This window comes from Silurus aristotelis (assembly GCF_946808225.1).
Source record: "Silurus aristotelis genome assembly, chromosome: 12".
Lineage (NCBI taxonomy): Eukaryota > Metazoa > Chordata > Actinopteri > Siluriformes > Siluridae > Silurus > Silurus aristotelis.
Genome location: NC_139585.1, coordinates 6,335,610 through 6,407,698, shown reverse-complemented (window position 1 = coordinate 6,407,698; position 72,089 = coordinate 6,335,610). Strand labels below are relative to the sequence as shown.

General features: G+C 38.6%; 3 protein-coding genes across 7 annotated transcripts in view; 1 reads left to right on the top strand and 2 right to left on the bottom strand.

The window, feature by feature from the left end:
* LOC310734514 (ras-related protein Rab-37) overlaps nt 1–257 on the bottom strand; it is a 14,619-nt gene extending 14,362 nt beyond the window's left edge. The window contains exon 1 of the mRNA XM_083556650.1: nt 1–257. This exon is cut by the window's left edge and continues 15 nt beyond it. Coding sequence (XP_083412776.1) covers nt 1–93 — 93 coding nt within the window. The 5' untranslated portion in view covers nt 94–257.
* Nucleotides 258–24,907: 24,650 nt separating this feature from the next.
* On the top strand, nt 24,908–53,923 carry lzts2b (leucine zipper, putative tumor suppressor 2b). Of its 4 annotated transcripts, XR_014536044.1 has the most exons (6): nt 24,909–25,123; nt 44,930–45,391; nt 45,746–46,297; nt 46,508–46,777; nt 48,447–50,079; nt 50,378–53,923. XR_014536044.1 is itself a non-coding variant. In XM_083556517.1 (5 exons), the coding sequence occupies exons 2-5, from the start codon at nt 44,957–44,959 to the stop codon at nt 49,170–49,172; spliced, it is 1,983 nt and encodes a 660-aa protein (XP_083412643.1). In that variant the 5' UTR covers nt 24,908–25,123; nt 44,930–44,956; the 3' UTR covers nt 49,173–53,923. The 4 variants fall into 4 exon arrangements, 3 of the variants coding, with proteins under 3 accessions (XP_083412643.1, XP_083412645.1, XP_083412644.1); XM_083556517.1 differs by having other exon boundaries at nt 24,908–25,123; nt 48,447–53,923; XM_083556519.1 differs by lacking the exon at nt 24,909–25,123 and adding an exon at nt 40,227–40,570 and having other exon boundaries at nt 48,447–53,923.
* A 4,685-nt stretch (nt 53,924–58,608) lies between these two features.
* LOC310734253 (E3 SUMO-protein ligase ZBED1) lies at nt 58,609–62,566 on the bottom strand. Of its 2 annotated transcripts, none has more exons than XM_083556049.1 (4): nt 62,229–62,566; nt 61,943–62,032; nt 61,238–61,405; nt 58,609–60,463 (listed from the first exon to the last, which is right to left on the bottom strand). In XM_083556049.1, exons 1-4 carry the CDS (start codon nt 62,251–62,253, stop codon nt 59,121–59,123), a joined length of 1,626 nt encoding a protein of 541 aa, XP_083412175.1. In that variant the 5' UTR covers nt 62,254–62,566; the 3' UTR covers nt 58,609–59,120. The 2 variants fall into 2 exon arrangements, with proteins under 2 accessions (XP_083412175.1, XP_083412174.1); XM_083556048.1 differs by having other exon boundaries at nt 61,943–62,035; nt 62,229–62,443.
* Between the last annotated feature and the right edge of the window lie 9,523 nt (nt 62,567–72,089).

The window sequence follows — 72,089 nt, the reverse complement described above, 5'->3', positions numbered from 1 at the left end:
CTGGTCATAAAGGCCATACACGGTGCAGCTTTGATCATCCTCAGCCCCCGGTTCGTCTCTCTCCTCCGGTTCGCGTCTTGTCTCCGGTTCCATCGTGGGTCTGATCTGCGGGATGCTCACAACGAGAAAGCCGAGAGGCGCGGTCCAGCGCGCGCTCCTTCCCCGCCTGCGTGGACGTCACCGCTCTCTCACTCTCTCTCTCTCTCTCTCTCTCTCTCTCTCTCTTAATCCCACTGAGCATTCGTGACGTAACGCTCAACGTCATCACACTGCACCCCCCCTCTTTCTCAGTGTGTCTATCTCTCTTTCTTTCTCTCTCCCCCTCTATATATGTATCCTTGCTTTCTTTCTTTCTTTCTTTCTTTCTTTCTTTCTTTCTTTCTTTCTTTCTTTCTTTCTTTCTCTCTTTCTTTCTTTCTTTCTTTCTTTCTTTCTTTCTTTCTTTCTTTCTTTCTTTCTTTCTTTCTTTCTTTCTCCCCCTCTACATATCTATCATTTATTTCTCTCTTTCTCTCTCCCCCTCCTTATCTATCTATCTATCTATCTATCTATCTATCTATCTATCTATCTATCTATCTATCTATCTATCTATCTATCTATCTATCTATCTATCTATCTATCTATCTATCATTTATTTCTCTCTCCCCCTCTATATATCTATCCTTTCTTTCTTTCTTTCTTTCTTTCTTTCTTTCTTTCTTTCTTTCTTTCTTTCTTTCTTTCTTTCTTTCTTTCTTTCTTTCTTTCTTTCTTTTTTCTTTTTTCTCCCCCTTTATATATATCTATCCTTTCTTTCTTTCTTTCTTTCTTTCTTTCTTTCTTTCTTTCTTTCTTTCTTTCTTTCTTTCTTTCTTTCTTTCTCCCCCTCTATATATCTATCCTTTCTTTCTCTCGTTCTCCCGTTCTCTCTATCTATCTATCTATCTATCTATCTATCTATCTATCTATCTATCTATCTATATATATATATATATATATATATATATATATATATATATAATCATTTCTTTCTCTCTTTCTCTCTTCCCCTTTATATATAATCTATCTATCTTTTCTTTCTATTTCTCTCTTCCCCTCTATATATCTATCCTTTCTTTCTTTCTTTCTTTCTTTCTTTCTTTCTTTCTTTCTTTCTTTCTTTCTTTCTTTCTTTCTTTCTTTCTTTCTTTTTTCTCCCCCTCTATATATCTATCCTTTCTTTCTTTCTTTCTTTCTTTCTTTCTTTCTTTCTTTCTTTCTTTCTTTCTTTCTTTCTTTCTTTCTTTCTTTCTTTTTTCTCCCCCTCTATATATCCATCCTTTCTTTCTCTCTTTCTCTCTCCCCCTTTTTATCTATCTATCTATCTATCTATCTATCTATCTATCTATCTATCTATCTATCTATCTATCTATCTATCTATCTATCTATCTATCTATCTATCATTTATTTCTCTCTCCCCCTCTATATATCTTTCCTTTCTTTCTTTCTTTCTTTCTTTCTTTCTTTCTTTCTTTCTTTCTTTCTTTCTTTCTTTCTTTCTTTCTTTCTTTCTTTCTTTCTTTCTTTCTTTCTTTCTTTCTTTCTTTCTTTCTTTCTTTCTTTCTTTCTTTCTCTCTCCCCCTCTATATATGTATCTATACTTTCTTTCTCTCTTTCAATTTCCCCTCTTTTGGAGCAGGCAACACTGGATAAGGGCTCCAGTACATTCCTTACCTATTGATGAAGGAAGTCCAGATTTTGTGGACATCAAGAGGCGCATTCGAGTCTTTAGACTGCAAGCTGCTCAGAGACTATTGTACAATAAACATCTGGCGTGAACACAGACTGCATGTCTGATTCTGCAAAGAGCAGACAATCTCTTCTTTGACAGACACCTTTTACTTCTGAAAGGGGATGAAGCAAATATCTTACACCATTCTATAAGTCAGTGTTACAAATTTTGAAGATGATTTGAAGTAGAAAGGACTGTGAATGAGTAAGGGCTATTTTTTATATCCAGTTACTCAATCCAGGCTGTTGTCCTCAGCAAGTGTGAGAACATGTCTCATAAAGAATGGCATCACAAAACTGGGACATCTTCTAGACTCAAGCGGATGGAGATCTGAGGAGGCCCTCAAAGAGGCAACAGACTTGCGGTGTTACCAAGCGGCTACTCGAATGTCACTGCAAGAGGATTTCAACAAGATGAAGGAGACGAGCAAGACTTTCCTATAATCATGACACTAGAAGAAGACACTAGTTAGTATTTTATCCTTCAAGAGCCCGAAATTAGAAGACTAAGATGGCATCCAAGAAGGCATTATACTATGCTATAGTGAAAATAATGCATTTGCACACATTAAGACAGCAAAGAGCATTGAGGTGGCCAGAGCTGTTGGGATCCAAGCACCCAAAGCAAGACGCAGCTGAGTGCGTCTTGGGTGCAGAGCTGTCAGCAAGAGACACCAGTCACTACACCAATGCAAGGAGACAGGGGACAAGTGAAGATCACACAGTGAAGATGCAACGTCATTCAGAGTTTAACTCAGAATTTCACGAGGAACATTTTATTTGTGCTTAAATAGAGCAAGAGAATACGTAAAAAGAGCTAGTTATATGAAAGTTATATGAGCTTATAAACTATAAGCTTCATTTTGGAGCAGGACAGAGGAGAGAAGTAATGAAGTACATATACTTTGTTACTGTATATGATTTGTAATAAAAAAAAAAGTAACTAGCTATCTGTTTTATAATGAATAAGTATATAATAATAAAAATAATAATAAAAAGAATAAAGACTGATATTTCTGATATGCATTCTAAACATTTGAAAAATCTTATAGTACATGTATTTCATACACTAATTTCTCAATACCCGGAAGTGACCACTAGATGGTGACAAATCATTTCTACATTCAATTCAATACAGTTTCTATTTTCTTTGAATTCAGCTAAAAATTTGTTTTTGCTTAGCTTAATTTAAAAAGTCATAACTAAGTAAATATTTTCTCCCTTACAGAAAAGGCAGATGAAATGTTCTGGTGAAATCATGTGAAAAAAATCATGTGCAATTATTTACATGACTCCTGTGTAGAATTTACACGTGTAGCGTACTAATCGCTTTACATATGTTTCAAACATTGTTTTATTTGGCAACTTTAAGATTATCCTACTGTATATCTCATAATTATTAAAGTGCCTGTAAAAGGTTTAGAAACACCTAGTCTTTTTTTAGTTCGAGACAATTGCTTGAGATGCATGATCTGTTTCTATACAAAAAAAACAAAAAAACAAGAAAAAATGCAAAACGCACAAAAACACCCCCCAGAAATTGTACAATGAATGATTGGAACAATGTTCTGTGGACAGAGGAGTCCTAATTGGGCATTTTTGGCTGAACAGAAGAACTTATGTGAGACAGGGAAAAGGAGATTAGATGTTAGCAGACTGCCTAACACCTACAGTTAAAGATGGAGGCAGAAGCTTAATAGTTTAGGGTTGTTTTGGAGCAGGGAACGTTGGAGACTTATTCTGGGGGAAAGGAATCCTGAGCCAACATGACTACCATGCCATACTTCAGCACCATGCAATTTTGAAAAGTCAGACTGCAGCTAATTGGAACCGACTTCACCAGACAGCAATACAATGACCCAAAGTATATGTCCAAGCTCTATAAGCATTATTAAGAGTTCAAAGAGTCAGCTGGGGTGATATCAATCATGGAATGTCCACACCTGAATTCTATTGTACTGCTCAAGGTTGAACTGGATCAGAAAGAAATCTCCAACTAGAGAAGAACACCTTTGGCAAGTTTTACAAGAGACATGGCGAATTATTTCAGCTGAACGTTTGAAGAAACAAACTGTCCATATTCCAAAAGTGTGTCACCTTCAGGGTCAGTACTGGATTCATCTCACATTAAGCTTTATCAAATCCTTTGGTTTATATCCGTGTCAAAATATTAGAAAGCACATAAACATTGCTGGGATACTGATAATCTCTGTGAAGTCTTAGCTTCATTAGTGTGGGAGATCGAGCACAAAACTAAAAACGCTCATCAGACATACTTAAGTCTACTGATGACTTTTGAATTAAGTGGAAATTTGGGCTCATTTCTTCTGAAAATAGTAGCACATGTATTACTGGAAATAATTTCAAGTAGGAACCACAATTTTTTCCCCTGTCATTTTCCAAAAAATTCGACATGCCTCTGCACCAACTCAGCAGCTTATGTAACACACACACACACACACACACACTCAGGAATGTGAACTCAAGCAGAGAGTTAAATGGCAAATTCCCAAAGTAAACAAAATGCACAGATGAAGCAAGTCATAAGAAAATGATAGACAGAGATCTATAAATAACTCAAGACAAAAAAGAAATCAGAAAAATGTCTACTAAAGGCTAACAGGAATCCAACTATATGACTGAAACCACACCATATTTACTATAGATGTTTCACTGTTTTGTTGTATATACAGTAGGATTTCTATAGGGGGAATTCAAAGCCCATATAATACACACTGAACACTGCAGTTAGGTGGAATAGAAAGGATGGGCTCGGATACGATTTCAGCCACGGAGCAAGAATTTCCAAAAAGCAAGGTGGGAAAAATACAGGCTTGAATACTGAAAATAAGCAAATCAGGAACAGGTGCATGTTGAACATGGAAAGCCAAAAGGGTCAAAAAGGATTTTGTTGCCTAATTGCAATGCTGATGCTGGATCTATGATGATCACAAATTGTTCTGTATTGTTGAAAGATTTATGACCAAACTCTTGATGTCACCCATATGAGGATGGGTTCCCCTTTGAGTCTGGTTCCTCTCAAGGTTTCTTCCTCATATCATCTAAGGGAGTTTTTCCTTGCCACTGTCGCCACGGCTGCTCATCAGGGACAAACGCACACCATTCACCTTCACTGTTGTTTTCTGTAAAGCTGCTTTGAGACAATGTCTGTTGTGAAAAGCGCTATACAAATAAACTTGACTTGACTTGACTTGACTAATTCAGCACGGATTTAACTATAAAAGCATATTCGGTGAACTATTGCAGTGTATATTAAAAAACGAACAAAAAAAAAGTCAGAATTTTATTATAATAAAATCAGCAATATGATTTGATAATTAAACCAATGATTTGAAAAGAAAAGTTAAAATAAGAAAGAAAAAGCAGGCATAAAAAAATCTCAATTATGCACAATGCTTTCAAGCAACTGTTTTTTTTTTTTTCAGAGGATAAACAGACAAAAGGTTTTTTGTGTATTAATGCTCCTTGAGACCAGATGCTTGGTTATTTATTTCTTGGTTGCAGTAAGAGTTAATTGCATAAGAAGCTAGAGAGGATAGAGCTAGAGTGCTTTTCCAGCAGTTCCACCTTTCCAGACACTATTTATTCCACTCTCCAGTGTTTTGTTTTGTTTAAAGATTTATAATCACACTCTTGATATCACCCAAATGAGGATGGCTTTTGAGTCTGGTTCCTCTCAAGGTTTCTTCCTCATAACATCTAAAGGAGTTTTTCCTTGCCACAGTCACCATGGCTGCTCATCAGGGATAAATACACATCATTCACCTTAACTGTTAAAATCTGTAAAGCTGCTCTGAGACAATGTCTGTTGTGAAATGTGCAATAGAAATAAACTTGACTTGAATCATTGATGTAGTTTTATTTTATTTTTTCTATTTTTTGCTATAATGTGGTTAAGAATAATATGATGTATTCCTATATATTCTTCTCCTTAGGTGTGAAGATAAGGAGGATGGGTGGAGAATTGTATGTTTATTTCGCTTTAAATACATTATTAGTTTAAAAAAAAAATAGTAATTTTTATATTAGCCTAATCGTGAGTGAGATAGTGAGAATACAATCATAACAAGATTTAGACTTGATACACAGTCAAACATGGAGGTGGAAGCTTAATAGTTTGGGGTTGTTTTGGAGCAGGGAAGGTTGAAGATCTATTCCAAGTAAAAGGAATACTTAACCAACATGGCAACCATTTAATACTTTAACACCATGCAATTCCATGTGGACTCAGGCTCATTGGAACCAATTTTACCATACAACAAGACAATGAGCTAAAGCATATGTCCAAGCTCTGTAAGCTCTGCCCAGTCACCGCATCTAAATCCTATTGAACTGTTCCGAGATGAACTGTGAAAAACATCGTTGCCAAGTTTTACAAAATGCATGGCAAAGTATTTCAGCTGGAATGATTGGAGAAATGAACTGCCAGGATGCCAAAATTGTATAGAGCTGTTATTTAAACTAAGGGAGAATTTTTCAATTGAAAGTTCAACATCTGTACATTTATATATTTGTCTGGAAAATTGAACTGATATTGTTGTCAATAAAATAATTCAACAAAGAGCAAAATTACATTCAATTCAATTCACTTCAGTTTAATTTTCATAGTTTTTTTAACAATGCACATTTTCGCTTTATAAAGATAAACAGGTTGTAAAATTGATCAGCGAGTGCCTGTAAAGATCCTCTATGAAGATGCTTAAGTTTCCTTTCTACATTTTCTGTGTTTGACCCTGATTTCTTCTTTATTTTGCATTATTTTGCTCCATAATTATTTACATACAACATTCCCACTTTTACGTCTTTCCTATCATTACACACAAAGCTGCTGTAAATGGAGCTTATTTGAGAACATCAGGTCTTTGTCAGTTTCATCTATCCTAAATCACATTTTGCCTCATTATGATTGCATTACATAGCAGGTCAAGCTGCCACACCAATTCTGTTGGCTCGTTATGAGCGGCTGTAGTGAAGTTGTACTGTTTACAGTAAGATACGGTTTTGGATAAAGACTTAAGCTCACAGTGACTCACAGGGGAACATTCTGTTTTCAGTGAGAGCCAGCAACTTTCTAAGACATGCGCAACAGGGTTGTGGGAAAGTTAAAAAATGTTGAACTTTATGCAAATAAAGTAAGCAGACGGTAGAAGGCAGTAGACAGCATGTGATCTGTAACAAAAAGCAGGTGCCAGTCCAGTAATGGGAAAACCCCCACATCTTTTTCCTTATATCTCTATTTTATACCACATGATGCATATATGTACTTTTGCATAAACAATATATTAATATTTATTATTATTGCACAAACAGAATATTAATTTTAGCAGCAAGAAATGTAAAATTATAGTTCCCTGTTACTATGGCAACCTATTTAAAGGATCTTGTTAATCTGCGCACCCATGGCCGAACTCTCAGGTCCTCTAATCATGTCTTGCTCGGAGTGCACTCTTCCTTGTTTGCTTATATTGCTGATGTTTTATCAAATGTTTGTTCAGGTAGTTATATGCAAATCTATGTAATAAGTATTATGTGTAATTATGTACAGTATTTTGTAGTCACTGGTGGTTTGTACTACAATAAAGTCAAAAGCACAAATTCAAAGAAAAGGCTCAAATCCATGTATACTGATGGCAAGAAATTGTATAAAAATGTAAATATGCTGCTATATCAAACTGTATAGCTGTAATTTTCTCTCAACACAACACTTGCTTTCCGACCATTTTGTTGCTCTTCCACTTCTCAAATGTGTCACACCAAATCATTACCATCAAGCAAGAAAAAGACCAATGACTCCGTTAAACCCTGCTGAAATGCGGTACGGAAAATGTAACATAGCTTTCCGCTACATATTTATTCCTTTAGAGCTCACTAGCATTACAGATGATAGCGTTGAGTAAGAGCACACTGTGCTGCCGTTGACGCATGCACTCATCCACTCAGTCTGACATTGCTCTCATTCTTTCCTGGCTCATTTGCTCTGGAGAAATCTGGAGGTAATTTGGAGCCCCAGAATTCACTGCAATCAGACAAAGAGACTCTATCAAGGCCTGGGCCTGTACAGATTAAACAAATAGAGCATGAAGAACAAAGCTAAGTGACAAAGATGGATAGGTGTTTTAGTAGGAAGTTAAAAAGTAAGAAGAAGCTGGAATCCAGTCTGATTATATCTTTGCACTGGCATAAAAAAAAAAAAAAACTAATTGCTGGGTGAATTCTTACAGTTTTTGTGCTCTCTGCGAATGGAAGAAACTGAATAACCAAAGAGATCTCAAAGAAACTTCAGTCCTTTCATGTCTCCAAACCACAATGGTAATATTTTGCGAGGAGTTTCATAGAGGTCCATTGTCTTTGGGTTTTTAATGTTGTGTTGCTTTTCTCAAACCACAGATATTCACAGATTTTTGCCAAAGAATCTGCACAAAAAGAAACACATGCTGCGTAAATACAAATAAAAGAGATGAGATTTGATCCTTTGCTAAAGTAGACCATATTCCTATTCATATCTATACTGCACAAATGGCTCAGTGCTTTTCCCCCACAACAGTCTAATCAAAGGTGGACAAAGTACTTAGAAATGTTACTTACAGTAAGTAAAAGTATTGATCATGTGTTTGAATGTGTTAAACAAGTAATAGTGAAGGTATCCAGCCAAAAAAATGCAAATATAAGTAAAAATGACAATGAAAAGCCATGTTAGATCTGATTATAGATTCCTCTGTAGACTCTTCTTTGCCCTGAGGTTATAACCGTCACACTTCGGGGAGACTTTCCGTAGATTTTTTACAGTGTGGCTGTGGTGATTTGTTCATTCAGCCACAAAAACATTACTGAGGTCAGGCAAGGAAGCCTGATATGTAGTTGGCATTCCAGTTCAGCCCAAAAGTGTTTTAGTGGTTGAATTCAGGGTTCTTCCAATACAACTTTGGCAAACTTTTAGCTAGAATTTGATTTGCTACCTAGCCAATTATGCTAGCTACTGGAATAAATACTAGTCTCTCTCTCTCTCTCTCTCTCTCTCTCTCTCTCTCTCTCTCTCTCTCTCTTTCTCTCTCTCTCTCTCTCTCTCTCTCTCTCTCTCTCTCTCTCTCTCTATATATATATATATATATATATATATATATATATATATATATATATATATATATATATATATATATATATATATATATCTCTTCTTCTCCTTCTTCCTGCCCCTCCCATTAGGGGTCGCCACAGCGGATCATCCGTCTTCATACCTCCCTGTCCTCTACATCTGCCTCTTTCAACCCAACTACCTGCAGGTCTTCCCTCACCACATCCATAAACCACCTCTTTGGTCTTCCACTTTTCCTCCTTCCTGGGGGCTCCATCCTCAGCATTCTCCTACTGATATACCCCATGTCCCTCCTCTGAACATGTCCAAACCATCTCAATCTCTCCTTCCTCGCTTTGTCTCCAAAACGTCCTACATGCGCTGTCCCTCTAATGAACTTGTTTCTAATCCTGTCCATCCTCGTCACTCCCAACGAAAACCTCAACATCTTACTAGGAGTTGGCGACCCTGGGACGTCAGCAATTGTTTGCAACCAGTCTTCACTTCAAAAGCCTACTGATAGTGTGCGTGCTGTGCAAAGGGAATTTAGATGGGAATATTAGATTGCATCCTGTCTAATTTCTAATTTTAAAGAAACAAGTTCATATGTTGTTTGAACGACCTGCAGACCAGAGAATATTGAGGCTGTTCGAGCTGACATCATGAGAAGCCCTCGCTGCTCCGTTCAACAACACGTATCATCGCTGTGTTGAATTGTTTATTTGAAATGAAGCACCCATGTTGTAATAGCATGAGCAGATGGGACACGATCATGCCGTCCTAGCTGCTAATGATGCTAAATTCCTTTTGTGCAGCACTCACACCATTTTTATTAAAGGTTTAAAAGTGAACGCTCAGTGCGCACCACTCTATTATTACTAATGGCAAGGGGTTCTAAATGAGGTTGCACTGATTCCAAACAATTGCCGATGCCCAGGTTTGCCAACTCTTAGTTCCAAAACTTCCCGTTTCCCCTCACCACCCTGTATATGTGTATGCGATTTATTTTACTCCTCAAATAAAGTGGAGTCGTTGCCTTCTATTAAGTTGACGGTGGCATCCTATTTTGTACAAGTCTTTGACAATTGGTGAAGTAAGAATTGGAAATGACGTCATTTTCAACCTCAGCAAATTGAAAACGTGGGGAAAAAAACATGAGCACCACATGGTAATTTTCTCATAGCAACAACCTAGCTGAGATGATTTATTTTTTTAGCACATTGTAAACAACCCTAAGTTGATGAGTAGGAATATCTAGCTTAGGCACCATTTCCTTGTGTGTGTGTTTTTTTCTTTTCTTTTTTCCTGTTCAGAGGTTAGGAATAACAAGTTGCACCCTCAAGTCAAATATGGCATATTTTACTGAGGAGGTGCTGCAGTGTTTATCCTCCAGCTCAACACTGCTTTATGAAAGCTTATCCGTATTCACATACACATGGAAAGCTACAGTGTAAACTACATTGAAATTGAAGCATGGCAATGTAATAGGAGATAATGAATTCACACAATCCTGTGTTTACCGACTAGCCTGTTCAACAGTTTTATTGCATTGGCAAAGTCTCTGAGGTACTTTAAAGATCCAAACAATGAAGAAATAATAGAGAGTGATCAAATAATAAACTATAGTATATAAGCAGGCTTTTAGTGCAGTATTTAGGAGCAAAACACTCTTCACACCCAGCTCTGAGGCCACTTCATTAATTATTTATTTATGATTTAGTACAGATCAACATTGTTATAGGAATGGAATAAGAACAATAACAGCTTGTTCTTCTGGACGAACCCTTACAGATACAGTGTAGAACCAGTGTAGGGATGTAACTTTATATAGATATATAATACCAATTCGTATTACTAAACACATATCAGCAGATAATTATTAATAATAGCTGTTTAAATGAATTAATAGGAAAGTTCAGGAGAAGGTTTTTGCTTTCCTGCAGGTGTGAGTAAGAGAAAAAACAGACCACGCCCAATTGAGGTTTAAATTCTAGTACAGAAACAGATATTTGGAGCACTAAATGAATACAGGTAGAATTACTGTCTTTGAGTTACACCCCTCTGTTGTTTGTTTTCCTGTAATAGAAATTTCGTGTAAAAACCGTTTTGTTTTGTTTTTTTTGCCATTTAACACATTTATTCAAAGTTTTATACATAATTCTTTAGGTAAACATGGTTCTAATCAATTAGGATTATATCAAATATAATTAAGGTAATAGGCCTCATACTGCAGAATGACAGGGATAATTTTCTTTAAAGTATTTGTCTGAATGGCACATACAATGTGTTAACATTTTTCAGGTGGTATCTTCTCCCTAAACATTGAGCATATGTGACATTAAAAGCAAAACATTCCCTTAATTATAGCACTATGCACATTTCTGAATCCTTATCAGATCTTTATAAAACAACTATAACATAAAAAATGTGCTTCTGCTAAAGAGAATATTGAACAGGGTCAGATGGTGTTTATTTTCCTATTCAAATTTCAGGTTCATGCTGGACCAGTTTGAGTGTTTTGGTTTAACAAGCACTGGTGCATATAAATGAAATGTCAGGTGTTGTGCCCCTGTGGAATATATTAGGCAGCGAGTGAAAATGTTGTCCTAAACTTGGTGTTCAAAAAATAAGCTAGAATAAGAATTTGAGCGAGTTTGACCAGGGCCAGATTGGGATGTCTAGACGACTTGGTTTAGAAAAAATGTAAAACTGCAGCTCTTGTGGGCTGTTTTTCCCATCTGCAGTGGTCAGTATCTATCAAAAGTGGTCCAAGGAAGGAACAGTGGTGAACCGGTGACATGGTCATGGGCTGAGGTTTATTGTTGCATGTGGGGAGCAAAGGCTGGTACGTGTGTTTCAATAAAACAGACGACCTCCTGTAGCTCAAATTGCTGAAGAAGTTAATGCTTTGATGCTTGACAAGTCACAACTGTTTTGGAAGAAAAAGGGGGACAAACACAATATTTGACAGGTGGTCATAATGCTATCCCTGGTCAGTGTTTTTCAGGTTTGGGTCTCCTAGTTCATGTAAACTATAAGCATCTAAAAACATTGTATAATCTGTACAATCGTGCACCTTTAACTTTGGGGTAACAATATGGAGAAAAAAACAAATATGTCTGAGAAAGTCCCACTTCTTTTGCCTATAATGTGTAATTGTACAAAGGTGTGTGTAAAGAAGTGGTGTAAAGTAAAAATATGCTCAAAAAAGATTTTATTTTCCATATTCTCCAACTTTCATAGACTTTTTTTTAGTATAATGGCAACCTTCATTAAAAAAGGAGCCTATTAAGTAAATGTCACTTTCTTTACTCACCTACAAATATTTTTCTGTACCATTTTCCTTTTTAATATATTTGTTAGTAAAGTGATGTTTATCATTCATGATAATATTTTTGAATCAGTCATTCTCAACTCTATACTGTCAACGTAAAAAAAAAAGAGACAAATTTTGGAGTTAAAGTAAAAGAAAGAAAGAAAGAAAGAAAGAAAGAAAGAAAGAAAGAAAGAAAGAAAGAAAGAAAGAAAGAAAGAAAGAAAGAAAGAAAGAAAGAAAGAACAAATTATAATAATAGACACAAGGCAGAATCTGATCAAATTCATAACAGTGAGACTGAATGTGTGCTGAATGCTTAGTGACTGCTGGAATCCTGTTTATGCAGAACAGTAAGACAAGAAGCAGAATTGACAGAAACTTAACACAGAACGAACCCGGAAAACTTCTGACTCACCCTATATAGTAATCAATCATATATCTACCTAACACATGTCCTACTCAGTCCACTATGTATATTGTAAATGCAGAATATCACTCCTTCTACCATTAATTCTGTTGTTATACTGGGTGATAGCATCACTTCAGACATGACAGAAAAACTTCTGAGCTGAAAGAAAGGATTGTGAAGACGAAAACAATGGACAACAGTACTTAGACACCCACGTGCCAACATTCCTCCCTCAGTCACACTGTGTGCCTCCTGTTTACTGATAAACAGAAAAAAACGATGCAAGAAAAGAAGGGTCATTAGAGTTTCATGTGAAAATAAAGATATATAAATGTAAACATATACACAGTATTTCACTATTCATTATCATGGTATTTGCTTCTACTGTAGGGTTCCAGATATTACATTAAAGAGAGCTGCTGCTGTGCTAGGATTAAAAAATATTAATAGTTTAGTAAACAGTGTAAAAATACAGTCAACAGATGTTGTAGAAGAAATTAGAACATTCAGCACCTAGGAATAATTTTTATGGCAATATAATATCCACAAATGTTCTAGGAAATGAATCAATAAAATAATAATTAAAAACAATAATAATAATAATAATAATAATAATAATAATAATAATAATAATAATAATAAAAAAAAAATATATATATATATATATATATATATATATATATATATATATATATATATATATATATATATATATATATATATAAAATAAAGTACAAATAAAAATTACTACCCTAACTCTACCCTAAAATTACTACCCTAAATGTTGAAACATGGACATTTCTTTTTGAACAAATAAACTCCTGACTTTTCCAGGCATACAGTATGTGTTAACTGTTACCACAAAGTTCGAAAGGAGGTCTTTGGATATGGTAGCATTCAATTTTCTATTCTCTTCAACTAGGATACCCAAACCTGTTGGTGTACTAGATAAAGATCTTCTGCTATAAATCTCTGACCAACACTACTGAACACCCCTGTGATTAATTGGAATGCTGACTGCACCCCAGGCCTCCTCAATTCAACTGATGTCAGTACCTGATTTTACTAACACACTTTTGGTTAAATGAGCACAAATCTTTACAAACAAAATAGAGTGGAACATCTTCACAAAACAGTGAAGGTTAATATAATAAAAATACAAATGTGGTAATATGCTGAATAGGATTTTCAAAAAGGACATAGGGATCTTGTAGTCAGGTTTCCACAAATGTTTGTCTATATAGTGTATTAGGCCCAAAATCATTTGACTAAATCTACCCTTCTGCTTTACAGACTTTAGGCAGCTATCTTTGACAATCCAGGTTATTATTTTCTTAGTGCAATCAATTTAGCTTCAGTCACCAAACTTGGGGTAGAACTTAAAATGAGTGAGACTCCTTACAAAAGTCATTATCTCCAATCTGAAAGCTTTACCATATCAACATTTACACATGTACACAGTGGCTGTGTAATCAGAATTATAATTGTATTAGCATGAGTGCATTATTATAATATGAACTTATTGTTTCCACCTGAAGTGGATTCATTTATAATATTAGCATAGCCCAATGTGGTTTTTTTTCCACATATACAACCTCAAATAATTTATATTTAATGAAGAACAATAAATCATACCAGTTAACAATGTATACTTACAATTAAAGTTGTGTTACCTTTTGCCAAACAAGTGATAGCAGGTAGAAACGATCTTGACCTCATTTCCATATCATAACCTTACTTTTTTGCTCTCTTTACTGGGATAGGATAATAGGATATAAATGTACTTTTCATGTTTCCAAAAAAAAACTTCATGGAAGATTCTCCCAAGAATTGACACTGGAGACTTTTTCCATATTTAATGTTCCCCTATGGGAACTCGAGCTGCGTCACAACGCTTTGGGAATGCCTCACGTTGTCCATGCTCTAAATCACGTGTGGGTGTGATGGGTGTGATGGAGCGACATTAGCTTCTGTTTGTTTTGTTGTCCACTTTGTGTGTGAATCTGTGCAAGAAATGGCTAAAAAAACATACAAAACTTTTTGGATGTGTGTCCCTCCTTGCCCCTGTGTTATTACGGGGGAAAACACACTTAAGCTATGCATTGTTTGTTTGGGAGTGAAGCATGCTTAGTCGGCTCTCGAGGGAGACGATTGTTTGCCCTGTGGCCGCATAGCTATGCGCACGCTCCGCTCCCGGAGAGCGATCTTCAAGAAGAGTGCTCTCCCTCACGGCACAGGTCCCGCTTTTGCCGAAGCGAAGTGGCACCGAAGGTTGTGGGGCTCGCAAGCCGACCTAGCAGGAGACATAGAGATGGATGAGTCTCCTCCAGCCTCCACTGCCGGGCCGAGCACCCGTTCCCTGAGGGAAGCATGCCCTTCAGCGGTTTCTTCTCCCGGTGTGTGTAAAACGGAGCTCCATATTTCTTCCTGCGAGGAGGAAAAATTTTCGGAAGCTAGGGAGCCCACGGACGCCTGTGCTGTACGAGGAGTTCCTGGAGCTAGAGATAGCTTGGGCGGATGAGAAACGGAAACAATGCACTCCTAATAAGCTGGATGAGCATTTCCTGCACCCTGACATCACAGCCTCCATGCTGGGGCCTACCGTTTTTCCCCGACCTACACACCGAGGTGTCCAGGTCCTGGGAGACCCCATATGAGGTGCCTTTTTCCCGCAAACATCGCTGTACACGAATGTAGTAGGGTTTAAGGAGTGTGGCTATTGGGAGATGCCCTTGGTTGAAGAGACACTAGTTGGCTATTTCTCCCCAGGTGCTGCATTACTGAAGGCCCAAGTATTGCCTACAGGCTGTTAAAAGCCACTTTGGCGTTACTAGGCAAGTCTTACACATTGCCCCAGCCGCCCTGGGAGGGTCAGAGGCCAGCCCCGAGATGCTGGTTCACCTAAGAGATTTCCTGCCAGACATATCTCGGGGAGTTCTGGAGAGAGTTTGACAGAAAGGAGCCCGTCTCCTCCTGGTGGCACCTCGTTGGCTGGGCAAACCTTGGTTTACAGACCTGCTGTCCCTCCTCGAGGGACCTCCTTTGGATCTTCTCTCTCAGGCAGGGGGAACCCGGGTTTACCCCTGTCTCGAATTATGGAAGCTATAAGCAAACTGTTTAACTGGCCAATATGCAGACTCTTAGCAGATGGATTGTGGATGCCATTTCCTCATCTTATGAGTCCTCTGGTCTTCCCACTCCTTTCAGAGTCAAGGCTAATTTCAGCTCGAGTTCCCGAAGGGGAACATCTCTAGGTTATGTATGTAACCCTAGTTCCCTGAGTAAACGAGACGCTGTGTCAACAGGCCATACTCCCTGCATCACTGCGGCACTTACCTTCTCTTTTTCCAGAAGCTAATGTCGCTCCATTGCTCACCTATTTTGTAGCTTCCTGGTTTTACAACATCGTCCGCCGATGATGTCATGACTTGCCGAGTGGCCGGATTTCACATGTGATTCAGAGCGTGGACAACGTGAGGCGTTCCCAAAGTGTTGTGATGCAGCGTCTCATTCCCCTTAGGCAACTAGGGTTACAAACGGAACCTAGAGACATTTAGAAGACAATTCTAAAGACAATTATCTCTCTGTTTCGCTCTTTCATGCTTAGTTTGTGTTATATTTTTTCCTTAGAAGGCCTTAAGAATAACAAAAGAAGGCCATGGTGTACCAGGAAAAGATTCAGCACAAAGGAACATCAATCATCAGTGGGATAAACAACTCTGTGTATGTATGTATATGTGTCCAAGCAAATGTGAATTACACCAAGTTATATATTGAAATAGTGGTAATTCCTTCTTTTTTATATATATATATATATATATATATATATATATATATATATATATATATATATATATATATATATATATATATCAGGGGTCGGCAACCCGCGGCTCCGGAGCCGCATGCGGTTCTTTCATCCCTCTTCTGCGGCTCCCTGTGGCTTTGGAAAATAAATAATGAGTATTTAATTAAAATGTATTTTATTTTAGTTCGCTAGTTTTTAAAATGTAATTCTAAATTTGAAGATTTTGTTGATCTAGTAAAATCTAAATAAAACGTGTTAAAGTTTTTTGTCGCTCTTCATATGCGTCACAACCGCTAATGTGCGACACCCACCGGCACGCGACTTCTTAAACTTTGGTTGATGGCACACAGAAGAGGACGCCATTTTTGGTTTGCTGCCGGTGGATAATTTATTTTCGGCGTTCTTTTCATAAATACAAGAAGGACTCAAATAGACATTGAGTATTTTACTTGAAAGTAACCTTCAACCCAGTGTCTTTTTTTAAGGAGTTCAAAATTTATTTGTTGCATGCAGAAATGTAATTTCATTCACTCTGCAGTTCATTGATTTCATAAATGCAACACATTCTGGTTTGATTATACATAGCATAAAGGCAAAAAAAAAAAAAAACGTTACATGTAGTGTTATTTCAATTTAAATGTCAAAAGGGTTTTGTGGCTCCCAGTGTTTTCTTTTCTGTGGGAAACGGGTCCAAATGGCTCTTTGTGTGGTGAAGGTTGCCGACCCTTGATATATATATATATATATATATATATATATATATATATATATATATATATATATATATATATATATATATATACTGTATATATAGTGAGGAAAATGAGTATTTGAACACCCTGCTATTTTGCAAGTTCTCCCACTTAGAAATCATGAAGGGGTCTGAAATTGTCATCGTAGGTGCATGTCCACTGTGAGAGACATAATCTAAAAAAAAAATCCAGAAATTACAATGTATGATTTTTAACTATTTATTTGTATGATACAGCTGCAAATAAGTATTTGAACACCTGAGAAAGTCAATGGTAATATTTGGTACAGTAGCCTTTGTTTGCAATTACAGAGGTCAAACGTTTCCTGTAGTTTTTCACCAGGTTTGCACACACTGCAGGAGGGATTTTGGCCCACTCCTCCACACAGATCTTCTCTAGATCAGTCAGGTTTCTGGCCTGTTGCTGAGAAACACGGAGTTTGAGCTCCTTCCGAAGATTCTCTATTGGATTTAGGTCTAAAGAGTGGCTAGGCCACGCCAGAACCTTGATATGCTTCTTACAGAGCCACTTCTTGGTTATCCTGGCTGTGTGCTTCAGGTCATTGTCATGTTGGAAGACCCAGCCTCGACCCATCTTCAATGCTCTAACTGAGGGAAGGAGGTTGTTCCCCAAAATCTCGCAATACATGGCCCCGGTCATCCTCTCCTTAAAACAGTGCAGTCGCTCTGACTTTCTTCAATGACTCCTCTGGATCATCCGAATGGTCATTGGCAAACTTAAGACGTGCCTGGACATGTGCTGGTTTAAGCAGGTGAACCTTCCATGCCATGCATGATTTCAAACCACGACGTCTTAGTGTATTACCAACAGTTACCTTGGAAACGGTACTTCTGGGCTGATTTCTAACCTTCCTTAGGATCATTGAGACCCCACGAGGTGAGATCTTGCATGGAGCCCCAGTCCGAGGGAGATTGACAGTCATGTTTAGCTTCTTCAATTTTTTAATGATTGCTCCAACAGTGGCCCTTTTTTCACCAAGCTGCTTGGCAATTTCCCCGTAGCCCTTTCCAGCCTTGTGGAGGTGTACAATTTTGTCTCTAGTGTCTTTGGACAGCTCTTTGGTCTTGGCCATGTTAGTAGTTGGATTCTTACTGATTGTATGGGGTGGACAGGTGTCTTTATGCAGCTAACGACCTCAAACAGGTGCGTCTAATTTAGGATAATAAATGTAGTGGAGGTGGATATTTTAAAGGCAGACTAACAGGTCTTTGAGGGTCAGAATTCAAGCTGATAGACAGGTGTTCAAATACTTATTTGCAGCTGTATCATACAAATAAATAGTTTTAAAATCATATATTGTGATTTCTGGATTTTTTTTTTTTAGATTATGTCTCTCACAGACCTCTCCATGATTTCTAAGTGGGAGAACTTGCAAAATAGCAGGGTGTTCAAATACTTATTTTCCTCACTGTATATATATATATATATTGCATGGCCCTAAAGTTCAATTATTTCCCTTTCTTCAAATTCTAAAATGCTGCTGTCTTGCCTTGTCTCTGGGGAATAAGAAAAGCTCAAAGTACTTTGTCAGTTTCCAGATTTACCTGCAGACTCACACAGGTCTTGGGAACACAATACCACAATGTTGTGAATGATGAAACAAGAAATGAACAACTTTTTTTATGCGCCTCTGAGACGGTCACGCTGGCCTACTTTTTCCCTCTGGGTACTGAACCAAAAACCACATACTGCAAAGAAATATATCTCAGAGAAAGCAAAAAATATTTTCAATATAGTGTTTATTTTTCCTATTATAACATTTCAGTTAACCAAATTGAAGGTTATTAAATATATATATTAAGTGGTCTTTTTCTTATTTTAAGCAGTTATTTGTTGAATTAATTCGTTTTATGTACAGAAATAGGTTAAATAGTCTTAGATTTGGTTTTGTTGTCATGTAATAATAATAAATATAAGATCGATTTGATTCTATACATAATCGACATAAAACATTTTTATTTGCAGTACCATTTTATTGGTACAGCACTTTTAAACTATAGACAATTTCACGAAGCAGCTTTTCAGAATTTAATAGATTATGAATATAACTTTTAAAGTCATAAAACAGCAATATATCTTTATTTACATACAAGTTATACATAAAACAGTCTATATCCCCAAAGAGCTAGCTAGGAGTCACAGTGGCACGGAAAACCTCCTTGTGATGGTATGAGGAAGAAATCTTGAGAGAAACCAGACTTAAAAGGGAGCCCATCCTCATCTGGGTGTCCTTCATTATATTTTATCATTGTTAAGGTGTACTGTTCAGTGATGGACACTTAAATGCAGCTGTTGGTAATTGTAGTTTTGACTTTATTCCATTGTAACAGACTTTATAATCATTATAATTTTTTTAAATCCATCCTTATGGTTCTCAAGTTTAAGTAGTGGGCCATCAGGGCCAGCAAGGCCTTCTCTGCTGGCCAAATTCTATCAGAATCACTGACTTTAATCGATGAATGTGTATTGAATTATTCCCATTAGTTTATTTTCCTCATTTCATAAAGTTTCTTTCATGTGCATTGCTGCAAGAAGCAGTGCCAGCAAGTGTCTGTATACTTTGGAAGTTTCTATCCAATCTTACTTGTTGCCACGGTCAAAGTTATCTGACGTCTTCAGGATCAGCACATGCAGGCTTTTTAAATCATAAACTCTATGTAGCTTAAAGTTGTTACTGTAATCAATCAGATTTGATTGCAAACCACATCTGCTGCAAACTGCACGAGCGCAATTATATATTCGTGTGGATTTAATATCTGTATTTCATTTCAAAATGGATGCCAGCGGAGAAGAAATTGATTTGAACACAGATACATTTAACAGGACATTAAAAGATGGATTTAGCGGATATTAAAGTAGAAAAGTTTGGCATTGTGAGAAAAATCTGCCAAACATTTCAAAACAGTTGTTAAGTTTTTTCAGGAACCGTTTATACCTAGGCTTTTTTGAACTATTGAATTTGCACAAAAACACATAATTTGCCTTAAATTGACCTGTGGTCATTTTTTTAGGTTAATATTGATGTTTGTTATATGCAGGTGGTGCAGCTGTGGCTACAGTAAAAGGAGACTTGAGTTGTGAAATGGCCCGCAACTGTAAAATCTCCACATCCACAGTAACCTCATGTATCTTTTGGCTGTTTCTAGGTATACATTTTCACCAGCAGCAAGTGGTCTCCAATTGAAATTGAAATCCAGAAGTTGGGAGTTCGGGTAAATCGTTTGGGATAAATAAAAAGTTTATGAAGAAAAAATAGACAGGATCAGTACAGACACGTGACTACTAGGTCATAAAGTTATTTTAGTTTTGCACGTGATACTTCAGGCATGACAGGCATCTCTGCGTAAACTCAACAAATTTACCCTAAGATCCTGTAAGACCTGTTCGGCGAACGATTAAACCGCCGGAGTCCATTGCATATGTAATAAAAACACATTCCTGAAGTACCACAGGAGGCATATGGTAATCCCTCACTGAAAAGTAAGGCACGAATCTAGATTCGGTTTGGCCATTTTATTTTAATCCTCTCGTTCTCGACATGTCTATCTTTTGAATATTCGACATTCAAGAGAAGAGTTTGTTCCCAAGAATGTAGTGTTACTCATGATGTACTTACGATCAACACTGTGTCATAGACTTACTTGTTGTTCATTATAGTCATGTGTTTTATTCTTTATTTGTTGTTTGATACTGATTAGTCATTATAGGTGTACTGATACCTATTTCGATGTTGTTTATCCATTGATTGTGAGATGTTGTAACGCTAAGACCAGGGGTCTCCCTACAAAGGTTTTTTCCAGTTCAGGGGTAGTAAATAGTTCTTCTAAAATTATTTTACAGCATGTGTGACAATCAGAAATGCTTGATTAAAACCCATGATTTGGGGGTTTATACATTTCATGAAACCATAGTGAATCACATTGGGCACCTTTATGTTTCACACAGGACTATGTCTGCATGTCTGTCTCTTTCTCTCTCTCTCTGTCTCTCTCTTTCTAAAATGATCTAACCACTATGAGGCCATTGGGAAACTGGCCTGTAATTCAGATTTTTATTTATTTTATTCTGGGTCACAGGTTGGTGTCCTGTCTTAACCCAAGGCAAACCTCATTTCACAAAAGAGAAAGAGCTAAATGTAGCATCATATTCACCCAGACATCCCAAACTCCCCTCACTGTGGCTCAGGTTAGGATTTTGGAACAATGCCAGTGATTCACATTATAACATAATACTATAAAGATCAAAATAACACACACACACACACACACACACACACACACACACACACACACACACACACACACATACACACACACACACACACACACACACACACATCATCATCATGGCATCATCATTTGTGTAAGATCATTTGGAAGATAAGGGGAATAAATAAATGTTCCATGCATCACACTTCGTATCATATTACAAAGTTTAATTATGATTGCAACCACATCGGATAAATATTGAGCCTAAGTTACTGTAATTTATATTTTACAACTACTCTGAGGTATTTTCAGCAGGAATTTTGACAATGTGTTTTTCACTATACATGCATACAGTAGGGTGTACTTGTTAAAGAAAAATGGATTTGAGATCCATTTTAAACCATTTTTCAAATTATTCACTGTAAACCATTTTTTTTAGTGTTGCATCGATTAATGAAGTCAAGTCAAGTCAAGTCAAGTTTATTTCTATAGCGCTTTTCACAACAGACATTGTCTCAAAGCAGCTTTACAGAAATCAACAGTTAAGGTGAATGGTGTGTATTTATCCCTGATGAGCAGCCATGGCGACTGTGGCAAGGAAAAACTCCCTTAGATGTAATGAGGAAGAAACCTTGAGAGGAACCAGGCTCAAAAAGGGGAACCCATCCTCATTTGTGTGACATCAAGAGTTTGATCATAAATCTTTCAACAATACAGAACACTGGAGAGAGAGAACTAACATGATTACTGGAGTATAAGATTATAAGTGATGACCAAAAATGAAGAGTGGATGTTGATAATTAAGTGTTTTGAGATGATTAACGCTGCTTATTTTACGATTTATGATGTTTATTACCATGAAAAATGTAGGAAATAAAGTTCCAAGGTAAACTGCAGTTTATTCAGATTCAGTATATCAGTTTTACTCTCTGTCGAGTTAACGTGAGGTACTAGTGACCAGTATCCCTGTAGCTTTATTTTCAGATCTACCTTAGTCAAACCTGAGTTTCTCCACTGTTACCACTGGCTCACGCATTAAGGATAAACTAATAATCGCTGATTTATGACTTTAAAAGTCATATTCATAATCTATTTTACTCTGTAAAGGTGCTTTGGGACAATTTCCATTGTTAAAATGTATATACCAATAAAATGTTATAAAATTTAAATAAATTAAATTGAACTGTACTGCAAAAAGTGTTATCTTGGCAAATATTTATTTATTAACTTTTTGGACACTTTGACATTCCATGAATCTAGGATTCTATTATTATTGTTGCCTTATTGTTTTTTTTTGTTGTTTTTATTTTTTTATTAATTACGCTTATTGAGAAGTGTGCAGAGCTGCTTTCCCCCTGTCTGTACACGGACTGGGAGCGCCTCAGACCTGCTCGCTGTTCTCAGATCAGTTTCGTGGTATTGTTTGTGTTTAGTGAAAAGCCCTGGCAGGTCCGGGAACAGTCTGAAAAACAGCGGCCGTGCAGGGGAAAGGCCATGTGCGCATGGCGTTAATAACGAGGATTACCCCGCCTACTACAAGGGTTGCCAGATCGCTGTGAACCACCTGGGCTGTATTATAATCTATCAATTTTTAAATTTTTTTGTTTCTTTTCATAGTTTAAGGTGGTAAGTTCTATCTCTAAATCTATAAATGCACAATTAAGAAATATATTCTGTCAAATAAAAGTGTACATCTACATTTACACTTTTTTGTATCCAAAACTATTAGACTCTGTGTAATGTCACTGTCTTGTACTTGTACACTGTTTTTGTGATAAATATAGACTCCTAGTGTGACCTTCTGCTACCTCTGTGACCACCGACAGAATAAGCAATAACAAAATGAATGAATTAGGAAAAAATTGCAAAAAATTGGTGTAATTCATATAATTCATTTATTTACAATGAGTAACTACTTCATCCTGGTCAGGGTTGTAGTGGATCCTGTTCAAGGAACCTTGGGTGCAAGATTCTGCATTACACACACACACACACACACACACACACACACACACACACACACACACACACACACACACACACACACACACACACACACACACAAAGATAGACCTTATTCAGCATAGCTACCGACACCCTGAATTCCAGAAATGTTATTATATAACAAATGTTTCAACTGAGAGAAACATTTTTACACTTTTATGAACAAAATTGAAAAAGCCCAATTTTTAAAAAAATATTTAGCTGGAAGAACATCTAGCAACCAACCATCAGTTAGTTGACATTAATAGACATCAGGTCTGTAACATGATTAGCTATTAAAGGGATATTAGAGAGGCAGAATCTCTGTGAACAAGGGCATAAAAAGAATGTTTAAAGATTTATGTTCTCTATGTTCTATTGTGAATAAAATTTTGGCTCATCTGATTTGAAAGTCTTTTAGTTTATTGAAATGTAAAAAAACGTCCCACATTTCCTGAATTCGGGTTGTATATGCATCTTTTTTTAGAGGGGAGAAAACCAGAGATCCCAGAGGAAAAAAGGGGGATAAAAGGGATATAAGAAAAACACATAGACGTTAATACCAGGTGAGGATCAAAGCCAGAGACCCTTGAGCTTTGAAGCAGCAACATTTCCCTTTGCTATTATATGTACTTGATTCATTTTCATAATTAAAATAAAATAATAATAAAAAATGTATATATAAAAATAAAAATAAAGTCTATAATAAGTATATAATATAGTCTATAATATAGTCTATAATAAGACTTTATAAACTACATAAGTCAGTTTCTTGCTTCTCAACGATTGCAAAATAAACGAGCAAATAGTTTCCCTAAGAAGTACATTTGTTTAATTTTTGCACATTTTTCCTAAATTCTGAGCAATGATTTGTTTTTAAGACTTTTAAAAGCATCATATTTAGTCATTGTGGGCCCAGGAGTGTCCATTGCAAATACTGTATATGGATTTGCAATGTCGATATTTGAGTTGTACTACATGGACAGTATTCTTCACATCACAGTGTTGGCTCAGCGGTTAAGGCTCTGGGATCACAAGGTTGGAAGTTCAAGCCCCAGTACTGGCAGGCTGCCACTTTTGTGCACTTGAGGAAGAATCTTAATCCTGTAAGGTGGTAACTTATTTGTTACGACATTGGACTTTGGATCTGAAGGTCATGAGTTCAAGTCCCATCTACACCAAGTTTCCCCTTGGGGAAGTAGCTCAGTTGTATACATGAGATAAATGTAAATTGATCTGGATGAGCGCGTCTGCCAAATGCAATAAATGTAAACAAAAATGCATAACATATCTGCTCCAGTGGTATTTCTGCTATACCATGAATCACCCTGGGCTCTGACCCTATCCCAGCCTCCTGACAACCTGGGATATATGTGTGAAAATGACTAATTTCATTTAGGGATTAATAAAATACTCCGAATATTATGAAAATGATAGTTTTGATCTTCTTTTTTCTCAATGTTCTTTCACACCTGGTGAGAAAATGAAATTGGATCCAGGTACTCCAATCTGGCAACCCGTGCAGGAGGCAGATTTCCTATGTCGAACTGTAAACTTCCCTTCGAGCTTCTGAGATCAGACTCAGAGCAAATCGGATTTGAGTGTGCGTTTGGATATCTCTCTCTCTCTCTCTCTCTCTCTCTCTCTCTCTCTCTCTGTAAGTGTGTGTGTGTGTGTGTGTGTGTGTGTGTGTGTGTGTGTGTGTGTGTGTGTGTGTGTGTGTGTGTGTGTGTATGAGATGTGATCGAACTGAAGCTGGGGATTCAATTTTCTGGATACTGATGGTGAGTTCAGTGGGATTATTTAATGCATACAGCATGGTCGGATTAGACACACACACACACACACACACACACACACACACACACACACACACACACACACACACACATGAAAGGCACATGAAAGTCATAGACAAACTTTGGAAACTTTTTTGTCTAATTTGTTACTCAAATGGATGAATAGTCCTTGAAGTGTGTGTTAGAAGTTGGAGAAAGTGTGCAAGGTTCTGCTCTGTCATCTCAATGCATCTCTTTGTTACATAGTAAATAAATGTGATAAACTGATCAAAGCAGCATTAAAATTGAAATGTTTATAGAAATAGGAATTAAATAGTATATGCATTTTCTTCTGCTGCTGCATTGCACACACTCTTATAGCAGGAGGAGCTTTTTGGTTTTCATTTATATTTCATCCCTGGTATTCATCATGTTTCTTTTTTCCCAGGAACTGAGATGATTTGTAGGATATGTTTACAATTTTTTTTTGTGTACAAAGTAATTGGCCTTATGGTTTTGGCCTCCCATTATAAAGGAATGGTATTGTGTTGGTGAAATAGAGCAGTAAAAAAGAGACGGGAGTAAGCTTGAGGAATCTGGCTTTGTGTGTGTGTGTGTGTGTGTGTGTGTGTGTGTGTGTGTGTGTGTGTGTGTGTTTGGCTTCAAACATCCACAAACTGAGTGATTATTCCTGATAGTGACTAGTCAAGGAAAGCAAACACACCTGCAGCAGCCCAGGTGTCTTTCAGTTCACTGAACAAAAGATCCTATTTTACAGCACACACTCGTTCGGGATTATTTGAACGTTCATTGTAACTTTAAAACTTTGCTTATATCATCAGATTACCACAGTATTGTGTTCATTTCATCAGCTGATAAGGTCAAAGAGAGTAGATTTTGTGAATTATGATCCGGAGTCTAGAGCGTTAAAATGCTGATTCGTGACTTTTTTCGAATCATCCTCTTTTTCATGCTCATTTTAAGGTTATTAAAACGCAAAACATCATGTTTGGTCGTTATCGTACTTCCCTCGGTTGTGAAAATAAACCTGTGGTTAAAGATGGAATGCTTCAAGGTACGACACATAGATTGGGAAACGGGATTAACTCAAAGTCTCAAAACACTAGAAAGGGGTTTTAGAAGGATATTTCTGAAACGTTCACATTTTCTAAATGTTTATGTGCATTTTTTAAGACATAAACTCGCATTAACACAATTTCGGTAGCACTTGAAGGCAGCATGAGCCTCTCTGACTGTGTATCCACTAAGTTGCCTCGTTTTTTTAAGGTATACCAATCTTTGTAACTAACAAATGAACTTAACCCTGGGTATCAATGCACTTGTGTGTACACTGGAACACTATCTTGCCTGTGGAATCTGGAAAGTTGACATTGCAGGCTGCAGTCGTATAGGTTTAAGTGTCGTAAAACCATAATGCTGTTCAACCTAAGCTGACAGATGTGGGATTTCAGCACTGTTAAGCTTTAAAGCTCTACTGTGTGCTTTAAGAATGTCATAATCTAATAATGTAAATTTACTAATCATAATTATTTTTATTGTGCTTTATAATATTATCATTGTACATTATTGGACAGATAAGTGTATTTAACATGTATTTTTGTGAAACTTTTAAGATAAACCCTTGATCCTGACTCTTGCGTAGCTCTGGAAATGTAATAAATTCAAAAGCAGTCATTTACCAGGCCTGTTTTGAAAGTATGGAAATTCAGAAGACACCGGGGGGAAGTTTTAGATTGTTCATACAGTTGTTCAGTTAGATTCGAGACGTTTCTAAAACTGCTTGTCTTTTTTTTTCTCTGATTCTGAAAATATATCTTGTTTATGGTTTTTCCCATGTCATTATATTGTTAATGGCTTGGGAAAAAAATTGGCAGGAAAACTGAACATATAAAGTCCATAAAAATCCATCTGGAAAAATTGGAACAAGGCAATGACATGTCAGAATACAAAGTACCAGGAAAAGAAATGAATCATAATGCCAGTTCTAGTGTATAGTAAGAGGTGTTCTGACTACTGCTCGTGAGATGGCACAACTTAATGGTGAAAATCACATTAAAGAGAAGCCACTTCCTGGCACAGTTGTACATACTGTACTATATCTCAGTACATAGCTGTACACACTGTACTATACCTAATATCCCAGCTGTACACAATGTACTATACCTCAGTACACAGCTGTACACACTGTACTATACCTCAGTACATAGCTGTACACACTGTACTATACCTCATTACACAGCTGTACACACTGTACTATACCTCATTACACAGCTGTATACACAGTACTATACATTAATACACAGCTGTACACACTGTACTATACCTCGTTACACAGCTGTACACACTGTACTATACCTCAGTACACAGCTGTACACATCGTACAATACTTACTTCACAGCTGTACACACTGTACGATACATCATTACACAGCTGTACACATAGTACAATAATCACGTCAGAGCTGTACACACTGTACTATACCTCTTTGCAAAGCTGTACACACTGTACTATACCTTAGTACACAGCTGTGCACACTGTACTATACCTCAGTACACAGTTGTACACACTGTACTATACCTCAGTACACAGTTGTACACACTGTACGATACATCATTACACAGCTGTACACACTGTACGATACATCATTACACAGCTGTACACACTGTACTATACCTCATTACACAGCTGTATACACTGTACTATACCTCATTACACAGCTGTACACACTGTACTATACCTCAGTACACAGCTGTACACATAGTACAATACTCACTTCACAGCTGTAAACACTGTACTATACCTCATTACACAGCTGTACACACTGTACTATACCTCATTACACAGCTGTATACACTGTACTATACCTTATTCGACAGCTGTACACACTGTACTATATCTCAATACACGGCTGTACACACTATACAATAACTCATTACACAGCTGTACACACTGTACTATACCTCGGTACACAGCTGTACACATAGTACAATACTCACTTCACAGCTGTAAACACTGTACTATACCTTATTACACAGCTGTACACATACACTTCTTGTGTGTGTGTGTGTGTGTGTGTGTGTGTGTGTGTGTGTGTGTGTGTGTGTGTATACGTGCTCATGCAGGACTCGATTCTCTCGAATCTCAGTGGTTTGACGTTAGAGGAATCAGGCCATAGAACAACCCCCTCACACACACACACACACACACACACACACACACACACACACACACACACACACACACACACACACACACACACACACACACCCTGATCCGATCACACACTCTAAGTGAGAACAGTGTGTTATCTTTGTTCCATTCCTTGTTTGTTGTAATCAGTGAGTTGCTCATCTTTCACATTGACACATCTGTGTTGCATGGTGGCACTGATTTATCCACACACACACACACACACACACACACACACACACACACACACACACACACACACACACCCCCTCTGGCTAAGGAGTGGACTGGTTATTACCATGATTTAATCCACAGATCAGCATGTACAATATTTTACATATTTAACAGCATGTAGTACACAGGAAATGCTTTACTCCTGAAACTAGAACCAACTTCTCTTAAAGTAATAGCATAGTACCGCTGAGAGTAGGTCTACCTGATCCTCCTTCCCCTGGACAGAATTCATCAGTTTAGAAATTGTTGTTGTCTGATGTTTGCTTCTTTTTTTTGTACTTGCGCTTTAAGGCTTCCAGCTTCCAGTTTAGTCTTGTAAAGTGGCATAGAAAACAATAGACGGGGTGTGTATTGATAAACTGGTTATCCAATAATGAAAAGCGCAGGATAAACCCATGAAATTACTCTATATAACGGTGTATGAAGTCACTGAATGGCTGATTGTAGTACGATTTGTAACCCCGCCCATTCCCATGTATGTAATTGAATGAGAAAGGACCTGGAAATACGTTTTAATTTACATTTGAACAAATTATATTTGTAAATAGTGTCCAGTTAAATTCAAGGCAGTTGTTTCTGAGATTGTAGCCAGTATTCCTTGTGTTAAACACATATTAAATAAATAAAAAGGCATGGCTAGATTTCAGTCAGCTGATTTGCCATGTTGTGCCATGGACCATGTAAAGTTGCACTTCAGATGATGTCTCAAAGTCTCGACTGTCTCCACGTCTATACCTACTGTACATTCTCTGGCTCCAACTTACATTTAGACCAAAAACTAACAAAAAAAATCTAATTTAAATATTAGTTCATACCTTCAAAACCGTACAAAGTGTGACATGCCGTGGAAGGTTTTTAATGACATAAAAATTAAGAAGGTTAAAAACGTATAGAGGAATTATAAGGATTAAACTTTTTTATTTAATGTAATAAAAAAAAAAAATAGTATAATTCTTCTTCTTTTTCTTCTCTTCTTCTTCTTCTTCTTCTTCTTCTTTCGGCTGCTCCCATTTGGCCGTCTCCATTCCTCCCTGTCCTCTACATCTGCCTCTTTCACACCAACTAACCTACATGTCTTCCCTCACCACATACATAAACCTCCTCCCTGGTCTTCCTCTTTTCCTCCCTCCTGGTCGCTCCATCCTGAGCATTTTTTTAACCGATATATCCCGTGTCCCTCCTCTGCACATGTCCAAACCATCTCAATCTCCCTCCCTCACCTTGTCTTTAAAACGTCCTACATGTGCTGTCCCTCTAATAAACTCATTTCTAATTCTGTCCATCCTCGTGACTCCCAATGAAAACCTCAACATCTTCAGCTCTGCTACCTCCAGCTCCACCTCCTGTCTTCTACTCAATGCCACTGTCTCTAATCCATACAACATCTCAGGTCTCACCACAGTCCTATAAACTTTCCCTTTCACTCTCACAGATACTCTTTTATCACAAATCACTCCTGCTATCACTCTTCTCCACCCACTCCACCCTGCCTGCACTCTTTTCTTCACTTCTCTAACACACTCTCCATTACTTTGCACTGTTGACCCCAGGTACCTAAACTCCTCCACCTTCTCCACCTCTTCTCCCTGCAACCGCACCACTCCACTGCCCTCCCTCTCATTCACACACATAATAATATATTTAATTGCAATGCTAAAAAGAAAAAAAAGCTTACAATAAGCAAATCGCTCTTACGATGACGACAAAAGTGTAAAAATATTTGAAGCTTCTTGCGGCAGGGAAACTTAGTGGCGCATACTCATCCCTCCATTCTCTAACCGTTGCTCGTGCACATGCCCAGTGCCACATATTGTATACTGTATAGTTTATACAGTGTGGTATTTTTTTATTTATTTTTTTTGTTAAATTATTAACAAATAACAGTATACTACCCCATACTGATCAATGATTAAGACTATTGGGTAGGCTAGGGCATGTTTTAACTAGGGCTGAAATGAATTCGCGAGTAACTTGAGTAATTAGAATACAAAAAAGCAGCAAATTATTTCCTTTGTTTAGGCCATTTAACTACACACGGAACACTGTGTTTCCCCACGGACCATTATTACTGACCCACCACCCACTAATTTTTGGTTGTGCATGCTCTCTGTCAACGCCCCTTCTCGCCTTCTGTGTTTCTACGTTGTGCATACTCAGGGCTCAAACTTTACTTACAGGTGCGCACTTTTCTCCTGTCAGGATATAAATGAGATCCCTGGACAGGTATACACAGAAGATGCTGCAAAAACTTTGGGATTATTTTAAGATTAAACATACACACAATAAAACAATCTTTTTTTAAGGTCATTTAAAATTAATGTTAAAATTTTTATTGATATATTTGTATTTCCAATTTGATGTAATATGGCAATTAAATGCACTAAATGGGTTTAGTTTTCACAGATTGCAATTTCAGCAATAAAAATTTTACTTTTTCTAAAAAGGAAACAAATAACTTGTTTTAAGATTTTTGGAGACCTTTCTTATTTTCTCTTGTATATTTAGTATTGCTCTTGAATGAAGAAAAAGTATCTCTAATTTAATTACTTGATTAATTCATGGACTGATCGGGAGAATACTTGTTTCCGAAATAATTGATAGCTGCAGCCCCGGTCTCGACTTACGATATTTTAAAGTTACTGTATGATGCGGTCATCTGAGCTGAACTTATCTCCATGGTAAGGTGAGGACCACCTGTATTTGATATTATGAGTTTACATAATAAAGTGCAGATGTGCAAGATGTAAAATTTTTGATATTTATGTGTCTGTGTTCATAAAAAGCAGGATGAAGTAATAGATGTTGTGCTTATAAGTAGTCTTTGGTTTTCTCCTAGTTGAAGGCACAAACTTCCTGCTTCCTCCTTGTTCTCTCTGTGTTGGTCTTTAGGGAGTAGAAGCATTTCCCTGACCATAATTGATAGAACAGTTTAACTGTTATTTAGATGGCTGAGGTCCTTCACTATCATTTCTGGCCTTGGTCCAGCAGTAGATAGACTGCAGGTCAGGGAGCTCAGTGTAGATTGTATGCTCAGCTGACTACACCACTCTTTGGAGAGCTCGCCTGTCCTGCTCTGTGTTGTTCTCAAACCAGGCTGAGATGTTTCCTGTCAGGATGTTCTTAATAGTGCAGGTTTAAAAGTTCCTTAACACTTTGTAGGGCAGTATAAAGTCTCTTAAGCATCTAAGGTGGGTTAGACTCTGATGGGTCTTCTTAACCAGGCCTTCTTATAAGAGTAACTGCCACCATGTTGTCCACACATATATATAGTATGGAGTTATTGGCTAAATGAAATCTGCTGTTTTCTTTCAGTATTATATAGATTTTGATCATTATTGCATATGTTTTTAGCTGTTTTGTGTTTCTCTTTAGCTAGACAAGTTGTCATTTGGTTATTTATAAAAGTGTAAGTCGAGATATGGCCTAGCCTACCCAGGAATCTTAAAGAATGGTGATCAGTATGTGGTAGTATACTGTAAATTATTAACAATTTAACACATTACAGTAACAAATTAAGCAGAACAGAGCAAATTACAGTCCCGTAATGTATAAACTTTACAGTGTATATGTATGTGGCAGTAGAGGGCAGAGCCGGATGCAATCTGCTTCAGTGTCTAGAAATGCTGTTAAAAAAGGAGAGAACCAACAGCTAAAATTCGGCTTTAAAACACCAAAAACAGAAAAAAATTAACTCTAACACCTAGACACCTAAACTCTGTTGGCCGCTGGTGAGAGTAAGAGATGGGTACATCCTGGCAGAATCCTAAGTTCTCGTAAGGAAATTATACTGCCACGCAAAAATAAAAAAAAATTTTTGTTTGTTTTTTGTGTCGCTGTTTTTTTTTTGTTTTTTTTTTTGTATGATAAAATTATGATTTTTCTTTGTGCTTGCTAGGTATTTCATTAGCACTATTGGTATCTTTGCCAAACTATGTTTTTTTTATTTATTTGGAAAAAAACATCATGATAGTGCTGTTTTTTCCTGTAAAGTCATTCTGAAATGTTAATATATATCCATGTGAAACGACACAATATATAATTATCACACTGAAGTTTATATGTAGGTGAATCTGGGTGTTGGATTTGTAGGCACAGTCCAGCCATAGCTGTGGATCCACTAATTAGCCCGCATAAATGCTGGTAAAGGGTGGTTAAATATTCGCATCAGGATTTTAGTAGTAGGTGGGTTTTTCCCAGTAAAGGGTGTGTTTCAAGCTAATCAGCCGCCCTGATGTGGGAGAAACTGTACTCATCGGGCCTGCTTTCACTAAACCGTGAACTGTGTTTGTGCTGGAGTCAGGCAGACTAATTTCACTCGAGAGCCCGTTGGCGATATTCACCTCTTTAATTAAACCCATTAGACTGTTAGTGCACAGCAGCAGTGTGAGTTGAAATGACACACATTTGCTGCTCGACCAAGGACTTGAACAAATCCGGGTTGTTGCTAAAGTTTTAAGAAACATCACCAAACTTTAGATATATATATTATTTTTAAGCAGCAATAAAGTTAGAGCTTTGAGAAATGACTAAATTAAATGGATGTAGCTCAATATTTTTCTTACACAATTTTAGTTAGATTTTTTTTTTAATTAAATGTCATTTACATTTATGGCCAAAAGTTTATGGACACCACAGTATCAAACTTTTGTGTGCCACATTTATTCCCCTTCAACTCAATTTCAGTAGAATTTTCTTTGTATAGCATTTTCAACAATGGACATTGATCCAAAATAGCTTCACAGAGATAAGCAGTTTGTAAACATTAAATGATAGTACCTATCCTTTTATCCCTAATGAGCGAGAAGGTTCCTTATAAATGTATATTTCTAAGTGTATTTATTTGATTCATATGAAATAATTTTTCACGCCCAGTTAAAAAATATAAGTAGTGCCACTAAAGGACCAAAATAATGTCAGCCTTATGCAGATTGTGGGTAACTGCCATTTAACGCCCACATCCCCCCCTGCTTCAGTCTTTTCCATAAACAAATTCAGCGCTTTACTCATTGACTTGTGAGTATTACTCAGAGTGTGTGTGTGTGTGTCTGCATGTCTGCATGTTTACCTTCATGCTTCAACTAAAGTTCCCGATGTTTCATTAGCTAATTTCCTGTGCCCCACCTTGTTGTTGACATTTATACTGAAGATCTCAGGGGTGAGTTTCAGCTTTAAGGTTCCCGCAAAAGAATATGTGTGTGTGTATTTCAGGACTGTCTGCCAAACAGGACACAGGGGCGTAGATGGCCACACAACATACAGTAGATTTCTGAAGAGTAGTCGGTACTGAGTGTACAAATAAGGGTTCAGAATAGAACTGTTACTCCAAGTCAAGGGTGTGCCCACTATAATGAGTGTGTCCTGTTTGACCCATAATGAGTCAAAATTAGACACAAACACTTTGTTTACCTGATGTCATAATATGGCGCTGTACAAATAAAATATAATTGAATTAAATCGAAAGAAATAGCAATACCACAAACTATGACACTGTGAATAATGGATTAGCTTGTGCTCATAACTCTTGAATGAAGCTGAATGGTGTGGGGGATCTGGCCTTTCTGTGCATGCAACCGTCTACAAAATTAGTAGAAGTGAAATGAAAAAAGGTTTTAAGTAGAGGTCCACTGATTCATCGGTTTTGTCAATAACTCTGCACAGATAGCGATTGCTGGAACTATCCGATATATATATTTTGTTGTTTAATCTAGCACCAGGAATCTGGAGGAACGTTGTCTCATTTTCACTGTGTACTGTGTCAGCTATATATGGTAGAAATTTCAATAAAAGCTTCTTAACTCTCTTGACTTGATCTGCAAAAATACATACCGATAGTTTTTCCAGGTTGCATGATACAGTACGAGAGCGGCCTCTAGAGGTGAAACAAATGCTGTTTATTTGAAGTGTTTATTTTATTCATTTAGGTTGTAACTGTTTTTATTTATTGGGAGTGTTACTTGTTGTTTGAGTTTAAATGCATTGTCTTAAATTTACCCTAGTATTTATTAATATAATTATTATAATTGATATTTATTTCATTTAGCACATTTAGTTCAGTAATATTTTATGGAGTGTTATGATTTTTTTTATTTTTTTTATTCAGTAATTTTAAAAACTATTGGTTGATTATTTGGTTATCGGCTGTAAGATCCAGTATTGTACGATCCAACCTGGTATCGGTAAAATTCACTGTCATTCAACCTCTTGTTTTGAGGTTATGGCTTATAGTTTGTTTATGCTCGGTTTAGCCTTGGTTATGTATTTACATCAGCCTACATTAAAAGCAGCAATTCCTAAAGTCAATAAGTGTTTTTTTAATAATCAATATATATATATATATATATATATATATATATATATATATATATATATATATATATATATATATATATATGTTAATAATTAAGTACTTACCTGCATCAGATAAAGTGCAAGCCATGCTAATGTGGAAAAAAACAAGCAATTTTGAGGCCAGTGTGGAGACTCTGTCCAACATTTTAGAGTTAATCAGTAGCTAGAACCTCAAATAACCATTATATCTACAGGTTGAATCTTGCAAAGAAATGTGGCTGTGAGATCCTTAGAAGCTGGTGGTTTGAGCAACGGCTGACTTTGTAATAAGGTCATCGTTTAAGTCTGCATATATATTTACATTTATGCCATTTGGCAGAGGCACCTATTAAGAGCAACGTACAGAAGTGCTTTAATTACTACCTGATTCCTGTTTACTAGGCTACAGATTAAAAATACAGTCAGGCCAAAAAAATCTATTAGGGAACAAGAAAGTAAAGCTGTTTTCACATTTCTTGTAAATATTTCAGGAATTTTTACGGTTTTTTCTACATTGTTTTGTGGACCCCAATGATTCATGTGTTCAAACATCTACTGTAGGAGTTCTATCCATCACCTAGACAAGAAGAGTCTTGATGCATGCCTGTATCCGACTCTGAGTGATTGTTGAGCACTGCTAGAGTGTATGTGGTGCAGTGCGGGGTGTGATAGTGATAAGTGTGTTGAAGTAAATAAGTGCTGGTCCATTTTTGGCTATGTAGGCGAGCAGCAGTGTTTTAAATCTGATATGGGCAACTACAGGAAGCCAGTGGAGCAATGGGGGTGGTGTGGGAGAACTTGAAGGTTGAAGAAAACCTGTGCAGCTGCATTCTAGATCAGTTGTAGTAAAATGGTGCTCACAGGCAGACCTTGCAGGAGCCAGTCTGGAAACAACAAGGGATGAACAAGCACCTGAGAGGCCAGTGTGGATAGAAATAGTTGAATCCTTCTGAAATGTGCATGGGCAGTGGTTAAGGTGTTGGACTTCATTAGGGAGGTTGTGAGTTCAAATCCCGGAACCACCAAGCTGCCATTACTGGACACCTGAACAACCCTAAACTGCTGTGTATAAAATGGGATAACTTTTTCTTCTAGCTCTGTTCATTCTTAAATCTTACTCATTGGTAACACAAGGGTAATAAATCATACACACTAAGAGTGCAATGTTAAATTCAGGACTTATGTATGTAAAATAAATATAAAGCTGGAAAGTGAAGAGTGAACGCTCCGGTACTGTACTAAACTGAAAAAGCGATGTTTAGACAACAAAACTGTGCTGGTTGATTGACCTCCAGGAGGAATTTGGGCAAAACAAACAGCTGAGATAAGCCAATCATTTCTTGTTATTTCATTGTTATGCAGTGTTTTTCAGATTGTAACCGAGAATTTGTATTAATAAATTAATTAATAAAAAGAAGTGGATGAAGAAGAAACAAGGTTTAGTTTCCTCTGAGGAATGTTCCCCCTTTCTAAAATAATAAAAAAAATTCTGACTAGTTTTGGTTTCTGGCTAATGCACTTTTCTTGTACTCTTGCAAAAATATGTGCCTGATAACTTATAAAATAGAAATAAACAGTCCCTTTTTGGGGTATTTGGTCTTTTGCTCTCTGCGGTGCAGGAAAGAATAGTTCTTATGTCATTCCTGTGGTTATTTTATTGGCCTTTAGTTTCACAAGGCTTGAATTGGAAATAAATCCTTAACACAATCCCTTCGTCCTCAGCTCAAGCTTGTGAATGGTAGATCATCTCTCTGTTTACAGCAGGGGGTCTTCCTGTGCTCCCATTTCCCATCAAACTGAGCTGAACTACAGCCACATATAAAACCAGTACCAGAAGGATTAAAGACCTCTGGGTCTTAAGTGTGGGTCAATACTCCCTCTGCTCTTCTCTCCCAGAGAAGACTCCCACATTATAAATATAATCTATAAGCGAGGCTGGGATACAGTGTGTAGTTTTTGGGATATGTTTATTAGGTTCGCATGTGACCTCCAGACATATGTTATAATAAACCAGCTGATGTAGTCCATGATAATAAGATTTATGTGAATTTTAGATATCTCTATATTGGCTAAGTCTTAGGGTGATGGTGCTGTATTATGTGCTGAAAGTCTATAGATGGCAGTGTTTTGCAGTGCCTTTAAAAATATATATATTCATATAGCCCAGTAGGTCCCCTGGTGGTCTAGTGGTTAGGACGTGGCGCTCTCACCGCTCCGGCCTGGGTTCGATCCCCGGTCAGGGAACCAACCCAAGCCACTCTTAGTGCCTGTCCCAAGCCCGGATAAATGGGAAGGGTTGCGTTAGGAAGGGCATCCAGCGTAAAATTTTTTTATTTTTTTATTTAACCTTTATTATACCAGGTTAGTCTCATTGAGATATAGAATCTCTTTTTAAAGAAAGGCCTGGCCAAAATAGCAGAAACAAACAAAAAACGCAAAAGACAACTCAAGTACATTTCAATTTGAATTCAAGTGCCATTAATTAAAACATTTGCATGTGTGGATAGACTCATGTTCTATAGATTTAACATAATGTTTAAAATCATTTAAGGAAATTAGACACTGTAGCTTTAGTGATTTCTGTAGGTCATTCCAAGTTGAAGGTGCAAAAAACATAAACCATGTAAAAACGTGCCAAGTCAAACATGTGGATGATCCGCTGTGGCCATCATCCAAGTAATTCAATTTTTTTTTAAAACCATTCCAGTTAAACCTATTTAAATATAAAAAAATCTGAATGTTTTGATACACTTAAAAATGGCAAATGAGCAGAAATGAGCACTTGAGGGTTAAGGACATTGCTCAGGGGCTCAGGAGTGGTAGCTTGGTGGTCCTGGGATATGATCTCACAATTATGATAGCTCAGTAGTTATGGCACTGTGTTACTGTTTGAAGGGTCAGGCTTTAAACCCCGGTATTCTCAAGCTGCCACTCTTGGGGCCCTTGAACACGTCCCCTAATTCTCTGTGATCCAGGAGTGCTGTTAGATGGCTGACCCTGTGCTCTGACCCCAGCTTCTTAACATTGCTGGGATATACAACTAAATATATACATAACATATAGATAAGATAACATATATATTCCACCATCCCAACATTCCCAATGTTTACATTTAAACTTTTTATTCTCTCTAGGTTCTAATGCAGTCAGACTCAATATGAGTAAAACCTAAGTCTGGTGAAGGTCAAAAGATGCAGGGCATGAAAGAAAAAAATAAGTACCTCCTTGCCTTTCATGTAAAAACTGCCAAGACGGGACTTACTTATTTATTAGAAACACTTACAGGAATAGGAATCGTGACATTACGCCAGTTTCAAAAAGCGATTATCTATAGGTTTATGCTGTTTACACAACAAATGGAAATGACATCAACCCTGAACAGCTTTTTTTTGTTTGGGAAGTGCCTATTGTGAGTTTCAGTGTGTATGTGTGGCCTCGCTGTCTGAGGCTTTGTCATAGTCATGCTCGGACCTGGTTTTAATAATAGCTCACAGTATCATGGGAAAGCGTCTTCCCTCCCATGTCTCTGCTGTTCTGGGTTTTTCTGGGCTGTTCCACAGAGGTCGGCTCTTTAGCCCCGTTTCGCCTGCGGGACCAAATTAACACTGGCTAGAGTGACCCATTTACAGCAGGACCTGAAAGGAACCTGTGGAATAGCGCTGTAGCCTACTTACTCTACCCTACTTACCCCAGCGTGCGTACGCCCGCACACACACACACACACACACACACACACACACACACACACACACACATTTATGCACTTATACTGACCCGCATGCACATTCATATCCTTGCACACACGTACAGTATACAGAAGTGTATGGGTGGAAAGTGTCCCTGGTTTTCATCATTTGTTTATAAAAAGCAAAATCCTTTACTAATTTGAGTTGTTGCAATTTCAGTGAACTTTATATGTCGCAATGTAGCTTGGGTGAAAACACTGAGGAGACAGCGGTGCTAGAAATTCGGCGAGACATTAGCGAGAAACCGCTAACACATTCTGTCTCTTCATGGTTCTAATGAGGAAATAATATTAATAAATGTGCAAGCCAGATAAAAAAAATTGTTACTGGACAGAACACCAGTAAACACAATTTACATTCACTGTAATCTTTTGTGTCAATCACAAAAACAACGTACTACATTAACATTTTCATGTATATCTGTTTGCTTCTCTCAGGCTGTATTTATCACCTTACCAGCTAATAATCTGGCTACATGGTATTTCATTAGGTTAGCTACCAGTCTTTAGCCCTTTTTTTTCAGGTTTGTGGGCACATAGGTAGACCTGGGTAGCACACAAGTGAACTAGCTACAAGCTAATTTATTTTGGTCAGTCAGAACAATAGTATACCTAAAGTATTAGTGATCATTCTGGAGAAAACATCTACTATGTAATATTTGTCTTACAGGCTTTTTGGAAAAAAGAACATTACAGCAACAATGTATTTTTTCTAATACATTCTGTGTTATTCCTTATTTTTATAGTTAGCGTGCTCCCAGCTTTATTCATAAAGATGATGATTTATTCATATACTTATGGACAAAAGTTTCCAGCTATACAAGGTTCTCCCGCAAACTGTTACCACAAAGTTGGAGGCACACAATAGTATAGGATGTATAGGAAATTTTCCCTTCACTTGAACTAGGAGACCCAAACCTATTCTAGCATACACCAACTCATAAATAATAGTGTAGCTTTTTTTGTGAGACAATGGTGTTTGTTTCTCAGTCAGATGTCTCAGAAAACATCTCAGATCAAAGAGACAAGCCTATCTGAATAGAGGCTTCTTGCTGTGATCTCTGAAAGGATGAAATTTCAACATCATGTGAACACAACCATTACACAATGCTGTAACCGAGGTTAGCTATGAAGCTAGATGCCAGTGAATATACCCAGCTACTTATTAACTTTTGCTGCAGACATATAATTAGCCGATAAATAAGAACTGTATAAGAAGCGAAAAGAAAAGGTGATGGACTGGAGGTAGGAATGTTATATGTTGTGGTAAGGGTTGTGGATAAGGTTGTGATTCGCTGAGCAAATGTAATTTAAGCCCTGCCTCCATAGAGCCTATGACTAAACGCAATGAACACTGTGTATAAACAGTTTAGGTCAGATGTTTCGGTGTGAGTGTTTGTGTGTATGTGCGTGTTTTCTTTTATGAATCTTTATGACATTTCTGAAAACACACCGCATTAAGAATAATAAGGTAATTACATAGGAGTGTTACAGAGGAGTGTGTCTGTGAATAAAGGTGCACGACACATTCCAGACCTGTGTGTCATTTCCTTGTTGTGGCCAGTTTCGGCCCAGCACGTTTCATGTTTCAAATACATGCACACACACACACACACACACACACACCCACACACACTGCTGCTCAAATCCCAGAAACATCTGCCTCCTGCTGAAGAGACCGGCTAAAGAGGGAAAAACCTGTACTGAGGAAACACAGTGAAAACCAGAGAGAAAGAAAGAGTGAATGGGGGAAAAAGGAAGGATGAGGCCTCCATTCACAGCTGGGCTGCGCTATATAGAACACGTGTGGCGGAGAAATAGTATTTCCTGAGGGAGGAGAGAGGATGGAGAGAGCGGTGAGAGAGAAAGAGAGCAACGAGAAGAAGGAAGCGAAAGAGGAAAGTGTGTGAAGACGGCCCAGGCAGTGAAAGATGGAAGTATGTTCTTTGTGGAGAATTATACAAAAGACCTAAAGAGATTTTTTTTTAACTTTCATTTAGCAGAGGAAGCAGCAATGCCAGACTCAAACCTGGGGTATGTTAGCTCGGAAACTTTGCTGTGTCTGTGTGTATGTACTTTGGGAGAGAGAGCGAGAGAGTGTGTGTGTGTGTGAGAGCGAGAGAGAGCTGTTTATGTGATTTTATATGGAATTTGTGAGAAACACTTTAAATTAAGCTAATCTGAATTAGATATATTGGTGAAAAACATAAAATGTGGCCTTCATGATGGTCTTTATAGCACTGGATATAATGTATGCAGTGAAAATTAATAGAAGAATTAACATTTTTGCTGTACTGCATAGTCATGTGACTGTTTGTCAGGGGACATTTACTTACGCACAAAGTTACCTTATAATAATGTGTACTATTTGAAGATAATGACAGAAGACAGAAATGGTACAGTTAGTTGGCATAGAAACGATTAAGCATTTAAAACACACACATATTTTATGCATAATATAATCTTCCAGAAGGCATGACATTATGATGGCTGTCACAAGGACATTAAGTACTTATCAATTTGCATTTATGTTCATAGATGCATTTCTTTATAAGGGTGGCAAAGACATTTGTATTTTCTTTTAAGTCTTAAATCCAATAATAATTAAATTATTTTTGAGGTTGAAGATTTTTTTTGTGTGTAAATCCTAGCCACACTATGATGCCACTTCTGGGCCCCTGAGCAAGGCCCCTAACCCCATAGCTCAGTTGTATAATTGAGATCCGAATAAGGAGCTCTGGATAAGGGTGTCTGTTAAATGTAAATCCAAATTCTTCTCCAGAGCTTGCAATCTTGATTGTAAATGGTCAGAAGTGATGAAAAGCCAGATTCATTTTCTCTAACAGCATTCAGATTCATTTTCTCGAACAGCATTAGAGTGAGTAAAGTGATGTCTTCATCTGAGGAGGTTCCAAATGTACAGCCTATAGATCCATGAAGTTACTGACCAACTCGAGAACTATGGAGATCGATTTGGATTGTCTACTACAATGGCTTAGGACTGCAAATCCTGGCAAGAACATTACTGCATTTAAGTGAAAGGTTTATTGAACAGTTCACCTCAAAAATTATAATGAATGGACATTTGGTGCCACTTAGATGAGAATGGCTTCCTTTTTGAGTCTGGATCCTCTTAAGGTTTCTTCTTTCTACTATCTCAGGGAGTTTGTTCTTGTCATTGTTCTTATACATTAAAAATGTATATTTCTAACCTATAACTGCTTTGGGACAATCGATATTAAAATGGATATACAAATAAAATTGAAATGAATCCTAGTGTGGTTATTGTAAATATGATATGAATATAATGACATGAGAACATAATGAGCCATAATTAAAAGAAAGACAGAAAATGAGACAGGTTCCTGCTCAAACATTTCTTGACTGTGAGTATGCATGGTGTGTACATTTGTGTGTGTGTTTGTATGTGAAACAGTGCCCTCCTTCACAAGCCCTGTAAACTGAATTGCGTATGAGCATAAAAGTGGGTGTGAATGGGTGTACAAGTTTATATTTATAGCTAGCAGCAGTACTGTGCAAGTACTGTATTACTTCAGAAAGGCAGATTTAGTGTTAGATCTGTGTGTCGAAGTGCGTCACTGGGAGCTGCTTTGCCTTCCTACACCATCCTGTTTACACTGAGCGTTCCTGCCAGTCCAGTCACAGCACCTACTCGGTGTGAGGGTTTGTGTGTGTGTGTGTGTGTGTGTGTGTGTGTGTGTGTGTGTGTGTGTGTGTGTGTGTGTGTGTGTGTGTGTGTGTGTGTGTTGGCACCACTTAATGCACATATACACAGAGTTACATACTATGTTAGCACACGTATGTAGGTCTTTACTTATTTAAAATAATAATCTATTTTATTTAGTACATGCAATGTCGTTTAACTATAAATATCAGATCTTTTGTACAATTGATTGGATCTAATTGTATTCAAAGCCAGAGACAAACCATTTTCTTAATGCTCATTAATGGTCTAAAGTTGCTGACTAACCTGTTTACTGGCTTCAAATCCAGATGTCCTGTGGATTTTATTTGGATTGACATAATAATGGCTATAATCTGATTAAAAATACCATAGTGTTGTTGTAAAACGTGACCACATGCACGTAAGCATATTTACAGACTTATTAAATCCAGGATCAATGCTCTTTTTTTGTGGGATTATGCATTTCTGTAAATTCAAGTCCAAACTTGCAGGCCAAGTCTGACCTAAAATAAAAACAAATTCATTATGTAGAATCATCTAACCAATAACAAAGACATGTTTGATTTGGCTAAAACATGTCTTTTGCAAAGTTTGAAGTAAATCCTGAATCAGGTTTTGTGTCAAAAATGGCTTTCACTGATACTGGCACCAATAACCAGTAATCAGATGAACACTGTGACCCACCTTTACAGACGGCGAGAGAAAAAACACTCATTAGGTGCCATGTCTGCACATTTTTCTTGTTGTTGTGGGAGAGACAGTCCTTGTGTCAGCTGAACTTTCCCAGGAACACAGTCACCAACACCCACCAGCTCCGTCTGTGCTGTTGACCCATCCTGTGTGAGTGTGTGTGTGTGTGTGTGTGTGTGTGTGTGTGTGTGTGTGTGCTTGTTTGCTTTGATTGACAGCAAGAGACATAAATGGCTACTGATGAATGAAAAACAGCATGAAGATACACTTCATACACTGCAGTGATCATGCTAACTAGCATTAAAGTGCCTTACATTGCTTCACTTCACTGTTAGCTAGCAATATAACACAATACATGCCTCAGAAGGTGATAAAGGGCTTATTTAGCAAATGTTGCAACCTTTTTTTAGGACTACTAATGTAGCAAAAGTAGGACTGGAAAATAATAAACCCGATGTTCTGATTCCCATGTCTAACTATAGGAATTTGACATTTGAAACAATGACTTGGACTAAAAAAAATGTCAATTTTAAGCTTTAATTTTAAAGCTTTTATATCTATCTTGAGTGAACCATATGAGATTTTCCATTGTATACTTCTCTTGTTTAAAAAGGCATCTTGTTTAAAGAGGCAAATGGACAAATGTCTACTTAGTCATTAATGGGACATCTGTTTCTTGTTGCATCATTAATTCGTAACGGGAGCGCGAATAAAGCATCTAGCATTGATTTTACATTATCCATTTGCATCTGTAAACAGTTGCTCTCAACATAAGAGGCTGCTAATCTTCTAAAGCTTACTGTCCCATCTGTGAAATCGTTGGAGCACAGACATGACCTGTGAGATAAACTTAATACCTTACATCATAACACCCTTACCTTGCAACAGGATAGTTCTGAAATAAAAGTGTATTTGAGGGCTTTATTTCAAATAAACTAGGCTTGCATCTTCCTTACAGAAGTAAAGCCTGAAGAGACCTGAGACTAGCGGAAACTAAAAATGGTTGCATGCCATTTTTAATTCAGCACCACAGGACTGACTGCAAGAGCTGATTTCATGGTTCAAATACTATTTTAGAATATTTATTTTCTTGAAAAAAATCCACCATTGTGTATATACAATGCTATGAGAAGCTCCTGTCTATTGAGCCATTTCACCATAGTTTCATCATATCAAAGTACTGCCCCAGTAATTAGGGCATATAGCTTTAATTAGCTTCAGCACTAAGTTTTAAAATGCCTAAGCAAATTAAACCTGTATTAATATATACAATCCCACATGATTAACGCTACCTGGGCTGAATAAAAATGTAGCATCACTATTATGGCCTGATAATTAGTCTACACAAAAGCTCAAGTTATTTTTGTACTGGGGTAGGAGATGCAGATCCTGCGCAGTGTGTGGTAGTGGTCCAACTTAGAACCTGCTGCCTTGAGCCTTTTTGTGTGTGTACATTTTAAACAACTAAAGCATTTTCTTCCAGATTTATATTTCTGCCTGTGTAGTAGTAAATATGTACATAAATAGATAAATTGCATTTTCATTTGTTCCTTCTATCATATGACCTTCTGAATAGTCTTTGACCTCTGGGTTTCTCTAGGTTGGGACCTTTTAAATAGAAAAAATGTTCTGCTAAAATTCTGTTTTCCCCTCTGTGGTAGTTAAAAATAAAATCAGCTACTTATTGAGTATCTTGGGGATCCCTTGGTGGTTGATTTGCAAGATTTTTTTAAATTGAAATAGGGTACTACATAGAACATTTAAAGCTTCCCACCGAATCCTTGAACATGATAGATGAAGCGTTTTCATAGAAAAACACACCGTAACCATTATATGTAGTTCACAAACGGAAGCTACTAAATGATCTGACCAAAATGGTCTTTATTTGTTTTGTACATAGATTGAGTGGGTGCAGTAAGCCACAGGCATGGCATTGGTCCAGTCCCTTCCAGTGACTACTGACCACCAACCTCCAGGACTGGAGAGTCGAAGACAACGTTCGTCTCCTGTTTCACCACCCTCTCTAGGGGGCATGGGTTCCGTAAGCAGTATGATCCCCAGCCACACCGCATACCACGGTCGGAACAACTTGGAGGTCACGGCTCAGATTCGACGAGGAGTAGCAGGTTTGGGACGGCTCCACTCCGAGTCCTCTCGTGAAGGAATCTATGTAAGTCAAACACCATCAAGCAAGAGGAAGGCCATTGCAGCTCGAGGTAAAGGAATTGGTGGACGATCCTATTCACATGAGGATTTGATCACTGACTGGAATGATAACTGGTTGCATTTAAGCCAGAATGGAGGGGAGATGGGCGTGGATGGGCCTCCTAAATTGGTACCTGTTTCTGGACAGTTAGAGAGGGTAAGTACTAATAGTCTAAAACAATATGCAAATGAAAATTTTAAAGTAAAAACCGATGTTTTTAATAGTTGGAAATAATGCTTTTTGTCTAATAAAAATACTGACTGAATATAAATAATGACTGAATATGAATAACAAAATTATGTGGACTCTTGGTTACCAAGAACTTCTATGGACTGAGTACCCACACTAAACTGTTGCAACTTGGAGCCAAATTTTCCTTAATTGTGATAGGTGCTATGACAACATAAATAGTCCACTGTGTAAGAAAACCAACATAATGTTCAAATAAAAACAGTTACATCAAATATTGACCAAGTGGAGCGAATAATTATAACCGTTTTAACTTTCCAGAATGTACAGCAGGCCATCATCCGACCAACAGCGTTCAAGCCTGTGGTGCCAAAGAGTAGAAATGCTATGCAGTATCTCTCGCCACAGCTAGGAGGCTTATCAGGGAGCCAGGGCAATCTCAGCGTACTCTCTCCAGAACAAGACGTCAACCCGGTAACCACAGAACGACGCAGCTCCTACAGTGGGGCTCGAAATGGTTTGTTCAGCCAGTCCTTTACCATGACAGACTCAGGCCGGAACTCATTAACTAACCTGAATGCATACAATGGCCCAGTTTATAGTTCAAACCAAACAGAAGCTAGCAAGCCTGTGCTTAGCCATGGGCACTCTAATTCAGACAGTGGACGTTCATCTTCTAGCAAAAGCACGGGATCTCTTGGAAGTCGCAGTCAACCAGGTATATCAGACTTGGGATCAGGTGGACCCTCTCCTCCACCAATAGAGGCTTATGAGGCCATTGTGAGAGACTTGGAGGAAAAATTAAGAGAGAGAGAGCTGGAGTTGCAGCACTTACGAGAAAACCTGGATGAGAATGAGGTAGCTATTTGTCAGGTAAGTGAAAAGTATTTTAACCATGTTCAAGGAATGTACCCAAGCCTTTTCAGCTTCAAATATCTGATTGGAAATATACTTGATAGAGCATTGATGAAAGCAGTGGTGGTATCAAGATACCACTAAAAGCACATATCATCTTAAACCACTAACAACATTTCTGTACCATAAGAAACATAAGAAACAAAAAACATTTATCCCTGTGGGCAGGTGTACGAAGAGAAGCAGAAGCGCAGTGAGCTGGAGATGGAAGAATTGCGACAGAGCTGTGCCACTAAAATGCAGAAGGCATCACAGAAGGCCCAGCGGGCACAGCAACTCCTTCAGTTCCAGGTCTTCCAGCTTCAGCAGGAGAAAAAGAAGCTACATGATGACTTTACACAAGTCTTGCAGGAACGGGAGAGGTTTGAGGAACGCTGTGCTTCCTTTGAACGGGAACACACACAACTGGGACCCAGACTGGAAGAGACCAAATGGGAGGTGAGATAAGTGAGACACAATTTCAGGCCAGTTAAAAGCAGGTGCACCTCTTGATTCTATTTAATTACTAATATTGTGCACATACATTACAAACATTAAACAAGAAGCAAGCATGATGGACTAGGTCATAGACAAAGATAAGATAACAAGACACAGGTAAAACATGCTACAGACACCAGGGTGAACCAGGGCATGGCCAGTGTGGTGTAATGGGCTGGAAACTTAAGAGATTTCTGTCATCTGACAGTTGGGGTAGGACGGATATTTGGATTGAAGTAAGAGCCTAAAGCCAGGATAATGTATCTTAGGTAAAGCAAGGACTGACACACATAGCAGCAGAAACTGGAGATAAAGTCCAGAGAGAGACTATTAGACAAGAGAGGTAGCAATTTGATTTGGATTAATACCAAAACTAGACTGAGGATCATTAACATATAAAGAAAAGCCAGAAAAAAAAAAAAACGTGAAAGTGTTGCCCTTCATTATCTAGCTTAAGTTTTTTTTTTTTTTTACTGGAAACCAGACTAACTGGAGACCAGAGCCACAAGGTCAGGAATGAACAGAACACTGGAAACAGAACCTAGAGTCACAGCTGGACTTTCAGCACAGATAAAGAGAAAATAGACTATTCCAGATCTTTATTGGGCTTCACTGGGACCTGAGGCCATCTAAACTGGGACGGAGAAACAGCAGGCAAGGGCAGCAAAGCCAGTGATCAGGAACAAACTGTGACTGTGAGCAATCTTGGAGGTTTGGGATGGGAAACTGAGGTGTTCTTTATAATAGTAATAGTTTTTGATTTCGGAAGGGATTCTGAACCATTTTTACCCAGAGAGGAGACCCTCAAAGGTGGCAAATTGTTTGATTTGCAGTTCAGCTGGCACCAATGATACTACATAGGCTATAGTGAGTCAATCAGCGTTGGCGTTGATGGTCTGAGAAAGATAGAAAAGCCTATTGATCACTTTATCCTAGATGTCTTATAACTAGACAGACAAATATTTGCAGAGATGATACACCGACCAAGCATAACTTTATGACCACCTGCCTAATAACCTGTCGGTCCCCCTTTTGCTACAAAATAGTCCTGCCCCATCGAGCAATAATGGCATTAACTTCAACAATTTGAGCTACATGAGCTCATCTGTTAGATCTGACCACACGTCCACCTTTCGCTCCCCACGTGCATCAGTGAGCCTCAGCCACCCATGACCCTGCTGCCAGTTCACCACTGTTTCTTCCTTGGACCACTTTTGATAGATAGTGACCTCTGCAGACTGGGAACAGCCCACAAGAACTGCAGTTTTGGAGATACCCAGTCTTCTAGCAATCACAATTTTGCCCTGTTATATACATTTCTGTTGATGTGTGGTCCAAGCTAATTTAAATGTGGTTTAATATCTACAAGTTGTAAATGTTTTTCCTTTGAAAGGGGAATCCAAAAGGGACACCATACCAGACTGGGCCTGTGCCCCAGATATTTTTAGCTGTTCCCTGTCTACTTAGGACCCTTTGCAACCCTTAATTTCTAACAAAACCCTATTCCAATTCCTACCATTGTTAAAAAAGTATGGGCACCTTTACCCTGATAATAAGCTTTGCTATTGGTATACCTCGTAAGTTACACAGCTTTTTCTTTCACGTCTTACTCATCCCTTCTTCTCCACAGGTGTGTCAGAAGACAGGCGAGATCTCTTTGCTAAAGCAGCAGCTGAAGGACTTGCAGACAGACCTGTCTCAGCGAGTAGGAGAGGTGGTGACACTACGAGGACAGTTGCGTGAAGTGCGGACTGAGCTTCAGAACTGCCAGAGCCAACTACAGGAGGCACATACACACACACGCACCCGTGCCCTCGAGCTGGAGGTGTGTGAGAACGAGCTGCAACGGCGCAAAAGCGAGAACGAGCTGCTGCGAGAGAAAATGAGCCGTCTGGAAGATGAGTTACTGCGACTCCGACAGGCTTTGAACGAGTATGCTGAGGCTCCACCCCTCATGCAGGAACCAGGCTACAGAGGAGGAGGGGGAGGAGCTGGGGGTGGTGCAAGTATTGAGGAGCAAAGGTTGGCAAGTGATGGGGAGGAGGTCAAAGGTCAGCGTGAAGGTTCCAGGCATCAGGTGGAAAGGATGAAAGGTGAGCTGGCTCGCCAGAGGCAGTTGGTCGAAGATCAGGCGGCGGCATTTGAGAACGAGCGCCACTGCTGGGAGGAAGAGAAGGACAAAGTTATTCGTTATCAGAAGCAGCTGCAGCAAAACTATGTTCAGATGTACCGCCGCAATCGTGAGCTGGAGGCAGCCCTACGTGAGCTTAGCCTCGAGTTGGAGAAACGAGAGCAGGACGACGAGAGCAGCGGCAATGAGGTCACCTTTGACGATGTTGCTGCAACCGAGATATAACACAATAGAACGAATTCGAGTTGGTCATACCTTTTATTTTCATAGCCAAATACAGCTTTATTTCCTTACTAGTTAAAAACACACATGCACAGGACTCAATAAACTCAAAAGAAGATTTGGATGTAGAATAGTAATAGTTTTTTCTTTTACCTGTATTTTGACAATTCTCACCGTTGCCCCAAGGTTTTGACTAGACAAATGTAGAAATATCCATTATGAGAGATCAGAATATTGGTTGGGGAGAGGCAATGCTTCTCCATTGCTTCTCAAAATCTGTTTTTGCTTTTATATCTAAAGTCATTCACGAATGACTTCCTGATTATACAATTCAAATTTGAAGTTCCTTTTTCTAGTCAGGGTCTCGGTGGAGCCGGAACCAAACCCAGGAACACCAAGAAGTTCATCAAATGGTCTACAAGCTCACCCATTGTCTATTCTTAGTTATTATCGATATTTAAGGATTTCCCAGGCCTTCCCAGGTCCCATGACATTAACTAAAATCATCTTCTCTTTAGATATGTGTATTTAAATCATTTTAACTCTTTTAATCTAATCAACACAATGACCTGGGAATCATCTCTGCAATCTAATTCTAAATATTTGTGACCATATTTATTGTGTTAAATAGAATAATAAACTTTAAAATAGGTTATTTTGACCTAAAGCAATCTGCCTTTCCAGTGCTACACTATCATACTGAACATCCATTCACATATAAAGGACCCTGAAGAGGTCATTAAAGGTTTGTATTTTATATTTTTAGGTCATAAATATGTCACATATAATGTGACTATAATAGTGTACGCTAAATTATCTCGAAATCTTGGGCACTAAGGGTAAAGTTCAAGGTTTTCCACCTCATATTTCTACCTTCTATCTGCATTCACATGCTGTCATGAGACTAGTTGTACTCGCCACGCCTGTTTTCATGCTTAATGTGGTCATCCTCGTATAGAGTTTGTAGGCTGTGAAACTCAAATTTATGCCAATTTAATACGTAATTATCGAATGGTGTCTCAGGAGACATCACTTCAGCAATGTACAACTGCTTCGAATGTTTTAGAGTTAATGCAAGAGTCACTTAAGTGCACTTTGGGTGTGTGAAGAGAGGATGTGATGCTAGTGTTTATTCCACAGTATCAGCTGAGATCTTCTTTTCATGACGACATAGCAAAAAGCAGCTAAATTTAAAGAAAAAAGTAAAGCTTAGCATTCCCAAACAAAAGATGTACAGTACCTTAAAAAAAAACAGGTACTCATGTATTCTTTACATAATTGAGGATTTTTTTTTTTTATTCATAAAAATGTTTCATCTGGCTCTGTTTGGAAATACTTAGTTGGGTTCTCCTTTTCAGCTTTTTCTCACAGGGACAAACTGAAAAACTATTTAGCAGGGGTGGACAAATCAGTGACCTAGGACTAGAACTTTTGATGTCCTGGTAGACAAGTCGGTTGGAATTAAAACTAAAACTGCGTAGTCTTGATCGTCTTACTCTAAACAAAAACCATCAAATGCAATCAGTTCACATTTTAGATTTTATGGGAGAGACACAATTCGGATTTGAATAGTAGATTTTGTGTTTAGGTGTAAAACATTGGCTAATGATTTGCTGACTTTCTAGTCAAGTCCAAAACGTACTTGATTACATGCTTCATTTAATTTAACTTAGTTGCCACATCATGCCTTATTACAAAGAAAGAACTCTATATACACAGTAAAAGTACCTCTACACACACTAACCAGAACTGTGGGGTTACTTCTGTGGTCTCGCATCAGCTTTGAATTTAATACAGTTTATATATTCACTGCAAAATAAGGAGGAATGGCATGTTTTTTTTTTATGTACTGGTGATACTACACAGTAAAAATTAGTAAAGCAAGTTTCCTAAAATGGAAATAAAGTGATAAATTACAGACACTTTAGAAAGTACTTAAGTACAGTGACAAAGTAAAAATTCTTCCTAATGAACTTCCCACAACTTCTTAATGCTAGCTAATATTTTTGTAAGTTTTGATATGTTTAATTTATACAGCGCCTTTCCCAAGCTCAAGAAAGCATCACAATAAAGAATAAGAATATATGGCCACCAATAGTCAATCCTATGGACTTGGACATTTGCCCAGACCAGAACAAAAGCCAATGCAGTTGCATGTAACAGTTCTATCAAATTGTAAAAGCCATTAAATCCATAACAAATAACACAGAACATTGTATAGATAGCATAGAAAGCATAAGCAATATAAGAAACACAAAAACAGTACATGGAACAAACACACTAATGACTGGTAATACTGGGAGAATAAATAGGTTTTGAGATTATTATTTATAGATAGAACTGGTTGTCCTAAGTTCCAGGATGAGTGAGTACAAGTGGTGTTTCCAAGCAACCGAATCATAAATCAGTGATTTTAAGATATGTCTATTCCTGTTTTTGGATTCTAGATGAAACATTTTGTCTAACAGTTTGGTAAATAAAATATAAATTATATGGGTATAATATGGTCCAAAAGTCTGAGTCCACTAACAGAAATTACCCACGTAGACATTGTGCAGTCAATGTTATTACTTCAAGTAGAACTTGACTGAAATATTCCAGGAGGATATGATGTTTCACTTCAGGAAAAAAAAATGAGCAAAAGTCTCACTCTGTTTGAAAACAATGAACCAACAAGTAATTCCTTTAAACGATATATGCATATACTGCACATACAGTATGTCAATTTCTAATAGCTTGAATAAACAAAATGCTTCATTCTAAAACCTTAAAACTAAAAAGCTTTTCTGTCTGAAAGCCAAAGAGTGTTTTCTGCATAAAATTTGCATCTGGCTCAGGAGTGGCAGGAGAACCGGACAAAGTATTGGATGAAATGACTTTATTCAGGAACATGGCCCAATAAAGGAAAGCATTCATACATAACACATGGAGAATTCAATTTTATTTATTTATTTATTTATTTATTTATTTTTCTTCGAAAAGAATTACTATTGGATGTTATTTGAAATATTGAGAGGTAGACATAATTAACACTAACAAAATATGCATACATTTGGTATGATCAAAAATTAATAAGCAAATGATGTCAATATTAGATCAGTTTTCATGTTGATTTATGTTTAATTAGTGTAGTGTAATGCAAATTAATAATAATATTAACAATAAAGTAAATAGAAACACATATCTCTTCTAAATTTTTGGTGGCCTGGGAAATCCATTCCATGGGGGAATTTTGATGTATGTCCATATATTATATGTGTACGATGTTAAGTTCACCTCTTAAAGACTAAATTCTTATCTCATGTAAAGTGATCTGCAATGAAAACTAAATACTATCCTGAAATAGTTTCACTCTGGTTAGTTCTAAAAATGAAAAATGGGAAAAAATATATTTTAAGATTCCTATCTTACTGTGGCACAGGAGCGTCTTAGACATTTTGACAGCACATACCTAATTATAAGCCGTACAGGTTAGACTTATATCTGATTTACTATAAGTGCAAAAAATATCATTGACAGCTTGATGAAATCAAGGCATTCATCATGTGATGAAATCCAATTTGGCTAGCGAGGTGTTAGGCAGCACATGCAAGGTTAATTTACATATAAAAACAGCATAATGCAATTTTTCTGAAATATATTTATGATGTATATATTGCTTTTGGCTCAACCGTAGCTTAAAACAAAGATGATTTTTCTCCAGGCCACCACACCAAAAAATAAGCATATGGTTTGGTAATGATGAAGGACGATTTGACAGTAAAACTTTCTTTCGGCTTCTCCCATTAGGGGTCGCCACAGCGGATCATCCGAATGTTTGATTTGGCATATATTAGGAAAGATGCCCTTCCTAACCCACCCTCCCCATTTATCCGGGCTTGAGACCAGCACTAAGAGTGGCTGAGGTTGGTTCCCTGACCAGGGATCGAACCCGGGCTGCAGCAGTGAGAGCGAAGCATCCTAACCACTAGACCACCAGGGAACAAGGACGATTAAACAGTACCGAACATAATTGTGGCATGAAGCTGAATGCTGGGTTACACCAATAATTAATAGTCATTTCTGTAGATTTATTTTAATCAGATATGGAATAGACATAATTAACTCTAATCACAATTAATACTTGTATATCTACTAATTCTGACATTCATAGATTGTTCGTGTTAAATATGTCAAAATCTATGATAAAAAGTTATTGCGAGTGGACTTCGACTTTGAACCTTTATCTTATGTATATTTGGCACCTAAAAATACTGAGATAGAAAATCAAGTTAAATGTGTATTTTCTCACTAATTTCCCCAAAGAGGCCATTTTATATACTGTGATACACAAATGTGTTCTGCCAAAACTTTGTATATATGTGTGTATGTGTGTGTATATATAAACTCTTATTTTTCTTGTAATGGTAAAATTGACTCACCATCATATATAAGGTATTTAACATTAAGGTAAAAAAATAAAAACATCATTAATTCAATACTTGTAATATACCTGTATATGGGCACACTTTAGATATTTGGTAATATATTGTTGTATAATATAGTCACTGTGAGTAGACCAAAGCATTGTCACGTACTTGACGTGGTTATTTTGCCGTTAACGTGGTGAAAGTGTCAGAGTGTGTGTGCTATATACACAACTTTTTTAAAAACTATTACAGTATTTGTATAAAGCTATAATACTGTATTTTAATGCTGTACATTTCTGACTGTTTTTAATCAAAATAAATGAAATAAAATATCTGGCAAATAAATGTTGTATTTCAGTGTCAATTTACTACTAATTATTTTGATCACTTTGAATGGATCAGGCTTCAAACAAAAAATAAAAAATAAACAAATTATTATTTAACATTTTGTTTAATAATAGCTATTGATTATTGCAGGTAATTTCTGATATTGCATTTCTGCAATCGTGTTACCTCTTTGGTTAAAAAAGCATTTTTGGCTCTGCTGCATGTTGCTCCAAGGATCATTCCTGAATTAATCCTAATATATATACACCCTGGGTCACTGCAAGTAAATTTTATTGCTGACTAGCTCTTCAGCCAAAGATGCTCTTGCTAACATCTTTATACTTTCTTCTTTCTAACATGAAATTCTTAGCAAGCTAGAACTGGATTTCTAATTTAATGTCAGGTAAAGATATTTTGTTATGGTATCAAATGGTTTTGGGGCCCTGATTAGAAATTTAAATAATATAAACAGAAAATTACAACCCAACCCTAACCCCTAACCCTAGATTATAATTAAAGAAGGGAAAATATATATTAAATTAACTTTAAATCTGTTGTACATTTTTACAATAATGTACTAGAAGGGTCAATACCAGGAAATAGTGCATTTCCTTACTAATATTACTTTTATAAATATAGATGTAAAGTTGAAAGACATTTGAAATTCAGGCACTATGACTGCATACAGCAAATATATTGCCTGAAACTAATGCAGAGGTGCCCAAAACATTTACTATTTAGGGCCAGAAATATGGAAAAAAGAAAAGAAAATGTTGCATTATATTAAACTGTATTATATAAAAAAATAATTTGCCGTGGTTTCCTTTATTTATGATTCCTTTAGATAGATGTATGTTATTTATTTATTTATTTATTTATTTATTTATTTATTTATACCTAATTTTCCAAATTGGGTTAAGCCACTTATATTCTCTACATTTAATTTCAATATACATTTGTGTAGCTTAAAAATAAATGAAAAACCAACAGTTAAAACAATAAAGAAATTTTTTGTTAAATGTTAAGTTAGAAATTAAAATCTTTTTCATTTACATTTTTTCTTCTTTGGCCTGCAGGCCCTGGTTTGGGCATCTCTGCTAATGAAAGCTACAAAATCTGCTGCAGTTAGAAAAGAGTTTTCTGTCTGTCCCAACACTTTACAACTACAATGACAGTCAGTTCGGATCAGAAACAGCATCTCCAGCACCACCACACTGAGCACTGGGGCCCCTCAGGGCTGTGTGCTCAGTCCACTGTTGTTCACTTTGCTGACTTACGGCTGTGAAGCAATGCACAGCTCGAATCACATCATCAAGTTCGCCGATGACACGACTGTGGTGGGTAACCTTAGCAAAAACGATGAGTCAGCATACAGAGAGGAGGTGCAGCGGTTAACAGCCTGGTGTGGAGCCAACAACCTGTCTCTGAACGTCGACAAAACGAAAGAGATGGTTGTGGACTTCAGGAGAGCACAGAGCGACCATTCTCCACTCATCATTGATGGAGCCCTCCATGGGGATCGTCAAGAGCACCAAATTTCTTGGTGTTCATTTGGCGGATAACCTCACCTGGTCACTCAACACCAGCTCCATCACCAAGAAAGCCCAGCAGCGTCTCTACTTCCTGAGAATGCTGATTAAAGCCCACTCCCTCCCCCATCCTGACCACGTTCTACAGTAGGACCATCGAGAGCATCTTGAGCAGCTGCATCACTGCCTGGTTTGGGAACTGCACCGTCTCTTGGATCGCAAGACCCCACAGAGGTGAAGACGGCAGAGAAGATCATAGGACTCTCTCTCCCCTCTATCATAGACATTTACACCACACGCTGCATCCGTAATGCCAACAGCAATGTGGACGACCCCACACACCCCTCACACACACACACACACACACACACACACACACACTCTTCACACGCCGTCACATCCAGACTGTGTAACAGTTTCAGCAAATCTTTTTTGGGATTGCTGCTCTTGCTCTTTTGTACAAGATTTTGTTTACATTTTTTGTTACTTACAATGTTCACTTTACGTCTTTTATACAACAGGTTTACTGGTGGTGCTATTTTGTATTTTGTGTATTTGTCTCACACTGTCTTGTGTTGTCTTGCACTGTCCTGTGTTGTCTTGCACTGTCTTGTGTTGTCTTGCACTGTCCTGTATTGCCTTGCACTGTACTGTTTCCACAGCATTCACACTTCCATTACCTTATGTAACAATGAAAGTGGCATAAAATGCATGCTTTTATTCAAATAAAAGACCAACAAAACTAAACAAATCAAATCAAGATTACTTTAAAAAAAAAAATAATTACCCAAAATATACAATGTACAGCAGAGACGTACCAAAGAAACAACTTACAGAACTCAAAAAGTGACACTAATCAACAAGTAACACAAAACAGGTAGGAATGATCATAAGGTCATGTGACCCGGCCATATGATGTGTTGCAGTCTATAATGGCTGAACACATTTGTGCCACATGTTCAACAGGAAATAGCATAATTTGGATTTTCATTAGCTCAAAAAATTTTGTTTATTTGGAATAATGTAAAATTTTGACATTTTAAATACAAACTATTAACAAACAAATTATGGAGTTAAAGAAAATGCCAATAAAACATAAAAAATACAAATAAATAATAATAATAATAATAATAATAATAGTAATAATAAAATAAATCATTATGTCCTTAATGTCCTATTGCCATTAGCCTGGATGTTGATTAGCCACTATGGCGGTTTAAGAAGAAAAACTAAACAAAACAAAAATCCCTGATTGCTGCCTAAGGAGTATTAAGTTTAAAATCTAAATGAAATATTTGAGTTAACCCAAACATCCAAATACTGTGATCCGATTAGTGTGAGGCAATAAGTTTATCTGTCTGATATTTGTGGTTATGTCTCCATCATGTGGAAGTTTCTTACTGCAAAATCTTGTAGCATGTTAGTGTTGTTTCTAGTGTTGTTTGTTTGGTTGTCTCACACCGCAGCTACAACCTAACCAGAGATGGGAAGTCTTTTTCTATCGTGCAACGACAACGACCCCAGACATAAAGCCATTGCCATGAAGAACTATCTTTAGCATAGGGAAGAACAAATTGATGGATTAGACCTCACAAAGTCCTTATCTCAACATCATCAAGTCTGTCTGGGATTACATGAAAACACGGAAGGAAGCAGTCAACATGAAACAGCATCCTACAGAAGATCTGTGGTTAGTTTAGACATTTGAAACAACCTGCCTGCCGAGTTCCTTCGAAAACTGTGTGTAAGTGTAACTCTAATATTTGATGCTGTTTGGTAGGAAAAGGGGGGGTCACACCAAATATTCATTTGATTTGGATTTCTCACCTGTTTATTTACTTTTGTTGGTTGATCGTGCAGATGTGCGTTGTGATCGACAAACCCAAAATACAACACAAATAATCACCTTAAACAAGCCCTTCAGCTTTAGAACAATTCAGAATTTCAGAAAGCATCCCTGAAAGGAATATTCTTGATGCATGAATCTGTCCATATTACAGTTAATATCAAAAAGTGGTGGTTAATCAATGTAATAATTTATGCACAAAATGATTTAGAAATGCACAGAAAAAAAAAACCCCAATTTGGACACTTAGACCTACATTTGATCTGAATATCATCTAAATCAAATTAACAGTTTATCTTGTAGTCAAATAAGCATGTATTTACATACAGTGAATTTGTTTATATGTTGTGACGACGGGCCTCCACCTCAGGTGCCAAAAGGGGCAAGCGCTCCGAACTCAACCATCAGCAGAGTGCGGAAGGACGGCAACCCAGCGCAGCAAACGGGAAGGCGTGGCATCCTTACAAGACCCGAGAACGCCCTGCTCCATCTCCCGCTCCAGCCACTCCTCACCCCCTTTCCCGGGCACCAGAACATTATTCCAATTTCTTTTACCTCACATTCTGGTTCCCAATAAAGACACTTTAAACCTGACCTAACACTCCCGTGTCTGTGTTCCACCCGACGCGGCGGCGAGTTGCCACAATGTTCACTATATGTTTAAAAATATGTGGACATCAAAACAAATTCACTGTATGTTTATACATGCTTATTTTACTATCAGATGAACTGATAGTGGAATAAGATTTAAAAAAAAAAATTACAATAAGGAGATTTCGCAAATGCCTTTATCGAGGGTGGCTTACAATTATTTCATTTATACAACTGAGCACTTAAGTGTTAAAGGCCTTGCCCACAGGCAATTTGGTGGTACTGGGATTTAAAATCCAATCAGTAGTTCAACATCTTTAACATGGAGCTACCTTGTCTTTGTGTTCTTTAACATAAATATTTCCTAGTGTGACAACACAGTTTGACAAACCCCTGTGTATACAGTGAGCACCATGAAGACGATTTTCCAACAAGGGAATGCAAAAACTTGAATGTCCTAAACAGAATCCTCACCTCAAAACTATAAAAATCCTTTGGTAATCTGGAATGCTGACTACATGCTACCTGCACAAATCCTCAAACTCCTCACTTTTTAAAATTTAGTGGAAGACCATAGTGAAGGAAACTAATGTATATCTGGAGAATAGGATACTCAACAAGCACAACTGGGTGTGATAGTTATGTGTCTACATACCTTTAACCATATGGTGCATTTCATTAGTGTCACCTGATTAGACATTTCACTATTCTGATTAAAACAATCATAATTATTGGTATACATTATATCTTGGTTTTAATATGAAAATATATATAGTTTACAGTTACATTTGCATCTCTCTAAACAATTTTTTAAATACATAAAAATGTACAATTCTAAATAGTAAAAGGCATAAAAGACAGTATTTTTGACAGTATTTATCTTTCAATATGTACATCATTAATGGAATGTGCAGCAGGTAGAGTTGGCACCTCACAGCTCCTTCTGCTAATGTAGGATTCCTATGGGATTCATGGTTTCCTCTCACACTCATGCAAACTCTCTAAAAAACACACTTGTAGGTGGTTTAGAGACTCTAAATTATAATCTTTGCCTCCTATTGGTTGTAAGAGTGTATGATATGGACATATGTTGTCCAATCCAGTGTGTATTGTTGTACCACCACCTAGTTTGTGGTCTACGTGTAATTTCCTCACACAGTGAATGTCCTGTTACAAGTAAGTCAGTAGTTTTAAAAACTATATACAGTAAAAAAAATAAAAAAAAAAGGTTTTCCCATACCACTACAATTCATATCTTTTGGTAATTGCCATTCAGAAACAACATCATGTTGATATCATCCAGCTCCAAGCATTTCCTTCTGTTGGAAATGATTTGTGATTGGTCCTTATGCATCATCTGCTCCACTGGAATAACAGTGGAGATCACACTGAGGTACTTGTGTGCAACCATTGCCAAGTTCTTAGAGTTTTTTTTGGCTGCCCAGTACTGAAGTGGATTCTCCTCTCCTTCTTCTAAAGCATATTGCAGAAGTAAATCTTCGCTACTTGTTGCTCCACTTGGATGTTTGGACATTTCGTCTTTGATCTTTGTTTGGACTTTTTCTCCTTCATCATCAATCAGGATACTGCTTTTAAATCTTGGATCCAGTGCTGTGCTTAAAGTGAACCACGCATTCTGTCGAATGCTTCCAAAGTGATGATTACATATGTCACTGATCCTCAATGCAACCTTGTTATCTTGTCGTATTAGCCCTATCAGACTTGACTGAAGCTTGTCAATAATAGGTATGATGTTGGAAACCGAAACGTATCCGCATGTCCCAATTGTCCATATGACATCTTTGACAACTGTGAGCACCTTCACCATGTTTTCCAGCAACTTCCTTTCTTTTTCATTGAGCCAAAGATTACTTGTAGGACTGTAATTGGAGACTTGAGAAATGCTCGGCCATTGTTCCCAGATCTTTTTCACCATGTTTAGTGTGGAAAGCCAGTCAAGACAATTAGACTGGGCCAACCGGTGACCCCATGATGCTTCATGCTCATGGTGAAAAAATTGAACGATGCGACGGCACTTTTTCGGCAGATATCTCCAATCAGGGTTTGTAAAGACCTCTTGGATAACTTTGTTGAGGGTGTGACTGAAGCAAGGTATGTATGTCCAGTTTGAATTTTGATTAACTTTTTTCATTCCAACATTGACAATCACCACCTGAATTTTTTCCCTGATCTCCCACTCTGCTGAAATTCTCAAAAGTTGAATATGAATATTTTCTGCAGTGTCTTCTCCCAGAAGCTGTGCCGTGTCTAGTGTATAGGATTTCATTTCCCACTTTTCATCAATGAAGTGACATTTTACTGTCAAATATGACTCTGCTTTGTTTGAGATCCACAATTCAGCAGAGAGCACTGGGTCTTTGGCATCAATTACTGCTTTCTTCACTCTTTTCTTTGTGAAATCATACACCTTCACAAGTTCGTTTCGAATTGCAGAGGCACTTAGCGCAGCATTTATGCTTGGGTGTAAAGCACTAATAAAACTGTGGAATCCTTTTTCTTCTACAAGACTTGGTGTCTGTAGATCCATAACAATCATCTCCAGGACGTGTGTTTTCAAATCAAAATTGTGTCCTACAGAAACAAAAAAAAAACAAATTGTACAAGAGAGAAAGAAAAATACATTACAGCTCATGGAGAAATTATTTTAATGCATACACCAGCTTGTTAGGAAGCCGGGGCCAGAGCACAAGGTCAGCCATTATACAGCACCCTAAAAGCCAAGGGGGCTAATAGTGTCACCCAATGGCCCAACAACGGCAGCTTGGCAATGCAAGGCTTAAACCTACGGACCTTCCAATCAATTACACAGAGCCCATTTTATTATACTGTATCATACATTGTAAATGTGTTTAATTAGTACCATTTTTATCCCCATATTCTCAAATTTCATTTTACTCTTAATTTTTAATTCCTGAATATTTAAATAGTCAAATTAGCCTAATGTAACATTTTAACAAATATCCATTATATATTATGAGAAAGAAAAAATCTTCAGTTGGACACTCAAGTAAACCTCATCTATTGTCTTTCACTGAAACTAAACTCAAGCACTTCTTATTGAATATCAGCCTATAAGCTCCTTTAATTTATCGATTGTTAAATTGCCTTTGTTGTTTGCATCATATTGCAATTAACAAATGAGTAAAAAAATATTTTCTTCTTCATACAGGCAAGTTTATATGAAAATGCTACTTTATCTTGGCATTTACACTCCAACAAATCTGCAAAAACCTTTAAGACATGAAACTATGAATAAACACAAACACTTTATTTTCAGCATAAATATCCATGTGACCATTGGAATATTATCACAAAAATGTGCCTGTATGACTAACGTGAATTTACCTTTAAACTCTGGCTCTATCAGCTGGATGCCTTTTTCTCTTTTTTTGTCCCTTGAACCAGGATATTGAGGACCCCTGATGACCCCAGTGTCTGGCCTGTATGGCAGGTGGTTCTGTTCTGTTTTTCTCCAACCAGAATGATGGAATTGTCTGCTGGAGAGTTCAGTTTCTGTTCAAAAGAATGTCCACACAAGAGTTACAAAATATATATATTTACATGGGCACAAGACCAATTATTTTGTACCATATAATATGTAAAAAAGACAATAATTATATTATATTAAAAATATTTTTATATAATATATCGACACAAAACATTAAGCATACAGTGCACACAGAAAGTATTTCAACCAATTAATTTATGTTGAACTTTTTAAACCACATACTAAATTTTATTATCTAATTTACATATGCAAACATTTATTTGAATTATATTTTAAATATATGTACATGTTGACTAGAGTCCACCTGTGACACACACCTATTTACAAGGTCTATCAGCTAAAAATGCATTTTAGAGCACGATCCTCTCCATGAGAGCAATTGAAATGGACAAACACAGAACTTGACAAAACTTTTCTATACACACAACTATATTTTTATTGCCAATTGAAGCATTAATTAAAAACACAACAAAACAAAAAACAAGAAAGATAACAGGTTTCAGCAGGTTGATCCTAGTTGTCTTTCGGAGATGATGTGTTACCTGCTTTGGTGAAGGTCTGGTTTTTGTACACACGTTTCAAATTCATGTAAGGATGAATCTGTCCCTTTTGAAACTGATTCATATTTGTTTCTGCTAAAAAAATAAACAGTGTAATTATTTTTAAAATACGATAAGATCAAATGATTATCTGATAAATTTATGTCACACATTTAAAGACCGAATGTAACACTAATAGAAATGTACTACATTGTTCAATTCCACTGATATGCTTTCCCTCATTTATCTACAAATTTCCAAAAGAAAACTATAAACAGTGAAAACTCACCAAAACGAACTCTCCTTTTGTTCATGATCCACAAAACGTCTTGTACCTTTTATTCTTTAAAAGACTTGTTGTTTGTACTCGAAAAATACGCCTGTTTAAATATTCCCCTGTGTCACAGTTAGAAATTATTTCTATGAGCATATGTTTGTTTGGAATACTGGTTACTGCAGCTCGGATTGGAGTGGGTGTGCAGATCAAGTTTCACTTTCGTTTTTGGTTAAACTAAAGTTAACCCTCCACACAGGGCGTGTACTTTAGTGGAATCTATTTAAATATTTTCTTAAAGAAACAGCACGAAACATTGCTTATAATACATTCAAAAAAGAATATGTAATAGTCAAAATAGATATAAATAAATATAAACACTCTTTATTCTGCCAAAAACTTTTTATTAATTTCTCTCAAACTTATAATTGTAAAATCCTAATAATTTCAGTAGTGGCCTCAAATCTGCATAGTGTGGCATAGTACTTGCAAAGCACTTTTAAATGACATGTTAATGAATTTACTATTTGTGAGGGACTCTTTTAACTTTTATTTCCACCCTCTACCTAGGTATGCATGTCCATATTAGATACCCTAGCAAACATAAACTCGCTTGTCCCCTTCAAAAATGCCACGTTGTCCATGCTCCAGGAGAGCACTCTTTGGGAAGTGCCTGAGACTACGCCTTAGACAGTCTTTTTCAAAGAGTAACACGTTACTGTAACACAGTTACTTTTGCCAGTAACTAATACTGTAACGCGTTACTTTTTAAAATAAAGTAACTCCGTTACCGTTACCGTATGGTGCGTTGTCCGTTACTTTTTTAAATGAATTCATTTTTGCTTAAGTGTAGCCTACAGTCTAACCTGTTTACAGCAGAGACGCATTGTAGGATTGGTGGATGAATCACTCTAAACACAAAGAAGACGCCTTGTGGGCATGTTTCTGTTTATTCAAGTATGTGCAGCAGTAATGGCGAGTAAGGCGAGAGCAAGACAAGTTTCTCAAAGTGAAAATATGCTCATTATTTCTCTTTAGTTGAGCATAAAGACGAAAACCTTTTAGTCAAATGTAAGCTGTGTCTTTCTGGTTCGCAGCTCATATCTACTGGGATAAACAGCAACTCCAACCTGTCGAAGAACCTCCAGAAACTCCATGCTTTGACGAAGCTAGAAGCTAACCCGGTGTCGGTGGACACACTCGAAGTTAAACAGCTTTTATATTTTTTTTATTTTTTTATATATTTTTAATGCCTATCATTTATGGTTGTCATTGATAGCAGTTTTTTGGTGCTGAGTTTCACCAAATTGATTCTGAATAATTCAGATTGCTTTAATTTATTAATTTCAAAATGTTTTGTGTTATGTTGTACATTGTTGATAGTTTTCATACTTAAGCTGTGAAAGGAACATTTTAAAGGGCTCAACACAACAGCTTTTATGATGCAGAAGCCAGTTTAGTATTTGAATCTGAATATATTATTCAGCTTGTTTTGTTATTTATTTCAGAAATCCTTGATATATTTGATTTGTGCTGGTTTGACTTAAATAAAATAGTGTTTAAAAAATACTTAAAAAAAAAAAAAAGAATCAGTTTTGTGTTTGTATAGGCCATAATGCATAAAAGGGCATTGATGGGAACATTAAAGAACGTTCTTTAAACGTTCAACTCAAAAGTTACTTTTAACAGTAATGCATTACTTTTTGGTGTAATCAACAAAGTAATTGAGTTTTAAGAGAGAGTCAAGAGTCAAGAAGCTTTTATTGTCATTTCAACCATATATAGCTGATGCAGTACACAGTGAAATGAAACAAAGTTCCTCCTGAACCCAGGTGCTACATAAAACAACATAAAACACCAGTCACAGAACAGAAGAACACAGGGCCAGGAACTAAGATCCTCGCCACATAAAGTGCATGTGTGCAACTGGTGCAAACAGTGCAAAAGACAACACAAGACAGTGCAAGACAACACAGGACAGTGCAGGACAATACACAATACACAAAATATAAAAATAAAAACAGCAATAGCTCCGCCAGTAAAACCTGTCATGACAGAATAAGGTGCACAGTAGCAGAAAAATGTAAACAGAAAATGTAAACAGAATTGTGCAATTCTACAATAGCAGAAAAATGTAAACAGAATTGTGCAATTCTACAATAGCAGAAAAATGTAAACAGAATTGTGCAATTCTACAATAGCAGAAAAATGTAAACGGAATTGTGCAATTCAACAATAGCAGCAATCAAAATGAACTGAACAGTGACCAAAGGATTTGGACAGAATATTGTGCAAAAAGAGCAAGTCCCGGAAGATCAGCAACAAATGGCATGTAAACATTTTGCGATAATGAAAAGTGCTGAAACCTGGGTGTGCGAAGTGTATGTGTGTGTGTGTGTGTGTGTGTGTGTGTGTGTGTGTGTGTGTGAGAGAGTTCAGTTCAGATGTTTGTTGAGGAGCCTGATGGCTTGCGGGAAAAAACTGTTGCACAGTCTTGATGTGACGGCCCGAATGCTTCGGAACCGTTTTCCTGATGGTAGGAGGGTGAAGTGTGTGTGACGGGTGTGTGTGGTCATCCGGTCATGTGGGCTTTGCGGATGCAGCGTGTGGATGCAGCGTGTGGAGAGAGACTCCGATGATCTTCTCAGCTGTCCTCACTATCCTCTGTAGGGTCTTGCGATCCGAGATGGTGCAGTTCCCAAACCAGGCAGTAATGCAGCTGCTCAAGATGCTCTCAATGGTCCCTCTGTAGAACATGGTCAGGATGGGAAGAGGAGATGAGCTTTCCTCAGCCTTCTCAGGAAGAGAGACGCTGCTGGGCTTTTTTGGTGATGGAGCTGGTGTTAAGTGACCAGGTGAGGTTATCCACCAGATGAACACCAAGAAATTTAGTGCTCTTGACAATCTCCACTGAGGATCCATCGATTATCAGTGGAGAATTGCCGTTCTGTGCTCTCCTGAAGTCCACAACCATCTCTTTGGGTTTGTCAACGTTCAGAGACAGGTTGTTGGCGCCACACCAGGCTATTAAATGGTGCACCTCCTCTTTGTAGGCTGACTCATCGTTCTTGCTGATGAGACCCACCACGGTCGTGTCATCGGCAAACTTGATGATATGATTCGAGCTGTGCGTTGGTGCACAGTCGTGAGTCAGCAGAGTGAACAGCAGTGGACTAAGCACACAGCCCTGAGGGGCTCCAGTGCTCAGTGTGGTGGTGCTGGAGATGCTGTTCCTGAGGCCCAAATGGAGGGTTGTGGAGATGGCATCGTCCGTGGAGAGGTTTTGACGATACACAAACTGCATGGGGTCCATGTGCCTCATGATGAGCCTCTCGAAGCACTTCATCGTGATGAGTATGAGTGCAACGGGACGAAAGTCATTGAGGCAGGAGACAGAAGACTTCTTCGGCACAGAAATGATGGTCGTCGTCTTGTGGCACGTAGGAACAGTGGCGCTGCTTAGGGAGATGTTTAAGATGTCGGTAAGGACATCCGCTAGCTGTTCTGCACATTCCCTGAGCACTTTGCCAGGAATGTTGTCTGGTACAGCAGACTTCTGTGGTTTAACTCTGCATAGAGTTTTCCTTACTTCAGCTGTGGTTAGACAGAGCACCTGGTCACTGGGAGGAGGGATGGTCTTCCTCGCCACCACGTTGTTCTGCACCTCGAACTGGGCGTAGAAGTCGTTCAGCGCATCTGGGAGGGAGGCGTCACGGTCACAAGCAGCTGGTGGTGTCTTGTTATTCGTGATCGCCTGGATGCCCTGCCACATGCGCCGGGTGTCTCCGCTGTCCTGGAAGTTGCCATGGATTCTCTTGGCGTGTGCACGCTTAGCCTCTCTGATGGCACGGGACAATTTGGCCCTTGCTGTTTTTAAGGCCGTCTTGTCCCCTGCTCTGAAGGTAGAGTCTCTTGTTTTTAGCAGCGCACGCACCTTGGCGGTCATCCATGACTTCTGGTTGGAGTCTGTAGTGATGGTCTTGGAGATAGTCACGTCATCAATGCACTTGCCGATGTAGCTGGTCACTGTTGACGTGTACTCCTCCAAGTTGATGAAATCGCCATTGGTTGCAGCTTCCCTGAACATGTCCCAGTCAGTGCATTCAAAACAGTCCTGGAGAGCAGACATGGATCCTGCTGGCCAGGTTCTCACTTGTTTTTGAGCTGGTCTTGAACGCCTGCTGAGTGGTCTGTATGCTGAGATCAACATAACAGAGATGTGGTCTGAGTACCCAAGGTGCATTTTTGTCGACACGAAACGCGGCTAGCCCGTCCAGCTGGATGGCGGCGTCCGGAACTCTGTCGCTCAGCCACGTCTCAGTAAACACAAAAACGCAGCAGTGTCTGTACTCACGCAGAGTAGCTTGTTGGAGTCTGATGTAGTCTAATTTATTGTCCAAGGAGCAGACATTTGCCAGCAGTAGTGATGGTAGAGCGGGCCGGCTAGGGTTAGCTTTAAGCCTAGCATTAGCACCCGTTTTTGCTTCCTCACACAGCGCTTCTGATTCCCCCTCTTCCGTCCGTCCGCCGCAGGCGATGCCGAGGTCTGGAGGCCTGGTTCTCGGAGCATGCCGAGGTCGCATAGCTTCTGCCGCAGGTCATCAATAATGGAGTTGTTTGGTTTGTTTCTGAGTTCTTTCAGTGTTTTGCGGTTGTACACAGGGACACCGGTTGTTCCGATGTCCATGTGTTGTGTAGGGCAGGCTACAAAATGAAGTTAGCACCATTTTGGGTCCGAAGCGGCCGCTGCGAGCTACTGCCGCGCCACCATCTTGGACATCAAATCCATCCTTATTTGAATGAAGTAACGAGTAACTGTAACTAGTTACTATTTATTTTTAACTAGCACAACACTGGTAGTGACCCATGCTATTGCCAAGGTGGAAATCGACTGGCCAGACGATCAGCAGGGGGCTCATCTGCCTAGTAAGCTTGATGAGCTCTTCTTGCAACCCGCGTTACTGCCTACCCACCCGGGCTTGCCTTTCCTTCCAGACCTGCACATCGAGATGTCCAGGTCGTGGGCTAGCTAGGCCTTATTCTTCCCACCTCTTCAGTCCTCGGGGTTTACTATATTGAAATATAGTTGGACTAAGAGAGTGTGGTTATGGGGTGATGCCCTGGGTTTAAGAGAACCACCTCTGTGCTGGTGGGCAAGGCCTATGCCTCATTGGGTCTAGTCGCAGGCTGTCCGCACACCGTGGCTGTGCTGCAGGCTTACCAGGCCAATCTGCTTGAGGAGCTAGATGTGGGAGATGTTTTGGGTGGTCAGCAAGTCTTTGAGCTCCGCTGTGCTACGGACCTAGCCAAACACTATAAAAAGAGCTACCAAAGAGACCGCTAAAGCCATCAGCTGGTCCATGGCCACCCTTGTCTCGACTGAGAGACACATTTGACTTACCCTGTCGGATCTTGCTAAAAGGGAAATGGCTGTGCTCCTGGACACCCCATTCGTGTGGATGTGTGGAGAGATCCTGGGTTCCTGACTCAGGGACTTGTGCTAGGAGTTCCTGGGCATCGCATAACGCTTACAACACATACGTCCCTCACAGGGTGGGGAGCCGTCAGTAATGGCTGCTCTGCTCAAGGTCTCTGGGAAAGCCCTATCAAATGTGGCACATCAATTGCAAGGAGATGCTGGTCATGCTTCAAGCTCTGAGGCATTTCCTCCCTGACCTCACCGGCCACCATGTGCTGGTCCATACAGACAACACTTCGGTGGTTTTCATATATTAACCACCAGGTGGGTCTGCGAGCTCACCTCCTGTACAAGCTGACACATTAGATCCTTCTGTGGGCCCAAGGGAAGCTGCTCTCCTTGAAAGCAGCGTATATCTCAGGCCACTTAAACGAGGGACCAGCTGCCCCTTTGAGGCAAGGGCCAAGGCCCAGGGAATGGCAACTTCACCCGGATGTGGTGGAGAAAATCTGGTAACAATTTCATAGAGCTCAGGTGTTTGTGACTCAAGATATTGCACTGCCCCCTCTGGTTTTCCCTAACACCCCCAGCCCCTTTAGGGCTGGATGCAATGGTACAGGCATGGCTGAGGATCCTGAGGGGGCACAGCTAGTAGCCGGCGACCTCTCCACTGAGGTAGCAGAGACCATTCTTCAATTCAGAGCTCCCTCCACTAAGACGTTGTATGCCGCAAGATGGCACCTGTTAACTGCATGGTGTGAACAACACCACTTAAAGCCAGTTATTGAAATGCTTTATACGATGGTCCGGCATGAGGGAATACAATGGGGGAAAAGAAAAGGAGGCAGATAAATAAGTATAAGGTATAAGAAAAACTATATAAAATAAAATAAAATAAAAATAAATAAAAGAAAAGAAAAGAATATAAGGTATGAAGATATATAAAAAGATAATGTATGGACCAAATATACATATAAACAGTAAACAATGTGTAGTAAAAAAATGTGAACAATAGGCAATTTGGGGTGGGTTGTCCATAAAGTGTCCGTGTGCGGTATGGTGTGGTGTAAAAGGTCCGTAAAGTGTCCATGTGCAATATGGTGTGGTATGAATAAAATAAAAAGCGCACTGTGCTGTGCAAGTCCAGAGTTTAAAGTGTCGTGGTGCGAACGGTGAGATATGTTTAAAGTGACGTGGTGCGAAGGTGAAATATGTACAGAGAAGTGTGATGATGGAGAGAGTGGGCCAGTTCTAGATCCTGGGTGTTTCCTGGTTTAAACACCGAATAGCCTGCGGGAAGAAGCTCCTTCTCATTCTCTCTGTGTTCGCTTTCAGTGAGCAGAAGCGTTTTCCTGAACGCAACAGAGAAAAGAGTCCATTGTTGGGATGGCTGAGGTCCTTCATAATCTTTCTAGCACTTGTCCAGCACCGCGTGCTATAGATGTCCTGCAGGTTAGGGAGCTCAGTGTGGATGGTACGTTCAGCTGAACGCACCACCCTCTGGAGGGCTCGTCTGTCCTGCATGGTGCTGTTCCCGAACCAGGAAGTGATGCTACCCGTCAGAACGCTCTCAATGGTGCAAGTGTAGAAGGTCTTAAGCACCTGAGAGGGTAGTTTAAAGTCCCTTAAGCGTCTCAGATGGTACAGACGCTGCCGGGCCTTCTTCACCAGGGTGTTGGTGTGACAGGACCAAGACAGATCCTGTGTGATGTTAACACCAAGGTTTTGGTCCAGGTGGCTCATGGTGGTGTGGAGAAGATGAGCAATGATGCCTCAGTAGAGCGGTTCTGATGGTACGCAAACTGTAGTGGGTCCAGTGTGTCTGGTAGTGATGCAGTGATGAAGTCTCTGACCAGTCTCTCGAAGCACCTCATTACTACTGAGGTCAAGGCTACAGGGCGGTAGTCGTTAAGGCAGGCGGGCTGGGGTTTCTGCAGGTCAGGAACAATGGTGGACTTTTTGAAACATGAGGGGACAACAGACTGTTCCAGTGAGAGGTTGAATATCTCCGTGAACACCGGTGCTAGCTGGTCAGCGCAGGCTTTCAGAACCCGGCCTGTGATGCCATCTGGTCCTGCTGCCTTCCTGGTATTTACTCTCTTGAAAGCTCTCCTCACGTCATGCTCCGAGATGGTGAACGTGTTAACCTCTCTGGCTCTCTCGGAGTGCACGCTGGTTGTGCCGCTAGCGTGGTTAGCTGCAGCCTCGAAACGAGCGTAAAAGGTGTTTAGCTCATCTGCCAGAGAAGCGTCCGCATTCACCATTCTAGGAGATGGTGTTTTATAGTCCGTTATTGTTCTTAGTCCCTGCCACAGGTTCCTAGAGCCACCATGTTGAAACTGTGACTCTAGTTTCCTCCCGTAGCGCCGCTTTGCTTCCTTCACCGCTCTGCGAACACTGTAAGACGCAGCCTTGTACTCGTCCATGTCCCCGGTGGCGAGCCCCGTGTTGTAGGCAGCGGAGCGGGATCTCAGAGCGTCGCGGATGGTTTTATCCACCCACGGCTTCTGGTTGGGAAACGTTCTGATAGTGGTTTTCTGCACTGTACTGTATCATCAGCTAGTTTCCCGATGAATCCCACAACGCTTCGTAAACATGTTGACGTCATCAGAGCTGCGCCGGAACATGTCCCAGTCTGCGTCATCCAAAGCGTCCCGCAGAGCGGCCACCGATTGGTCAGTCCAGCACGCAACCTCCCTCTGAACCGGAGCTTCCTGTTTCAGCCTTTGTTTGTAAACAGGCATGAGGAAGATGGCGGCATGGTCCGATTTCCCAAACGGTGGACGTGATTGTGCCTTGTAGCTGTTTTTGAATGGCGTGTAACAGTGGTCCAGTGTTCTTTCGCCCCTGGTAGGGCAGGTGATGTGCTGATGAAAGTTCGGTAGTTCGCGCTTGAGGTTGGCACTGTTGAAATCTCCGACCACAATGAGCGCAGCGTCCCGATGCTGTGTTTGGTGAAGAGTTATTGTCTCGTGTAAATCCCATATTGCAGTGTCTGTGTCCGCTTGAGGTGGAATATAAACAGCACTGACAGTGACCAAACTGAATTCCCGAGGTAGATAGATAGATGGGCCGACATTTGATGGTCAGTAGTTCCAGATTTGGTGTGCAGGAGCGTGAAAGAGGAACGATGCTCGCGCTGTCGCATCAGTGGTTGTTCACCATCAGACACACTCCACCTCCTCTTGACTTCCCCGACTCCATTGTTCTGTCCATGCGGTAAACCGAGAAGGACTCGGCCGGCTGGATGGCGTGGTCCGGTACCGCTGGGTTCAGCCATGTCTCGGTGAAGCAGAGAAGGTTGCAGTCCCGAATGTCTCTCTGGAACTTGACCCTTGCCCTGAGGTTGTTGAGCTTGTTCTCCAGTGACTGGACATTGGCTAACAGGATACTAGGTAAGGGAGCGCGGTGTGCGCGTGCCCTCAGCCTGTTCCTGACGCCGGCTCGTTTCCCTCGCGGACGCCGGTACGGGTCGCGTCCTTTGTTCACCCTCAGGATCTCGCTCGGCCAGCATGGGTCCGGGTTTAAAAACGGCGAAAGGTGAGTGCATTGTACACCAATAGATATAAGAGTGTCTCTGTCATATCTAATGATTTCCATCTTGTGTAGATGGAAGTGAAACTACGTAAATAAAAGTATAAAATAAACAAAAAAAGAGAAAACGTAGCCGGGGCAGTCGTGACGGCAGCCGACCTCACCGGCGCCATCTTCTGTATGTCAGGTTCTTTAGCCTCGACCTCAGTGCCACTCCTGGCCCCTTTGTCCTTTACCCTAGCTGTGTCTGTCCAAACTAGGCAGGGATCGGTCAGTCTGGCTTGATTGGACTCTCATTCCCAAAGCTCGAGTTCCTGAAGGGCAACATCTCCGCCTACATTTACTGTACGTATGTAACTATGGTTCTCTGAGCGAACGATATGCTGCATCTGTATGCCACACTGCCTTCCCTTTTCGGAAGCTAGCACTGGTTTTACTCCTTGTGCTTTTATGCTTCCTGCTCGTGACATCACCCCACCAGTAATGCAGCACTTTCCACTGGATTGATTATACACAATCGATTTAGAGCATGGACAACGCGGAAGCATTCCCAAAGCGCTTTTGACGCAGCATGTCGTTCCCTCGGGGAACCATGGTTTTCTGTTATTATTATTATTATTATTATTATTATTATTATATTATTATTGTTAGTGAATGAATGGATTTATACAAATAAAAAACATTGAATGGGATGGAAAACATAAATAGAATAGACTGAGATTTACTGTGTCTACTGTAGACTTATTGGGAAAGTAATAACACAAGTAGCTTCTCTACCAGATGACTTATTTACCCTTAGTTTGTAGTGGTAGTTCAGTGTACAAGATACTGGACTTCTGATTTTAAGGTCATAATTTCAAATCCCAGCACCACCAAACAGCAACTGCTGGGCCATTGAGCAAGGCCCTTAACCCTCAAAATAC

Bases quoted from the DNA above. Each gene is read 5' to 3' on its own strand.
- LOC310734253 (XM_083556048.1), bottom strand. From the start codon at position 62,253: ATGAACAAAAGGAGAGTTCGTTTTG. The intron at 61,406-61,942 runs GTAACACATCAT...TCTTTTGAACAG, and splicing joins CCAGACCTTCACCAAAGCAG to AAACTGAACTCTCCAGCAGA. The intron at 60,464-61,237 runs GTAAATTCACGT...TTGTTTCTGTAG, and splicing joins GATAGAGCCAGAGTTTAAAG to GACACAATTTTGATTTGAAA.
- lzts2b (XM_083556517.1), top strand. From the start codon at position 44,957: ATGGCATTGGTCCAGTCCCTTCCAGTGACTACTGACCACCAACCTCCA. The intron at 45,392-45,745 runs GTAAGTACTAAT...TTAACTTTCCAG, and splicing joins TTTCTGGACAGTTAGAGAGG to AATGTACAGCAGGCCATCAT. The intron at 46,298-46,507 runs GTAAGTGAAAAG...CCCTGTGGGCAG, and splicing joins ATGAGGTAGCTATTTGTCAG to GTGTACGAAGAGAAGCAGAA.